Source organism: Notolepis coatsorum (assembly GCF_963971535.1).
Source record: "Notolepis coatsorum genome assembly, chromosome: 6".
NCBI classification, from domain to species: domain Eukaryota; kingdom Metazoa; phylum Chordata; class Actinopteri; order Aulopiformes; family Paralepididae; genus Notolepis; species Notolepis coatsorum.
This window is the reverse complement of record NC_140170.1, coordinates 109,262,973-109,324,387: the sequence shown is the minus strand read 5'-3', so window position 1 is coordinate 109,324,387 and position 61,415 is coordinate 109,262,973. Positions and strand designations below refer to the sequence as shown.

Genomic DNA, 61,415 nt, shown 5'->3' with positions numbered 1-61,415 from the left:
GAAGGACGAATCTTATCTGTGTCATAAATGTCTGTCACCTCCTAGCTTATGTTCTTCGCTCTGGCACTAGAGTCTGGAGTTGCATTGCATTGCAGTACAACCATCTCTACTTCCTGTAGTTTTTACCTATATTTTTGTGGAGAAGATACATCATGTTTTCAGGCCTACCTTAAGGGCCAACCACACTTTCAACCACTCGTTGTGTGGGAGTCAGTAAGCTAAGCAAATCCCCTTGTGCGGTAAAGCCGTGCTCAGGACCTGAGAGGAACACTTGAGCCCCTCATCAACAGTGTTCAAACAAGTCGTTTACATCACTGCTGCCCAACACTTCATCCTCGATTGCATGAAGAGTAATTATGGCATCCCTGGCTCACCGGTAACTTGACTTGGTAAAGTGCCTCCTGAAACCGAGGGGCATCATAATCCGGACAGTGTGACATGATGGGTATTGGGGCAGATATGAGGTACATTCTGGGGGCAATTTTGAAGGGAGATGTTACACAAACAACTTTACTGAACCCCCTTATTATAATGGTAAACTATAAATTAAAGAGTGAGGAAAAATTCTCCACACATCCTTTTTTAACTGTACAGTATGCACATTGCACAAGTGAACCTGGATGGCTGATTTTTTTATATAGCGTTTTTATCCAAAGCGCTTTACAATTTGTTACTCACATTTTACCCATTCACTCACACATTTACACACATATTCACACACCGACGGCGGAGGCAACCATGCAAGGTGCCAACCTGCTCATCGGGAGCAATTAGGGGTTAAGTGTCTTGCTCAAGGACACATCGACACGCTGCCCGGGAGGAGCGGGAATCGAACCGGGAACCTCCGGATTGCCAGACGACTGCTCTACCTCCTGAGCCACTGTCGCCCCCTGGAGAAATGTATCTTTGAGTCTTTGAGATGGTTTCGGTCTTGTTATAATGTTTGATAGCCATGTTTACAAAGGAAATACCTGCCCATAATCCCCAAAAAGCCTTGAAGTTGTATTTTACAATATCTGCAAAAGAGAACCGACACATTGGAATTACATTCAAGAACCAATTTATTGTGAGCTTTGAGCTCAAACTCATCCCATGTGGGGGCGTCATCTATGCTCTCCTGTCTTCAGCAAACAGCTTTGCTTGTCCAAGTTGCAAATACAAAGGAAATACAATGAATGACACATTTCAGATCTCAAGAATTTAAAACATTAAAATATCATTAACCAGAGTATGGAGTGAAAACGATAAATAAACAAAAGCGGTGTTGTGGTCGGCTTTGATAAAAAGGTTGAATGTCGTGATGAATAGTCAGCACATCTGCTACAAGGTTGCGATGTATCTGCGATGTTTGCACCTTGGTAACACTTAGCATGCACCATAACAAAACCACTCATCTTAATCATTCCTCTCCTGGTTGCTATGTACAGTAAGCAAGGGGAACTACCACCAGACAATCAATCGGACAATAAAGAGAACTAATTTGCACATTACAGTCTCTCCCTCTCCAAAACATCAATTTTTTAACGGTATCACAAATAAAACTCAAGATCATCAACAGGTTACAATGCCAAATCAGTGTCAATCAAGTGAGACATAAAAGGCACTTCATCTAGTACAGTAGTATCACATACGGAGTGAACAGGTACAATATCAGTACACTTTTAACAATCCAGGAGGCGGGAAGGAGTGAAACAATGGTGACTAGCAACCTGTGACATAAAACGTTTCACGTAGATCTGCTCCTCAAGCCAACACCCCAGGGTTCAGCTTCATTAGGCCAACACCCCAGGGTTCAGCTTCATCAAGCCAACACCCCAGGGTTCAGCTTCATTAAACCAACACCCCAGGGTTCAGCTTCATTAAACCAACACCCCAGGGTTCAGCTTCATTAGGCCAACACCCCAGGGTTCAGCTTCATCAAGCCAACACCCCAGGGTTCAGCTTCATTAAGCCAACACCCCAGGGTTCAGCTTCATCAAACCAACACCCCGGGGTTCAGCTTCATTAGAACACCCCAGGGTTCAGCTTCATTAAGCCAACACCCCATGGTTCAGCTTCATTAAGCCAACACCCCATGGTTCAGCTTCATTAGGCCAACACCCCATGGTTCAGCTTCATTAAGCCAACACCCCATGGTTCAGCTTCATTAGGCCAACACCCCAGGGTTCAGCTTCATTAAGCCAACACCCCATGGTTCAGCTTCATTAGGCCAACACCCCAGGGTTCAGCTTCATTAGGCCAACACCCCATGGTTCAGCTTCATTAAGCCAACACCCCAGGGTTCAGCTTCATTAAGCCAACACCCCAGGGTTCAGCTTCATTAAGCCAACACCCCATGGTTCAGCTTCATTAGGCCAACACCCCAGGGTTCAGCTTCATTAAGCCAACACCCCATGGTTCAGCTTCATTAAGCCAACACCCCAGGGTTCAGCTTCATCAAGCCGGAAGCAATGGCGCCAAATCAGCCAGTTAACATACGTTGACATTGCAATTAAAACTAGTGTTATCTGCTGTCATTATTCACCGGCGCCGGTCAAAAATAAATTAATGTACGAAGGAGCGGACTAAAATATTAAGAGGATCACTATACTGTAGCAGCTACTGTACAGTATTGGGATTGTGACGGGAGATCCTCAGTGTGACTGATGTTCCTCTGTGGCCAGAGCAGCTGGCTAGCGCACCGGCCGAGTAGCTAACTGCAGACTGAATGATGAGTGGCCGTGCCGTTAACCAGCGGCGATCCCATTTCCATCCGATGCCATATTGAAGAGGGGGCAGGTTGCCCTGGTGATATACTACTGGGGTGTCATACCATAGCAACAACTGTTGAAGCAGGGAGGCCTTGTATACACTGCACACCCTCTCCAGGCTGTAAATCACTGCACTGTTTTAGCAGGTCTCACAAACTTTAAAAACTGCCCCACTGAAGGACTGTGGGGCACAAAGGCTACAGGAGTTTCTATTCCGTATGAACCCTAGCAGACCTTTCCCATATACATACATAATTCTACCGAGCGCAGATGGGCTTGGGGCCAGTTATGCTGGTGAACGGGTCTTCTATGGGAGCGATCCATCAAGTACACACGTGTTTCTCTTCAGTAACACGCGAGCTAGCTAAGATAATTAATCTGCAATACATGTGACTGAACCGTAGTTATAGCAGTACGGAGGTCTCAGCAATAGTTATCACTTTTACGAGGTATTGGTTCGTGTAGAACACTACATCATGGCAGGACGTAAATTCATCATGTACAATTTTTCCCAAAGTACATAACTCCACAGCCTGGCAAAATTCAAATAGTCCCAAACTTCCCACTATTACTCAGTGTGAACACAATGATAAATGAATGACTGTGAAATCCTTCTGAATGGTATTTGCTAAATGTATTCTTGGAAGAGGAAACCGGCCGCCAGAGCAGTGTGGGAGAGCATCTTAAGAGTGGGGGTATTGCCGTGTTGATACAACCTCAGCCAACATAATCAGTAACAATGCAACAAGTGGTCAGTAATGCTGAAGACAGGAGAGCAAACTGTTTTTTGTCATCCGTGGGATTTGGAGTGGTGTTGGAGTGTGTGTGTGTATGTATGTGTGTGCGCGTGTGTGTATGTGTGCATGTGTGCATATGTGTGCGTGCATGTGTGTGTGTGGTTGTGTGTGTGTATGATGGGGTCAGATTCGAGTCAGCTGGTGCCAAAAACTGGACGGCATGAAACTTTCCATCTTGTCTGCGAAGAAGCCCAGGGGTGCAAAGAGGGTGCTGAAGAACTGGAAGAGGAGAGAAAGCAGAAACGTGCTTCACTGATACGCCAGGACAAATCTCTTCACACTCTTGCTTAATCCTCAAGAAAAACACATCCAAATAAGCCTCCTTAACAGTCACACTGGCTCCCTTGGCTATTTCACTTATATGTGGCTATGGAATTGACATCTTCTGACACAAAAGCACCAGGTAAAAAAGCCCTTCTTCCTCCGCAGGGAGGAGATGTATTTCACGACCAAGCCAGAACTCACTTCTGTTAAACTGGAGCACAATTATTAAAACCCACGATCCCGACACAATGAACCCCCCTCTCTAGTGAGAGAGAGAGAGAGGGAGGGAGAGAGAGTTAGAGAGAGAGGGAGAGAACCACAACCTCCCTCTACCGAGGCCTCCGCTCTGCTCCAGCTCAACCATTCACAATTGGCTGCTAACACACACATGTGAGGAAAGACAAAAAGTTTAAACTCCGATAGTTCAGTCCACCATAAACAATGTTTTAATGTGTTTATGAACAGATGAACAGCAGAACAGATGGCTCTGGCAAGATATGGGGAGGCCTCGGCTTGGAAGCGAGGCTTCTAGTTGGGTGTGTGGATCCGAGTGGGTTTTGCACTGGTCCTCCTAGGTCAGTCTCCCCTCCTCTTAAGAGGTTTGATAAACACCAAGAGAGCCGACAGTCTCCCTGTGGCCCGAGAACCACCTTCCACCACTGTTGTTCACAACAGTCACTATGTGGATATGTGAAATGAAATCAACATTAAATCGAATTGTTTATTTTCTCTTCTGTAAAACATGAGTCTCTTCATTTGGTATCCGTCTGATGTCTGTTCACAGGAAACTATATCTAGTCAATCAATGACACCCCCATGCCATTCATTAGGCAAGAATGAAAAGCAACATGAACACAGTGAGTCAGCTCAATTAGAACAGGGTCAGGGTCAAGAGAAAGACAATGTGTCATTCTGGCTAGTTATCAGTTTTCAATAACTTTAATAATCAACTTTGTTTGATTGTGTGTATGTATAATCTATTCATCTAAACTTATAGCAGTCAACTGGGCAAAAATATGATTTACACTTGAAATGACAAGAGGTGAGTTTGATATGACATCTAATATCACTGGCCAGGTAAGTGTAAATACATCTCCCCTGTGATTATTTTACATATTTAACTGCTAGCCAATGTTTCCCAGGTAATAGTAGTAAGGGCATGGATCTAACAGATACATATTTTGCATGGGAAGCCATGGTAAACAAAAAACAGTCTATTCCTGACCCCTGGCTGTGTTTTCATGACCATGTCCTGTCCTGTCCTGTCCTGTCCTGCTCTGCTCTGCTCTGCTCTGCTCTGCTCTGCTCTGCTCTGCTCTGCTCTGCTCTGCTCTGGCCTCATGTCCTAGAGTTACCAGACTGGGGGAGATCTCTGTTTTTCCTCAGAGGGCCGTGAGGGCCTCTGTGTTCCTCCTCCTGTAGCTTTCATGTCCTGTCTCTATCTGACCATTACACAAACCAGGCTCGCCTGGCCTGCTGTAAAAGTCCCATCTCCACACAGCCTTTCCCATAACAAAAGGATGAGCAGGAGACGTTCTCTGTGACCTTGTTTTTGCTGTGACTACAAGGCTGTGTAAAAGGAGATCCTAATAAACAAGGCTACCATAAACATAGGATTAGCCAAAGAGAGGAGCTAGCCAAACGAGCTAAAAGCAGACTTGACAATGCATTGCAATACTACTTTTATAAATAAAAAGGAAGTCGTGCACACGTTCATGCCTTATAACCGGTGAAGGCTGTGATGCGGCATTGTGTTCGCTTTGTTGCAGAACTCTATTAGAGATAGCTTCAACTGGACAGCAGCATGTTTTGGAGGGGAATAGCGGTTCATGGGTACAACTCCCATGAACCTCTAGTACTGCCAACATGGAGTAAAGTCAAAGTCAAAGTCAAAGATTTTATTTGCCATGTATGGACGAATCCACATTGGAATACAGGTACAGAGCAAACACTGTGTGTCTGTAACTAATCCAATACAGGAGCAGAGTAAAAACAGTACAGGAAAAATATGTAAAAACACAGACAATATAAAAGGACAAATGCTAAAATTGATATAAAAAACGTGCATATTGGATATATATCCAAGCTGAGCCCCTGGACCAGAACTAAAGTCTTCACCAAGTTACATTCTGGGCCAGTCTAACTTATGTCCTGTTAAAAAGGGAGCTAAGCCTTCCACCTTATCGATATACCCGACACTAAACACTGACTCTGAAGGAGAAAAAAGGATGGCTGCTACTTACTGCTTTGGCAAAGACGCCCATGAGCTCGGGGAACTGGTGTGTGAGCATGGCCAGCATGGCAGTGAAGGAGCACAGGCCCGCTGTGAAGAGGATGAAGAAGGGCAGCTCTTTCTTTGGGTACACAGACACCTCGTGGAACGCTGGGCACAAGGTGAGAGAAGAACGAGGAGGAGATACCGTATATTTAATCAAAATCAAAACTATTATTATTAAGTATTATTAAGCTTTTAAGTTTTTGTATTTCAATCCGTGTGGAGTAAAACTATGGAACAGTCTGAATGTGGAGATAAAGACATGATTTTCACAAAGGTACAGGGCTTTGTCAATCACCAGGTATTATTATTTATTTACTTTATTAGTGGGTACATATATTTAAATGTACCGTATGTAGAATTAAAATTGTTCACATGTTCAAACTAAAGATTTAATTCATCACAATAATTTTAATAATGAATCACAAAAGTCGTGCCTAACACATTCATAGACCACAAGAGACCACATGAGTGGGTTTGCTGCTGAATAAAAATACAATAAAAGTTATCAATGTTTGTGTTCTTTAATCATTTGATTTGTTGAAAAACAACAAGATATTTAAAGTAATGTGTGGTGTAGTTTAGTAATTCAGTAAATCTATAAAGAATAATGTTAGCTACTGCAAATGGGAAATGTGTAATTTTGAGCTGTGACCAGCAGCTCTATAGCTCGCTCTGTTGATTGCCTGGTTAGTCGGTTGGTCCACACAAGTGTCCCCACCCTGCAGCGACCACGGTTTTCACGCTAGGAGTCTTACATTTGGCACAGAGGTCTAGTGTCTGTGTGAGGATGTGTGTGTGAATCAACTGAATATCTTTGGCATGGAGGTCAAGTGATTGTGTAATGACGTGTGTGTGATTACAGGCACACAGGGATCATGCATGCACATACGTGGTGACAGCTATTGCGGATTTGCACTCGTTAAAATAGGCTTCAAATCTCAAAGATTCCCGTCACAAATGAAGGAGATCTTTAGTCTAGACTATATGCCAACGTTTGGAACGGCAACGAGGCTAGAGATTGTGGAGGTGGCAACAGTTTGACATCCTATTAATTTCCCCATTAACTTCTCCCATAAAGAGGCGTGTGGATCCGACACTGAAAAAAAACAACAGTCCGTTTCAAGTGCATTGGTATGTCGTCACCGAGGTGAGCCCATGCTACTGGGTGCTACTCACAGGGAAGCAGCTCTCGGTCTGCTGTCTCTGTGCATCCAGGGTAGGGGTAAAACAGGTGGCCCTTCTCCAGAGGGTAGGGAATTATCCGGAAGGCTGCAACAAGGAGGAAGAGGAGCGGGAGAGAGAGAGAGACAAGAATGTAAATCACAGAGCAGCACAATAAGCAAAGTGTTATGAAACATGAAAGGGGAGATTATATCAACACTAGACGGAGGAACGTTATAGTAGAATGATATCAGATTCAGATTAGATTCTGTTGTTCATCACGTCTTCGTATATACAGGGTTAGAGGATGGTGAAAGAGTTAGGATTTGGTTCCTCGACTTTACAGCAGCAAAGGGACATTATTAAAACAATTAAATAGAATACACTAAGGCAGTAGAGTAACACAGTAGCATAAAGTACAGTAGCACCACAAAAAACAAAGTAGCACTGAAATATAATGCAGTATATAATATTGTATAAGATTATGCAAAAGATATAGTACAGTGATAATGGTATGGATATAGTGTGTGTAAAGTGCAGTTTCTTGCAGTGTATGTGCAGTGGATATGTGCATGTGTTTGATTGTTTGTGTGTGATAGTGTGCGAGTGTGTGAGTGTGTGAGTGTGTGTGTGTGTGTGTAGTGGGCAGCAGGCCATTCGCTTATTGGTTATTTGTTCATGAGCCTGGGGGTAAAAACGGTCCCGGAGCCTGCTGGTCCGGGCCCTGAGACTCCAGTACCTTTTGCTAGACGGCATCAGCTGAATCAAACATTTTTACTAGTGATACATACTTCCCTACCAGAGGTAAGTCAAGTCAAGTCAAGAGTTTTATTTGTCACGGCATACAAGTATACAGTGAAATGTGGGGGGTCATGCCCGCAGCGATTGTGCAATAATACAGTAATAAGAATAGGATGAGAATAAGACATTTGTGCAATAATACAAGTAATAAGAATAAGACATAACAGGTATATGTACATACGTTTACAAAAAGCATGGTAGACATGCTAAGGTCCTGCGATAGTGCAATACACTGTTAGCTACGGATGTGGCACTGGGTCTTATGTACACTACTATACAATGCTATACTATACAATCTATAGTTATACTATGTGTCCTTATGCTAGCTTGCTATATCCATCCGTTTACTATACAAGAACCATTCCCGTTCTTGTTTTTAAAGTGACCTTTTCATTGTGTAAAGTGACCGTTGAGTGTGAGCGTGTGCAGCATGTGTGTGTGTGTGTTCATGCTAAAGTGACTGCTAGTGTGTGAGCGTATACAGTGTGTGTGTTGTGTGTGTGCTCATGTGTGCTTGTGTGTGGAGAGTTCAGTGTTAAAGACTCTGATGGCCTGGGGGAAGAAGCTGAGCCGAAGTCTCTCTGTCCTAGTTGCTGGTGTTCGCAGGTGTCTGCCTGACCGCAGCAGCTTGAACAGGCTGTTGTTGGGGTGGTGAGGGTCTTTCATTATTCTGCAGGCTCTGGATTTGCACCTCTTGTTATATAAGACCTGCAGGGGTGGTAGTGCAATACCCGTAGTACGCTCAGCTGACCGCACCACTCTCTGTAGGGCCTTCTTGTCCTGTGCCGTGCTGCTTCCATACCAGGCAGTGATGTACTAGTGATATATACTTCCATACCAGAGGTAAATGTACTAGTGATACATACTTCCCTACCAGAGGTAAATGTACTAGTGATACATACTTCCCTACCAGAGGTATATGTACAGTATTAGTGATACATACTGTCCTCCAAGGTAATATGGAGGTAATTGTAGTAATACGTACTGCCCCCACTGTCATTTAGCTGACGCTTTCATCCAAAGGGACTTCAAGTTCTGTATGACAAGTCAGCAGGAAGGGCACAACTCTTACAGCTGAGTAACAATGTTCATAAAACAGTGCTGAAACGTGGGTGCTGCAGTGTTGAGTGCATAGTAGTAAAGACATATTAGTATAGTAGGAAGAGTGCATGATAGTACAAGACACTAAAAAAATACACCATCTCTCTCATTTCAGATATTGATTGAAGAAGTGTGTTTTTAGTCCATGGCGAAAGATTGGTTGGGTTTCGGTTGTCCTAACTGTGGTGGGAATTTTGTTACACCATTGTGGAGCGAGGACAGAGAATATGCGGCTTCTCTTTGATGACCGTCCCAGAGCTCGGATAGGAGTGGGTCTGAGGTAGCCAGAGGATGTAGAGCGGAGGGGTCTTGAGGGTGTGTAGTTAGAGACCATTAACAGAAGGGAAACGTCCCCTTCGCTGCACAATATGCCAGGTCACGGACCTTGAAGCGGATTCGTGGAGCGATGGGGAGCCAGTGCAGGTCCCTAAGAAGTGGGGTAAGATGGGCTGACTTTGGTAGGTTGTAGATCAGACGGGCGGCTGCGTTCTGGATGAGTTGAAGAGGCTTGGTGGCGGTGGTCGGTAGACCAGTGAGCAGTGCATTGCAGTAGTCGAGGCGAGACATGACATGATATAGAGGTAATTGTAGTAATACAGTATGTACTGCCCTCCCAAGTGATATAGAGGTAATTGTAGTAATACATACTGCCCTCCCAAGTGATATAGAGGCAGTGTTAATTTTGGCAGCTATTTTCATTTTAGTTTTAGTCTTAGTCATGTGTCAAGTGCTCCTTTTTCATTTTCATCATATTTAGTCATCTTCATTTATTTTTCGTTTAGTCAGTTTTAGTCAACTACCGTACTTTTCGTACTATAAGCCGCACCTGAATATAAGCCGCAGCAGCTAAATTGAATGATGTGTACATATATAAGCCGCACTGGACTATAAGCCGCAGGTGTTTTAATGTTTAATTACCATATGTAATTAGCATTGGGACACAATACAGTCGGACAAATAACAAGAATTAACTCATTTACAAGTTGTATTAAGTTTAGCAAATAAGGGAACAGATAAATAACATTTCAATGCAGTCAAAAAAGCAATATTTTGATTTTTACATTTTCGGGTTTGGTCACGTCGAGTCACGTATAAGCCGCACCGTTATATAAGCCGCAGGGTCGAAAAATGGGGGGAAAAGCCGCGGCTTATAGTCCGAAAAGTACGGTAAATGTCTGAGCATTTTAGTCTCGTCAGTTTTTGTCTAAATTTTGTCTTTTTTGTTTTAGTCTAGATTTACTCGACGAAAACAGATGACATTTTTGTCTATTTTTAGTTAATGGAAAAAAAACTTGTCAGAAGTCAGAAATAGTCAACATGGAATTTTCTTTTATTTAAATTGCGTATTTATTTTTTAACCTAGGGCAGGGGTCAGCAACCTTTACTATCAAAAGAGCCACTTTTCCCCCCTCCCACAAAATAAAATGCTCAGGGAGCCGCACAACCTATTTCCCCTTAAAATGAAGATAACAGTGTATAACATTTTATATATCCCCAAGCATACCCCACATTTAGCATAAAACGTAATTTCCAATTTATTATACTTTATACTTATAGCACACAGTTTGTTGCATTAATGGAATTATAAAACACAGAAAAGACAAAACACTGGTGTCTGTAGACCGACTTTGAAATAAAACCCTGAACTATTCAGGTATATTTGAGTCCTTCCCTTATTTGTGGAAAATCTATAAAATAAAAAGTAAATTTTTCGTTGTTCGCAAATTTCTCACCACATATCAGGCATACAGGTAAGCCTGCATCGTTAGTCGTGAAAGCAAATTAATCTGTCCACGCTGAATTAAACCCTCTATTTTCCTCACTTTCCTTTTTTTGGATTTATCCATGGTTAGCTTACTGGGGGGTCGGAAACTCAAGATTAGCCACTTGCAGACGGCAGGGAGAGGTGCAGGGTGTGTGACATACTGTATATTTTAGTTGATGAAATATTTTTGTTGACTAAATATTTTAGTTGATGAAATATTTTTTCATTTCAGTGTCACAGTATGACATCGATCTCCAAAATAAGAGAACAGGGCCAGGGAGCCGCAGCTGATTGGCTAAAGAGCCGCATGCGGCTCCGGAGCCGCAGGTTGCCGACCCCTGACCTAGGGGAATCTGAGTCGGTGGCACAAGTGATACACAGGAAGTATATATGTTGGTGTAGACATGGTCCAATGTATTGTTGCTCCTACAGTATATGTTGGTGTAGACATGGTCCAATGTATTGTTGCTCCTACAGTATATGATGGTGTAGACATGGTCCAATGTATTGTTGCTCCTACAGTATATGTTGGTGTAGACATGGTCCAATGTATTGTTGCTCCTACAGTATATGTTGGTGTAGACATGGTCCAATGTATTGTTGCTCCTACAGTATATGTTGGTGTAGACATGGTCCAATGTATGCATCAAAGAGAGCATTACGGATGTGGTGACGTTGTTTCTGACCAGAGACACGACGCTGAACTCTGTCTGTCTTCTGTTTGCTGTGTCTTTCCTTTCTCTCTGCCATGTCTGTCCTCTCTCTGCTGTGTCTGTCCCCTCTCTCTGCTGTGTCTGTCCTCTCTGTCATGTCTGTCCTCTCTCTCTCTGCTGTGTCTGGCAGCGGTTCTATAACAGGATACTGTAAACTAAGTAAACAGAACACACAGTAGTACTAGTAGTAGTACACACTGATTGCAATCTGCTTGCATAAAAACATTATATAAAATCACATTCTGAGGTCAGTGTTAAAGTGCCACATGGAAGAGGTCTGGTTAGTGGTGGTCTAGGTCTGGTTAGGGTAACTTAGGGGTAGTTAAGCATTCATTATACGGTAATTTATTATTATTATTTAGATAGATGGATGTAAAGGGCTAGACCAACTCTTAACCCCTATCCGGACCTAGACCACCTCTAAGTCACAACCCTAACTTAGGGGTTAGAGTTAGAGGTGGTCTATGTCTGGTTAGGGGTTAGAGTTAGAGGTGGTCTAGGTCTGGTTATACTGATCCGATACCAGTGCATACATTAAAAAAAAAATTATATTATATAAATTATAAAACTTTTTTTTTCTTTTTTACAGCTACTGTTTTATATATACAGTTTTTTTAGTAATAACTAGAAAGTAATGGTATTTATTCAACAACAGGTGATTGTATAGATTAGTATTAGTATCATTAATTGACAACTAAGCTCAATGAGTTCACCCACGGAAAAGTTGTTGGCACATTGGTTCCGCACGGAGGTTACACGTTGTTGCACTTCCTACTATCCAGTCGGCTCCATTTAGGTTAGCTACTGTAGTAGCAGAGGCTCTGTTGTGATTTTTAATGCAAAATAAATATTCAACATTCTCTTTTGAGACTCTGCCTCAGACTCTTATCATTTGGCACTAAAAGCTAAACATTGTCACCGGTATGGCTGTCTGCATTATGTCATTAACACTATGGTCGCCAAAAACGCCTTACCACGTCATTCCCCGCCATGCTCATTCTGCCAAAGACGCCGTACCACGTCTTTGATATCAATATTTCAAAAATCTGTGATCGATTTCTCCCCCGGAGACTTGAGAGCTACTGTTGATCCCCTCTCAACTCTCCAACGGTTCAAGAGCGCCATCTGGTGGCCGATCGGCGGATCGCCCAGACCGGAAACAGGAAATGGAAGCTGGTGCTCATTCCAATTCGGTTCGATCACTCGCTAATAGTCCCAGGACTCGAGCTCGACACAATGGATAGCAATCCGTTACCAATAACTCGATAAACAACATGATTTGGACGTATATACTATTATACAACCTGGAAATGGATCGCATATTTCTACATCCCATAATAGGAATATTTCTGCTCCACGCTCATCGCCCAACGGCCCGAGGAAGCTACGGTAAGATTCAGCGTTATTTTTTAACGTGTTCGATATAAACTGCTCTGATGATCATATCACTCACACTAGATGAATCATCTAACGTTGGCCACGGAATTATAAACGACCCCCCCCCCATCCGGTCAACATCAGATGATAAGTAGTAACTTCTAGAAGCACGTCCATTTGAAATTTTTTATCTCGCGCCAATTGCTATCAAACTGTATACAATCATCAATATAATGCATTTAGGGCTATAAATCACATTCTGGAGAAAGCTGCAGAAAACGATAAAAACATACTTATAATTTAGACCGTATTTTAGTATGAATGTGTGAATGAAAAAGTATAATGTTAGTATAATGTTACGTTGCTACGTAGCTATGAATAGTCCCAACTTTAACCAAGGTAACGTTAAGCTAAAACTAGCTTTTCAAATAGCTCTTCAGCTAATGCTAATAACAGAGCTCCCCGTCACACTGCTCTACTCGGGACGATGGCATTAAGAAAAGTTATAATTATTTTGTCTCATCTTGTTTTAGTCAACAATATCAACATACATGAAGAGAAATTTCGTCCTGGTTTTTGTAAATTACATTTTTGTGTCCTCAGTTGTGGTCAATGATATTTAATTAACTATTTAGTCACGTTACCGTGACATGGTCTTCAATAACGTGATGTCACGTCTCGTTGTCGTCATGAAAAAAACCTTTGTTGACGAACATCTTTCGTCATCATTTTAGTTGACAAAATTAACACTGTATAGAGGTAATTGTAGTAATACATACTGACCTCCCAAGTGATATAGAGGTAATTGTAGTAATACATACTTCCCTCCAAGGTGGTATAGAGGTAATTGTAGTAATACATACTGCCCTCCCAAGTGATATAGAGGTAATTGTAGTAAGACATACTGCCCTCCCAGGTGATATAGAGGTAATTGTAGTAATACATACTGCCCTCCCAGGTGATATAGGTAATTGTAGTAATACATACTGCCCTCCAAGGTGATATAGAGGTAATTGTAGTAAGACATACTGCCCTCCCAGGTGATATAGAGGTAATTGTAGTAATACATAGTGCCCTCCCAGGTGATAGAGGTAATTGTAGTAATACATACTGCCCTCCCAGGTGATAGAGGTAATTGTAGTAATACATACTGCCCTCCCAGGTGATAGAGGTAATTGTAGTAATACATACTGCCCTCCCAAGTGATATAGAGGTAATTGTAGTAATACATACTGCCCTCCCAATAGATAGAGGTAATTGTACTTATTGTAGTAATACATACTGCCCTCCCAAGTGATAGAGGTAATTGTACTTATTGTAGTAATACATACTGCCCTCCCAAGTGATAGAGGTAATTGTACTTATTGTAGTAATACATACTGCCATCCCAAGTGATAGAGGTAATTGTACTTATTGTAGTAATACATACTGCCCTCCCAGGTGATATAGAGGTAATTGTAGTAATACATACTGCCCTCTCAGGTAATATAGAGGTAATTGTAGTAATACATATTGCCCTCCCAGGTGATATAGAGGTAATTGTAGTAATACATACTGCCCTCCCAGGTAGGGATGGGTACCGAATTCGGTACTTTTAAGGTACCGAACCGAAACACGTCGGTACTACCGAGTATCGATTCAAGTGAGATACCAAAGAAAAAATATATATATAATATTATTATTTTTTTTTTTTTTTTAAACCTTTTTTCTTTTCATGTCAACGTTCACACGCACAATATATGCTTACCTAGGATTTGACATGATTCAACAACAAAGCAGTCGGAGCAATGGCAACCCGAAAACGGTCGAAATTGTAGTTATTTGAAGTTTGGATTTTTTTTTTTTACGACTGAGGTAGGTAAATTAATTTTTTTTAGACTAAAGTACAGAAAAAAGGTACCGTTGGGTACCAGTATCGATTCACAGGTACCGGTACCGTATCGTTCAAATGTGAAAGGTACCCATCCCTACTCCCAGGTGATATAGAGGTAATTGTAGTAATACAGTACGTACTGCCCTCCCAGGTGCAGTGCAGCAGGTTTAAGGCGCCCTCAGCTCTTTTCCAGTGCTGCAGGTGGAAGAAGGCATAAGCCACTGCTTCGCTGTCTCCTCTCTTCAGGATGTGTTCTGGAGGCAGGATCAGACTCTTCATCTCTAATAAATACTGCAGACAGAGAAAGGAGAGGGATTTCATTTAATACTATAGAACAATGTGACATTTAGGTTAGTGTAACGATGACTTAAAACAGAAAGATTTTTGAGAATGCAGCCATATAGGATATTATATTAGATGTTAACATTATAACGTAAAATCCAATATAATATAAAATATAATAGTAATCTCTAAAATCTTACTATTTTGTTAGCAAAGGTCACAAGACAGTAAATTACATGATAATTTGATAACTTTCTACACTGAGCTTTTCTTTCATGCCAGCAATCGGTCTTTTGAGTCACATTTTTCATACAGTGGATATCTTACTTTGGAACTGAACTCAGTTGCAAGTTCAATCAAAAGAAAAAATGCCTGAGAATGAAATGAAGGCCTTTGTGTTGCGGAGATCTTTAACACTTTCAGTGCCAAAAAAGACTTTTTACGTTTCTGGGTCGTTTTTTCCGATATTTTTATTCATTGTCCACCCAGGGAGCCTGTTGTTACCATAGGGAATGAGTCTGAGGTCGCCAAAGTGCAATACCGGCCGCATCCAGCTAGACGGCGGTATTGAGCACCCTTTGAAACCTTGTATCTTGGCCCGTGTGTCGATCTAATGGGTCCGGGTTTTTTTTGTTTGTTTTTGCTGGCCGATTATAACTGTCGGATTGAGAAGAATCAAATGCTGCCGACGCATGATGTGTGGTGGATTATGTTGGCGACACGATGGACATCAATACTTGGAATCGCGATCAGATAATTGGAATATTCTTTTTGGGGTACATCCTAGTCAAGGTAAGGGCTATATGATATCAATCTTGCGTTGATCCAAGCATGTCTTCACCTCGATCCGAACGTGTGTCTGTAACGTTAGTCCACAACGTATGCCGTTGGTGGCGATCAAAGCATCAAAAAAAGACCCCCCCCCCCCCCCCCCTTCATGCATTCAGATTGAAACATAATACCTATGATATAGATTTGATTTGAGAATAATAGCGGGTCCAGGCAAGAAACGGCAATGGTTATATGGTTTGGGAATAGCACTGCACAAGACCGAAGCAGACTACAAAGAGTGACACGTTCAGCCGAACGCACAATTGGAGGGGGGCTCCCCACCCTCCAGAACATTTACAACAAGCGTTGCAAGGGCAAGGCTAAGAGAATCATTAAAGACTCCAGTCACCCGAACAACTGCCTCTTTGAACTGCTGCGGTCAGGCAAGCGATACCGGAGTCTCAAGGCGAGCACAGAAAGACTCAGAAGAAGCTTCTATCCCCAGGCCATCAGGCTGCTAAACGAACAATGAATGAACACTACACAACAACAACCACCAAACGCACATAGCACACACATCCACACGCACACACTCACTTTAAACAAACACACTGTAGCACCCACTCCACACACTTTATAGCACACACCCACTTTAAACAAACACACTGTAGCACCCACTCCCCACACTTTATATTTATTGATGAAGGATTGCACTACAACTCGTACACCTTACTGTAAATTGTACCTAAATTGTACCTCATCCCATTTCTGCTTTGCACTAGATAGTACTGTACATTAGTACACTGCATATTATTGTATATTATATGGTAACTCAGAACATTGTACATATGTCTATACCGAACACTGTGACCTCATTTTCTTTTTCTAAATTACATGCTATACTATGTTATTTGATACTATCTTGTCTAGCACAGTCTCTGGAGCGTAACAGTAAGAAGCATTTTGTATGAAAGTATTCTGTACTTCTGTATGACAACTATTAAAGAAACTTGAAACTATTAAAGAAACTTGAAAACTAGTATAATACGGCTATAAGGCTATTCCTCAGCATTTCAGGAATGACCCCAGACCGATCTAAAAACATACTTATATTCACCACGGTATAACGCACGAATGTATGCATGGAAAAATTATCTCTTTTTTGCATCTTGACCAGAAGAAAGTCACTGGCAAATGACCATAGTATTGTATCCATAGCTATAATATAGAATATAGTTATAGTAAACAAGGTGACGGATTCCTATCTATCTATCTGGCCTTGCTACAGAGGGCCGCGTCTAATGGCTGGCACTGAAAGTGTTAAAGCATAATGGACAGGTGTTTTCTTTCTTTCTAGATCAATCTTTTAAGTCTGGCTTTCCCTGTAGCATCTGTATAAATGTACGATTCCTCAGCCTGTGTGCGTTGCTATTGGATCTCCACCTGTGCTTTGTATCTAGAGACATAGTGCACCGTCTCTGCTAACTTGTGGTGGAACATAGTAGCTGGTAGCTGCTGGAAGAGGGAACGGGAAGTTCGAGGGCGAAAAATTATTATCTGCCCAAGCGCAGTGTGGGTTTAAATTTAGGTTTAGTTAATGGATCCCATTCACTTGTTCTCCTCCTCTCTAAGTTAGCACCTCATCTACTATATCTTGTATTGTGCAATTCCCTCGCGCCGACTCCCAGCAGACAGAAAAGAGGGGGGGAAAACAAAACACACATTTTCCGCATGTGAGGTATTTGTTGAGAGCCTTGTTTTGCAATTGTTCAAGGTGGGAGGGGAAAGCCATCCAAAGCTGCCTGTGTGTGTTATTGTTCCAGTACAGTACGTCCACCCCCCTCCTCCTGGCTCCCTACTGAGTCAGTCAGTCCACACACACTGTGCTGACATAGGCCCACATCACAGAGTTAAAACCCATAGATCAGGCGTGTGTGTATAGAGGTCGACGGGAACGACGGCGGAAGAGAATAAAAGTAACGGGGGTTGGCAAACTACCGTATGTACTTGCTTTTCACTTCCTTTATTTATTAACTTTCGCCCGGGTCTGGTTTTGAGTAAGCCAGTGGGGTGTGCAATATATTATGAACTCCCTGTGACTTTGATGGACCTGCCACCACTCTATGTGATGTAATTCTACGGTCCCCCAGTGCAGTGGGGGTCTGCGTTAAACTAATCCAGTGTGTGGGGCTGGGGCCCTGCTGGGCTGGATTCCCAGGCGGCCTGCTTCACAGTGCTCTGGCTCTCAGACTGACACTTTGGGAAGGTTACCCCACAGCTAATCCCGTCTAATCCCCTCCATGGTCACAGGCTCAGCCAGCCAGTCAGCTAGGCTGCCCCCCTTCACCCATCTCCCTCCACTCTCTCCCATGCCTCACCCTCTATCCGCGCTCCCTCCACCATGATCACAGGCTCCACTAGCCAGCCAGCCAGCCAGGGCACCCCCATCTCTCTCTCCCCTGCATCACCCCCTTTCCTCTATAATCAGCCATCCATCCAGGATGTGTCCCTTCAACCATCTCCCACTTCCATCTCTCTCTCAGCCCCTCTATTTGGCCCATGGTTACAAACCACTGCCTAACCCTTTCCTGTTCCCGACCTTCTCCCCATGATCTCAAGCAGCCAATAAGCCAGGCTATTTAAAGTCCACTATCTATCTATCTATCTATCTATCTATCTATCTATCCATCTATCTATCTATCTATCTCTCCTGCATCAGCCAGCCAGAATGTCCTCCCTCCACCATCTTTCTCTCCGCTTCCCCCTCTGCTCCACTGTATTTCTAGCCAGCCAGCCAACCAACCAGCATGTCAATCGATCAGTCCGGCCCACCCAGCTATCCCACTCAGCTGCCCTTCAGTATGTGAGCCTTCTCCCTCCCCTGCCTCCCACCCTTCTCTCACTCTATGGTTCATCGCTGGTAGCAGGATCAGCCAGGTAGCCCCACCAAACCTACTGCAACCCCCCCACCCCACTCTGCTTCCCATGTCCTCACTTCCCTCCCCAATAATCAGACCACCAGGACAGGCTGTCCCCTTCACCAATGTCTCTCCCCTCCGTCTCACTCTTTGTTCCTCTCCAATTGTCCTCCGTCATATCATCTATGTAATCTCCAAGATTCTCTCTCTCTCTCTCTCTCTCTGACTCTCTCTCTCTCTGACTCTCTCTCTCTCTGACTGTCTCTCTCTCTCTCTCTCTCTCTGACTGTCTGCACTGGGGCAAAGTTCAGATGAACGAGAGGTCAAAGTTGAATAGATTATTACCTATTACACCTATCATTACACGTACATTATACCTAATGATAATTATTATTATTCATTTAAATTCAATCTTTATTCAAACTCCAATGATCATTGAGAGCAAGCTCTCAATTTACAATGGTGTCGAGAATAATAATAATGATAATAATATACCGATAATATTAATATGTGGGGGCTTCCCACTCTCCAGAACATTTACAACAAGCGGTGCATGGGTCCCTGATTGTTAGAGGACGAGTTAGAGGCCACTCGGTTGTCCTACTAATTTCTAACCTGTCAGACTAAGCCATCTCCTTTCTCTTCACCTTTATCCCCCTCAAGCCTCCATCTCCCCCACCTCACTCCTCTCCAAACATCTCCGCCTCTCCCTGTGGTCCATGCGATGGATTGCAGCCAGTCAGCCAGCCAGCTAGAACAATACGGACAAAATATGGCCACAGCTCACAGCAGACACTGGTCTGTGGTACTGTACTGTACTATACATGATGGCTCACTGAGCTGGGCGAACCATGTGATCTCAGCTCCCTGGGTTTAAAATACGGATAGTGACCTCTGTTGTAGGGCTGGGCGATTAATCGATTTTATCGATTCATTCGAATTAATGATTTAGGAAGATTTTCAAAAATGAAAATCGACTTTCAAAAAATAAATAATAATCTTTACATTTATTTTACAAAAAGTTATGTTTGGTGAAAGATAGATTTGCACTTTATTAATCCCAATAGGGAAATTCATTCTTGTTTGATGATCAAGAGGCATCTTTTATTTGTTTTAAGTGAAGTTTGGTGAAAAAGCAAGTTATTGCACTATTAATCCCAATAGGGACATCCATCTTTGTTTGATCAAGAGTAACTGTTTATGGCAGCTAAGTGGCGCAGTCGGCAAGGCGCTCGCCACTAGTGCAGGAGATGCTGGGTTCGAGCCCAGCTCTCGGCATTGCTACCAGCTTGGCTGGTCGTTCATACTAACACAATTGGCAGTGTTAGGGGTGGGAAAGCTGGTCGTTGTAAACAGCGACTCCTACAGTTCGGTCGGGGCGCCTGCTCAGTGAGGATAGGATCTAAGGGGGGTAGTGTGATCCTTCCACACGTTACACCCTCTCAGTGAGAGTCTGCGCTGCCAGGTGAAAAGGAGCGGTTGATTGGCTACACATGTGTCGGAGGAAGCATGTGATAGCCTCCACTCTCCCAGATCGACCGTAGGGGGTAGGTGCGCAGCGACCAGGAAGGGGATTGGGAATTGGCATAACGACTAACATTGGGATGGGAGAAAAATGGAGGAAAAAGGAGGGGGGGAAAAGATTAAAAAATAAATAAAAAATAAATGTTTTAAGTGAAGATTGGTGAAAGTTAGGTTTGCACTTCAATCCCTGTAGGGAAATTCATCTTGGTTTGATAATTTTTGTGTCAAATAAAAACAAAGCTTATTTGAATGATTTCCATGGCGTTTCTAGAAACTCGTAAATCGAGTGGTGTGAAAAAATCTGAGATTTTATTTTTAGGCCATATCGCCCAGCCCTACTCTGTTGCATATCGGCCTCTATGCACCCCTACTATTTTGTGCGATGGTGTTTTCGCAGAGTCCAAGATACATTATATACGAGCGGACAGAAAATGGAGTGGTGCACGGACAGCCTATGTAGACTTCTGCTGAGGTCCGGCATCGCATCATTTTAGTCTGCGTGCGCGACTGTGGTGGGACTATAATGATGAGTGACCAGTATATATCTTAACCATAGGCCCAGATGCATGTATAGTAGATCAACCTTTTAGATCATTTGTAGTGTGAGCCAAGGGGTTCAGGAAACACATGAAGTTCTCCTGCATTATGTGATATGTGATGGGTGACCAGTATGGCTGCCCCATGCAGGCCCAGATCCAGTATCTATAAGGATCAACCAGTTAGAGAGATTGGACTGGCAGCTGTCCTTACTGGCATGCCATGGCATTAGACCTGGTGACACCTCAGCTCTCCTCTCTGCCCTCCCTCCTCCCTCTCTCCTCCTCTCCTGTCTCTGTCGCCACTTTGATGAAGGGATTGAGTTTCATTGACGTTCCCCTTTTATCTTAGGGCAGTCGTAAGCCTGGAGCATAACTCACAAGCTGCCCTCTGAATCTAATCTGCGGCATTTAGCCAAACACAATAGAACACACAAGCAACATTAGGTGTTTTCGGACCAGAGGGACTTTTTCATAGTTCCAAGAACAGTTGGTGGAAATAACCCTTTTTTTGTTGTGTGCATACTGCAGGAAGAGAGGACCATCGTAGTTCTTAGAACCCCCATTTTGAGGGAATTGTTCAGCTCCTACTTCAGGGTGGGTACTCTCCTAGCACAGGGGAACCATGAGTGACCTATGTGTATGGTGATTGGTCCAGACGTCAAGTTCATGGTCTCAGACCTAAGTGTGCTCAGCAGTCTTCTGACATTCGGAGAGACAGACATGCCAATGCCTGAGTCAACCTTGTATTGTGGTTGAAATACCTGAAAACATTTCCCCAGTGAATCTCTTAGTTTCATCAATATTGTGCTGTCAGAACTGTCTCGTGATTGTAGATTATATATTTAAAGTTGTAAATTGTTCAATCTAGTGTGATCTATGCATGAAATCAGCAAATCTCACACAGGCCAAGTTCAGACAACATGATTATAGCCCTGATTTTCCACTCACCTTCAAAGATGGCCAACTTAATCTATTCCAATTTTCTCCAAAAACTGACCACGGACAGTCCAAAGCTTCCCTTTCCCCCAAAAGAGTCCAAAACGCAGAGCTGGTTAACACTTTCAGTGCCACGAGGTGGCGCCAGAGTTAGCTCTTGAATGCCACCATCGGCGCCAATGTTACGCTTAATATCGCCTAATCTATGTTTTAAATTATGTGTCTAATCTGCCCGTCGCTTATCAAAGAATCCTTTTCCAGTCAGTGCTGTCAAGGCAGATTGGTTTTTTATCGCTTCATTTCCGTTTAAGAGCATTTTGAAAAGCACCCGTTTTGAGGTAAAAAACAGTCCATTCTGGACCATTCTATGATAATCGTCTTTTACTGGAATATTCCAGAACGTTGATATTTGTCGGCCTATTTATGAATCGTTTTCAAATAAACGCTAGATGATCAATATTATACGCGCACGCACGCACATTCGAGCCGCGCACGGATAATCGCCGTGTTCATTTCCTCTTGGATTTTTACAGTGAAACCGATAGAGCCCATTTCACAGAACAGCTTATATCTTCATCAAAATGAGTCTGATTATCCTAACACTGATAACATAGATTCCTTACGTGACATCAGATGGTATCCAACTGGTATATTCCAATTCCTGATCACCATTCGAAAAAATCGATAAGTGTATAGATCCAACGTGATACAGTAGTACACATGATTCCGCGGGGCTCAGAGGATCCAGAATGAACTGTGGTAACCCCGGCTGGATCAGTGGACTGGAAAATGTGGAGTACAGGATTTTTTCCCCCATCAATTTTCATTGAGTCCATTCCAAAATCCCTTATGTCATCTGGGAGACGATAGGGGGCGCTTTTTTCCACATCTGATCGCCGGCGGCACTCGGGTATACTAGGGTAGGCTCGCGTGATGCAATATGATTTCAGATCGCTAAAAAAAAATCCGAGAATTCTCGTGAGTGGCTTTCAACGAGATATTAATAATTCCGAGAAAACTCGTGAGTGGCATAGAAAGTGTTAACAGACCATTCATTGTGGACTAGAAACCCGACTAACGGACATGAATTTGCGCAAATGGCTGACAAAGGGAGTCTGAGGATGTATAGATGTTGGGAACAGGACCTACGACAGATAAACAATCTCAAAGATGGCAGGTAGATAAATAGATCCAACAGTAACAATAAGGGGAGGGGGGCAATATGGTCTGGAGGAGCCAACTGGGAAAAGGGGAATATAAAATAAATGCACCATTCCTGTAACCAACCCCCCCCCCCCCCCCCCCCGAGTCAAACCTCATTCATCTAAATACTGAAGTAAACCAAAGTGTGCCATGAAGCCTCTTTCAGATTGAATCCAAGCAACGGCGCAGGTTTGTGGGACTTGATGGGGCCTTCTAGATGAGAAAACGTCCCCCAGAATGGAGCGAGAGATGAGAAAACGTCTATTGAAATGAAGCAAACAAGCCTGCTAGGTGAGAGCATGTCACCCGGAAAAGGCTAAAATGGGAGAGTGTGGAGCGATGGAGGAAAATGTAAATGTACAGCTGAATCAGGCGTCCAAAGCACTTGATCAACCATGCAGGCATCCGGCAGACTGTCAGCCTCCTAACTATTTGCTGCTGGAGTGTCTGATTGGAATGGACAGGGGGGAGGTGAAGCTGAAGAGGAAAGGAGGGAACTGGGAAGGCAAGGCGGGAGGGGAGGAGGAGGAATGACTAGGGGTGCTGCTGCATCGTTGCCACTTTTTCACTGAAGATACTGATTACACACACACACACACACACACACACGAGGCACCGCCAAGCAGCTTGTCAGGAGCAGTTAGGGGTTAAGTGTCTTGCTCAGGAACCTTCAATGCTTCCGTGTCAAAAATGCAGAAAATGATTATGTCACTCTGCTTTGATTTCTGACATGTTACACTCTTTATATCAGATTCTAACATTGGGGAAATTCTCCAACACTGATAGCATTTTAGCCAGATATCTGTCTGTAGCGACTATCGTGATGTCCTGGTAGGCGCTCGGTTGGGTGCGGGAAATCCTCGTCTTTGACGCGCAATTAGAAAAAACGTAATGTCCAGTCGGTGTCACCTGCCGTTGGGTGAAGTTCCCATTTAATTGAAGTATTTAACATAATACATGGTTGATGAGCCAAACAATAGTTTCTGATTAAATGCTGTTAATAATAGTGAAAACGAGCGAGAGTACGTGCGTGCAGTAAAAACCGTGAGACCTCTCCGTCACCCATATTGATTGCAATAGCCTACACCTGTGCCTTGTATCGCTCGTCTGTCTGAGACCAAGGACCACAATGGAAATAAATCTTGCCTTTTTTGTGTAGCATCCTTGACGTTTTTCTGGAATCTTGTATTTCTTTTAAATGTCTAATTTAAATCAAATTAAATCAAACGGGGAAGGAAGGAGGAAGAGAAGAGAAAGGGGGCTTGAGAGAGGAATTGGGGTATAAGGAGAAGGAGGTGAGGACGAGTACAGAAACAGAAAAGAAATAAAGGAGAGGAGAAGCAAAGGGAAGATAGGGAGAGATGCGGACAAGGAGGCAAGTGAGGACCTGGGAGGGAGGAGGAAGGAGGAAGGAGAGGCTTGGCCAAGCTTCAAAACAGCTGTGCGTGTGTGTGTGTGTGTGTGTGTGTGTGTGTGTTTAGAGGGCAGTCAGTCAGCTCATGAGATGTGATGACTGCCTATATATATATAATCCTCCTGCTCTGCTCCTGCCATACACACAAAAACACGGACGCACACCTGACCTCCCAGAATGCACATAAATCTTCCCTTCATTACTCCACTCGTCCCAGGCTGGTGGAGGTTAGCTGGGAGGTCATGTTGATGAGGGGCTGGTGTGTGTGTGTCATTAGTGAAGATTAAGCCATTTCAATTTTAATATAGAATGGAACAAACTTTTCACTTTGTTTCCAGCTTATAATTCAATTAACATCTCACTTTTTAAATGTATATATATATATGTAACGGATGGTATCGTGAAGCGCAGTCAAGAAGGGCTGGGGTGAGTAGCGGTGCTATGGGTTAAACTCACTCTCACATCCTCAAAAGACACATAGACCCAGTACTTAGAAGTGGATTCACCTCTTGGTATAGCGGTCTGTGTTGCTGCCTGCAGTGTGGGAGACCGGGGTTCGACTCCCACTCGGGGCATCGAAGTTTGAGGTGACGTTGTCACAACCGTTACACTTTTTACAAATGGCTGAGGGTGGAAGAAGTAAGGTGACTACATACAAAAAAAAAATATATATATATATATATATATATAAATAAAGAATAATCTGCCAAGATATTGATATCAGAACACTTTACTCCCCAATATCGGTATTGTGTCCAAAAATCCAGTATTAGTCGGGCTCCAAAATGTTGCTTATTGAGCTGACTGCTGATGGTCTGAGAATAATTTTTTTTTTTTATAAGTACAAATTGTCACATCAGCAGTTAGCTATTACAAAGTCAGGAGCTGTGCTCCCTGGAGTGACCACTTGGCTCAGTGGTCAACTGTGTCCGTCACCGTAAATTATGAAAGTGAGAAGGAGTCTCAGCAATGGGACAGAGAAAGATAAAAAAAAATAAAAAATAAAAACAGATTACCGGTAGTCTCTGCTAGTACAACAGTCTAAGGTATCCAGATCAAAGCTGGAGGACTATTGGCTTCTGTTGTCTAGCAGCCCGCCTCTGTTTACGTGTCAACGCTGTGGCCAGCAGCGAGATAAGGGAGCGATGAGGGGATAGGAGAGGGTAACAGAGAGGGGATGAGGGGCGATGAGAGGTGCCTCTGGGTGGGGTGGGGGGGCAGTCGCAGATACACTCAGGATGAGGGCCCTGCCACTTCAAAGAGCTCTCTCTCTCTCTGAAGAGGAGTGCAAGAGATGAAACACCAACACACTACAAAGACTAAATGGAGACAAAACTTTGCTGCAACTAGGTGTGTGTGTGTCATTCAAGCCTAATCCCTGTGGGAAGAGATGTGCACAGCCTGGGAGACGTGGGCACGCACACGCACACACGCACGCACACACGGCAGATATCCAGGCTGGGTGGAATCAAAGCCTGTGTGTTTTATAGCCCAGCTGTATGAATATCTGCACTCTATAGAATATTATGCCTATACTGACAGCCAGTAGTCACTTGTCGGCCAAGCTGCAACACTGGAACTTGCCTAACCCTAAACAGTGACCATCTATTTTAGAAAATATAGAGATGTTTTACTTTGCGGCTGGCTTGGCCATGTAGTGACAACCCAACATCACACATATAAATAAATGCAAGGATTGATTTCTCCTGAAGTCCCAACCGTAAGTAAGTCCCAGTAAACATCCCAACATTACTAATGTATAGATAGAGTGGGTAATGTATTACTGTATGGTTAGGTTCACTGAATGCATGATATAAACCAATACTAGCCTATCAGTACTATCAACTTAACTAAGAAACACTGACAGATGTGATAACATTATGAAGATTTATGAAGAGCTATACTGACACCTGGTGGTAAGATAGCATACTTCAAATGGAAAGGGGACGCTTGACCATCTGAATTAAACCACAGCTGTGATGAGAGGCTGCTGATCGACACAATTGCCATGTCTGAAAACCATCTTTCACATAGTCGGGAACTGGTTCACCAAAGAAATGGTAACAACCCGCCTGGAGGCACTTCATCTATTTGAGTCCATAATGAACCATTTGTTCACCAGCCCGGCGTCTCATCTACACCTGGCAAAATCAGCCAAAAAACCGAGGCTTAGGTTGATCAGAAGCGTGTGATCAGAGTTTTTGGAGAAGATTGGAATAGATTAAGTGCCTCAAGGTGGGTCATTAATCATTTATGTTTTTTTTTGTAAACCAGTTCCTGTCTCTGTATAAGGTGCCCTGTAGCACAGACTCAGGTTCACGCGGCTAAGGGACTTCAGACACGGCCACTGACTGACCGGTTGTCTGCTTGGTCTAATTGACTGTGTCTCCCTGTTCCAGCTGACCTTTGGCACATGTGGGTTGAACTCCACAGCTCTGTGTATGGCCTCCACAGCATTCATCTCTGCTGTGCTTAGTCCCCGCCGAGAGGCAGCCTCTGGAGAGAACCTGGTACAGGACATGGACACGCACACAGAGAACATACAGAATGAACCCTTAGGTGTACTATATAATTAGTAATAATAATTATAATAAATATAATTAATAATTAGCACCTTGAGATTTGGTTCCAAATGTAAAGTGCACTACAAATTAAATGTATTATTATAAGTAACCTAATAATTTACCTATAATTACTGTATAAATAATACCCATCATCTATTGAATGAAACACAAGATTAACAAGGAAACCTACTTGTCAGATACAGCCCGTGCTTTCAGCAATGCAGATGTGTAGCATATTGTGGCTGATTTTGGCAAGCTGATGTCTATAAAAAAGGAAATAATGAAAAGATTTCATGAAATTTCAGGGACAGAGTTAATATCTGTGTGGTCACATGGTAATGATAATGGGATGATGGAATATTTGGGTAGGGTTACCTTACCGTCATATTTGGCAAGGACTGCTTGCACATCAGCATAGGCCTGGAGCTCTAGGAGCGCCTCCAGGAGGTTTTCATGTATATTCAACATTCCCAACAGTGGGAACTCTTTCATTAACTGTTAAAGGGGAAAAAAGAATGACAAAAGAAAGTTAAGCTACTTGCAAAAGGTCCAACATGCATCCATTAACACGTGGTTAGTCAGTGGGATTGTTGTTAGCATTGTTGACTCCAGATAGGATTATGTATTGCCTCGCCTCCAAACCTCCGTACACCATGGTTTTCCTTGCCTATTCAAATGTATGGCGAGTTGTTGCTGAACACCAATATGCAATTGTAAAATGTTCAATAACTCAGGATGCCATATAACATTATTTTGTATTCATAATATTTCACGACACGTCTTGCCAACCAGTATGGAGCAATGCCACAGCTCATTGGCCACAGTTAGGATTTCGTTTTTACTCCAAAACTGTGTTTTATATTCTGAAGTCTGACTGAAAGAAAAGCTCTTGTGCTTGCAGTTGGTTTCAGAGCTATTTTTCAGAGCTTCAGTGTGTGAAAATAAGGAATGCCCAGTCAGAATTGTCAGATCAATCCTGGGTCCTTATTTACCATTTATATTAATAACATTGCCTAATCTTTAAGTGGCTGTCAAGTTCATCTTTATGCAAATTACACTATTGTGTATTTTTGACTCTGTACAACTAGCCATTGAGAACCTGCAACTCATATAATGCTTTGCAAATAAAATAAAAGTCATGCTGTTCTCCAGAGCCAGAAATATTGTTTAGAATAATTTGCATGATCTACCATGAATGTGTCCGACATTGAGAGAGTTATAGAATATAAAGTTGTACACTCTCACTGGGCTGACTGAGAGGTTTGATGGATTGCATCAGCTATTCTCTACGCAGCACAATAATGCTTGCAGCTCGAGCACTGGTGAGGGGGGGCATGCTGATGGTTGAGTTTAGATACTAAAGCACTCACGTCTCTCATCATTTTCACCGCTTCCTTAATCCGTCCCAGCTTGCGTGCACACATGGCCAACCTGCGTTTGATATACACCAGCAGATTGATGTCTTTTCCAGCTACAGATGGAGAGAAAATATGGTAAATTGAATTTAATACACAATTGTCCACCACACAGTGGGCTAGCCATGCATGTATTAATTCAGTAGCATTTCATGTGATGAAAAGATGAATAGGCCTAAAAGTCAACCATCTACAATAATTACAGTTCTCTGATTAGTTATGTTTCCAACTATAGTTCCTTCATGATTACTTATGTTTCATTGTTTATTAGACACATCAATACATTTGTACTGCCGATAGAGATTCCTAAACATTAGATCAGCCAAAGAAAAGCACCAATCTGATGCATTACTTGAACTGAACAGTGCAGACTTAAAAGGTCCCCTATCTTATAAATGGCCTTTTCCAGTGGTTTGCATTGTTTTCTAGCAATGTGGGGTTGTACCAACACTGACTAGATGTGAAATCTCTACCCAGTCCCATTCCTCCAGTTCAGCTGAGACAAGAACCTCCCCCACTAAACCAATCCATTCTTAATTTACGTCGATCTGTGACGTGTAAGAAATCTGATCTGCATATCTCAGCTCCTTCTGTGGTTGTAGCCACCGCCCACAATCAACAATTAGAGGAAGTTAGCGTAACATTGAAATTATGAGCAAAACGGGTAAGCAGCAAATACGTCCTTGCACTCATTTCCTAATGATATCGTGCTCCACAAGCAATGGGCCAAGTTCGTTTTTGCAAAGACGAAGGACGTTATAATGCTGTGGTGATTTCCGGGAGATTTTTTTTCCGTAGCCTCGGTTTGCGAAGACTCTCTGTGGCTAGGCCGCGTACAGCGAAGAAGAAAAGACCCTCTCTGACTGGTTTAGCTCCGAAGGGTCTCTTCCGCATTGTACATATATTCTCTGCTTCGAAGTGGTTATGCTTAGGCATTCTTTCGAAGTGGTTATGCTTAGGCATTCTTTCGAAGTGGTTATGCTTAGGCCCTCTTTTGAAGTGGTTATGCTTAGGCCCTCTTTCGACGTGGTTATGCTTAGAGGTAGGGTTAGGGTTAGCCAATCGGAGAGCGTCTTTTTCTTCTTCGCTGCAATCAAAGAGCGTCTTCGCTCACAGAGGCTATGGGAAAAAATCACACGTGATTTCCTGGCTGTTGCTAAAGAAGGGAGCTAGCCTGTACCAAGTCTTCGGGACCGAAAGAAAGTATCGAATAAGTACATACGTCGTAATTAGTTAATTAGCAGTAGGACCTCGTTCATTCATCCGTTTGTGTCAATAGTGTGTGTGTGTGCGTGTGTGTGTGTGTGTGCATTTTCATATGGGAGTTGAAGCTGAGCCATTGGCCATTGATTCACTGTCAGGGTTATATTTATTATGGACAGAAGTTGTCAAATCATTACTCAGCAACTGTCAACTGTCTGCACATGTGTCAATAGTGTATTAACGTTACTATTTTACGGTCAACCATCTCTTAGGTAGGCTATAGTGCAGGTGGGTGACTGTCACTCAAAGCGCACTGCGAGTATGGGCGGAGCCCAGCCAAAAACAGCTTGGACTTTGCAAGGGGAGAAAGTGGTCCACCAAAGTACTTGATTAAAAATACAAAACAATGAATTTTATTGAAAAAAACCCTTACAGATGTGTTCCATAGACTCAAAGGAATTGTGTAAAATTGCCCAAAAAGTTAAAAATAGGAGACCTTTAAGACCATTCATTTGGGATCATTAAACCACAATCATTGACGTATATACAGTATGTCATCATTCTGTGTGTCAAAAATGCAGAAAATAAAGTTGTGTTAATATATCAGGGATTAAAGCAAAAAAAATATCTCCCGACTGAACTTTTCTTTCAGGCCAAGTCATATTCTTATTTTCTCCACTGTATATATATTTTTAATAGCGTTAGCATTTTAAGGGAACTAGATTATTTTGAACATCTATTCTATTGCCAGTTTGCTTTTACGTAATATCAATTCTGTTTTCAATTCATTAAATAAAACTGATACTTTGCAAGGGTTGACTCTGACTTTGTCATACAAATAAATAAATCTACATACTGTAACTTTTCAGTGCACGTTTTTATTTACAGTACATTGTGACAACTGAACAAGCTTATGACTTGAACAAGGAACTAAAACTAAATGCATAATGCAATTTTACAACAAAAAAAGTGCAGCTTATATACAGAAACCTCCTAATTCTGGGTTTTATGGACATGTAACATAAAATATAGATTTCAAATGTATGTGTCTTGTACTTAATCCACAAGTCTAGGTTCTTCTAGTCTTTGGACTATAGACCACAGTGTTGTAGCGTCTACTGTCCTGACTGACTACAGACCACTGTGTTATAGCCTACTGTCCTGACTGTGACTACAGACCACTGTGTTGTAGCCTACTGTCCTAACTGTGACTACAGACCACTGTGTTGTAGCCTACTGTCCTGACTGTGACTACAGAGCACTGTGTTGTAGAGCCTACTGTCCTGACTGTGACCCTACTGTTGTGGTTGTCGCGCCAGGCAGGGAGGCTGTGTGCTGGAGAGCGTGAATGCAAGTCTTGTGGCTAGCTTCTGATTGATGGCGAGCTAGCACCCTTTTCCCATTACTGCCATACTGTAATTTCCTGTGGCATACGTTGCAAAAACACACACCTGGCTCTTTTAGTTTTTTGCACCATGAACTAAAAGGCTTGTTATCATACCCAATTTCGTAGAGACAAGCCCATCTCCATTTATTTCTCACGCATTTATCTACCTCCGATGTGCCTTTTTTTTTAGTATGCACGCGTCCATGCTTATAGAATTACTAGCTAAACGGAAATCAAGTTTCCACGCTCATATGGGCTCCGATGAGTATCAGAGTTAGATCAACGCGTGAGAAATTAGTTTTGTTTGGGTTTTGTCCGCTAAAGTAGGCCTAATGCAGGATTTGTGCACATGTGTTTTCTGACATAGCCTAATGGTGTGAATGCGTCTATGTATGATGAAAGTCGATCAGACCAAGTTTAAAAGAATAAAAGTGATTAAATATATTACTTTTGTCCTGTAACATCAGGGTTCCCACGCTTGCCTTGACATTTTTTTCCATACTACCTCCTCATTTTCCAGGTACCATATTAAGTGATGATCTATAAGCCCCTGAAGTTTTCCGCCCCCATCCGCGCCCCCCTCCCCTCACACACACAACCCCCTAGGACACCCGACTACTTACTTGATTTAAAAGATGTGCCAGTCAAGTCTACATTGTAAATGCTTAGAGATTATGTCTTATTGATAATATCAATGCATGAAATAATGCAACAAGCTGTAGATGAACAACAATTTATTGAACTGGAACACATGAGCACTGGGATTGATATATGTTCTCTGGCGCTGGCTAACTGGCTCGTTATGAGAGCTAACGTTGGTAGCTACTGTACCTGGCGCTGGCTAACTGCCTCGTTATGAGAGCTAACGTTGGTACTGTAGCTACTGTACCTGGCGCTGGCTGCGTCTATACAAATAGTAGCTCTAGTTCTGCAGACCCCTCTCTGATTGGTTGAGCTCCATTTCTGCAGCCCCCTCTCTGATTGGTTGAGCTCCATTTCTGCAGCCCCCTCTCTGATTGGTTGAGCGAAGCCCCTCGCGCGTAAGGTTATCGCGGTGCTTTGAGGTGCTTATCGCGGAATCCGCCATGATTTTCATTCAGCGCTTCAGCTCACCTGGCAGAGCAGCGGTCCTGCGGTCCTTGCGGTCCGTTGTTGACGAGTTCGAATCCCATCAAATATTTTTTTTTTAACGTGATTTTTTTTTTAACGTGTATTCTTTCGCCGGTTAAGGTTAGGCATGGTTAAGGTTAAGGTTAAGGTTAGGCATTGTTTCGGAGTTGGTTAAGGTTAGAACGGTTAAGTTTAGGCGCTGTTAAGGAGCTGGTTAAGGTTAGAGTTTGTCAAAGAGAATGGCAATATTCTTTCTATGGTTAAGGTTAGGCATGGTTAAGGTTAAGGTTAAGGTTAGGCATTGTTTCGGAGTTGGTTAAGGTTAGAACGGTTAAGTTTAGGCGCTGTTAAGGAGCTGGTTAAGGTTAGAGTTTGTCAAAGAGAATGGCAATAGACAGCCTATTTCCGCGCGACAGCTCCCAGCAGAGGGGCTGCAGAAATGGAGCTCAACCAATCAGAGAGGGGTCTGCAGAACTAGAGCTACTATTTGTATAGACGCGCGCTGGCTAACTGGCTCGTTATGAGAGCTAACGTTGGCTAGCTACTGTACCTGGTGCTGGCTAACTGGCTCGTTATGAGAGCTAATGTTGGCTAGCTACTGTACCTGGCGCTGGCTAACTGGCTCGTTATGAGAGCTAACGTTGGCTAGCTAGTTAGCAAGATTGCACTGCTTACTAACTAACGTTGATAAACCCAGGTTTACCACACAGTTAAAACACAGCTACTTACATTTGAGGATAAACTTGCATAAGAAGTTTCACTCAAGTTTCACTGTAGATGCCAAGGCTCCCTTGGCTCACCAAGTTGCCTGCATCAAATTCCAACATCCAATATACCATATTAGGATGCCAAGAGCATGCTCTACAACATGGGATCATCCATTCTATCTACAGTAAAAGCTGTTCACATGTAAAGGGTTTTTATAAACTCATGTTAATTCTGTGCTCAATAGTTACATTTTATTACACATCATCCAATAAAAATTTCCAGGACAACTGTTTCTATTTCCATGTAATTGGTCACTTTTGCTCAGTTTCCATGCCTTTCCATACCTGGAAAATGAAAAAATGAATCTCATGTTTTCAATGTTTTCCAGGTACCGTGGGAACCCTGAACATGTATACGTTTAAAGAGAATGTATCGTATATCAGCCTAAGATTTATGGTAAAGTCAATCCCGCGGGGGTGCGTCATATAAAAAACATCTCCCGACTGACTTTTTTTTTCTTCAGGCAAAGTCATATTCTTATTTTAACCTCCACTGTATCTTTTTATTTAATAGCGTTAGCTAAAAGGAAAAGACAACCCGTATCAGGGTCTGACAGCACTACAATTACATTTTCATATAACAGGCTGACGGACTCACCGGTAGAGTCGTCGCGCTGCCGCTAACCCTTCAATAAGCCTTGTGGTCCGAGCATAAATGTGTCCATAAATCCATTTAGTTAGATCCAACTGTCTGAATGTATCTTACGATTATTATACATTTCCGATGACGAACTATTAGCGCAATCCTGTCTCTCGAGTCGCTGCGTCCTGCCATTATTGCTCGCCAATGACTCTGCTTGGCGCGGCAACGGTAGAAAAAAAATCCCTTTTTCATGATATTTGACGCCTCCGATTGGCTCAATTTAGTTTCAATCTGTATGCATCTACAAATCATATTATACCAGGTAGCCAATTGACGGGAAATCCGTCAGACTCCGAATCAAATTGACGGAACTCCGAATCAAATTGACGGAACTCCGTCTTAAGACGGAACGCTTTAATGCATGATATATACACTGCTTGGCACTGAAGTTTAGCATCAGGGATATTCTCTGATACCCATTAGGGCTGGAACAATATGTGAATGTTGGCTTCAATAAAGATATCTGGGAGCTTAAATCCCCATTCCCCAATAACTTCACAATGGTATGAAAAATAGACATGTCCATGCAAATATGCCTAATTTAATTTTATAATTTGGAGAAAATATTGACCTGAACGTTTTTTTTTGCGTGTAACAAAAATATATAGCTTTAACCAAAAAAAAAAACAAAAAAAAACGGATTTCTGTCTCACGAATAAATAATGTTAAAACAACTAACATATGTCTTTCAAACAAATGATAGGAAATAGAAATAGAATAGTTATATCTGGAAAAAATGTAAACATCAAATCCTGTTTTAACACACCACAGGGTTATGGATATATAACAATTGCTATTGCAGTGGTATCTTTTATCTATGGCCCTTGTGTCTGTTAACAATATACTGACAAAACTTACAGTATATGTGCCAATTTCTATTGGCTGACTGATCTGTCTGGTCCTAATAATGGCAAACTGTACTATACCATTCTATACAGTGAATCCGTTATAATAATAATGATATAATAATAATAGTTTTCACCACTCCTCAGTGCTTGTTTGAAGAGCCGCTCCGCCTCGGTGATGGTGGTGGCCTCCTCCTCTGCTAGGAGCACATAGGCTGCCGCACATCTGCACACACACAGACATTAGGTAGGATAAATCATTAAAATATTGTAGAGCTAAATTATTGTACTTTGACTGTTTATCTGTTTTTGTCTATATATAAATGCTTTGATGTCAAAAAGATTTTGTATTTAATCATTTAAATTTGTCTTCAACCTTTTTTCTATTATCTATAGCAGTCTAGCTTATATAAAATATCGCTGCCGGCGGGACAAAACCTCATAACTCCAAAACCCCAACTTTTCAGGAGATGAAAAAGAACACAGATTTGAGGGCGAATAGAGTTACGAGGTTTAGACAGATGATCGGTTTAATGCTTTCCCATTGTTTAAACTTTGTAAAACCCACACACACATATGGACAGGGATTAAAGCAAAAAAAATCTCCTGACTGAATTTTTTTTCAGGCCAAGTCATATTCTTATTTTAACCTCGACTGTATTTCTTTTTAATAGCGTTGGCGTTTTAAGGGAGCCTACTTGTTTCGGTTTCGTCGATAATCCAATGTACAGTTACCCCCCCACCCGCCTACCCAACCCTTCCCTCCCCAACCACCTCCAATGTACAGTCCCCCCCCCCCCCTCCACCCAACCTCCTCCAATGTACAGTTTCTTCGTCAAATGTATATGCTCTCTTTTTTAGACTCTTATTGTATCACAAACAATACTGTATTTGTAAATCTGGTACGTCATAAATGTATAGATGTAGCAGTATTATCTATCTGTATGTCATATATGTTATGATGAATTGAAAATGGGGGACCCTGATGTAAAGAGGAATGTCTTTCTCTGGTCTGCAACCCCTTGACAATTGTGTGTATTGAGCTGTACTGTATTGTACCCATTCTGCAATCTGTTATAACAATCAATCAATATTTAACCGATTGCAGAATGGGTACAATACAGTATGGCTCAATACACACAATTGTTAAGGGGATGCAGACCAGAGAAAGACTTTCGTCTCGTTTACAAATCAGGGTCCCCCATTTTCAATTCATAGTGACATTTATGACATGCATGACATTGACATCATGACATTTATGGCATAGGGACATACTACAGGTATATAGTACAGTTACATTTGTGACGTATACAATATGCAAATATACAGTAATGTTACCCATAGATCCTGACAGAGATTATACATATTATGGGGAGGAGACTGTACATTAGGAGGGGGTGGGTGGGTGGGTGGGAGAAAATATACAGTACCGTTACCCATAGATCCTAACAGAGATTATATACATATGGGGAGGAGACTGTACATTAGGAGGGGGTGGGTGGGAGAGAAATATACAGTACTGTTACCCATAGATCCTAAGAGAGATTATATGCATATGATGGGGAGGATACTGTACATTAGGAGGGGGTGGTGGTAGAAAAAAGATACATACGGTGGGGAGAGAATATATACGGTGGGGAGGAGACTGTCTACACTCTACAGATACACCTGTGTGATTTTGCTACGGAGTTAAGCTAATAAACGTATACTCACAACCACAGCAGGGGACTCACTTACTGTGAAGTAACACGACAATGACAAACGTGTTGTTTCTGTTTTTCTTTTTGACATTGTTGCGGCACACGGAACAAGTTAACTCACCATTACAGCCCCCAGTAGCGCTGCCTAGCCAGTCTCTTCAAACGTCCTCTCCTCTCGAAACTTTTTGTTAGGTGGTCCCGCTGATCCTTTTCATCTGAGAAACCCGCGGTGGGTTCTCTTTTTAGTGGCCGGCTTACTCCTTCCATTTAACCGACGCTATTAAGCTAACGTTAGCTAATCGGTATATAGCAGCGAGTGCAAGCAGCGTGGTGGCTGTGACGTTGGTAAACAAGCAGTTGACTCGTGAGGCTGCAAAAAAGGCGACTCGTAAAACCAAAACACACCGCAGTTTTTTATTATTTTACATGACTATTTTGTTACCCTGCCATGTGGCGGACAAACTTCTCAGACCTCGCAATTGTAACTCGCCCAATAGCCTGCAGCTGCAACCGCGGAGCGAGCCTCCGGAGTGAGCAGCGTAATCCTGTCTCTCGAGTCGCTGAGTGATGATGACTGCTTGGCGCATTGGAAAAAAAAGCCCTTTTCCATATTTGGCGCCTCTGATTGGCTCAATTTTGTTTCAATCTGTATGCATCTACAAATCATATTATACCAGGTAGCCAATTCCGTCAGACTGCGAATCAAATGGACGGATCTCCCCAATCAAATTGACGGAAATCCGTGTGGAGACGGAACGCTTTAATGCATGCATATGGAGGATGATCTACGGAGTTGATTTATATATAAAAAAAAAAAAAATAATAAATGGAGTTATGAGGTTTTGTCCCGCCGGCAGCGATATGATAAGTACATGTGATTATCCATGTAAAAACTATGTCTTGATCTAGAAATGAGAAATTTGGATTTAGTTTTGTTTTCAACATAGTGTTGCTTTTTCATAAGCAGCCAATTGTAGTTTACAATGTGATTAGGCAAGTAAAATATATGCAATAAAATATATAGATGTTTAATTTTGGATTGTTATATATTTTCTATTATAATATTTAGGTGAGGCCATAGTGGGTTTCTACCTCACCTATATTTTATTTCTGTTTATTTTTCTCTGTTTGACCTTTCTTTTAAAATGTGCAAATAAACATAAACATAAACAGAGCTACTCACTCGTGGTTCATTTCTATGGCCTGGTAAGCTGCTCTGATCCTGGCTTGAGGGTTCCTCTCCCTCCACGCCTTCTGCATCACTGCAATAAGAACCACAGCAATATATTACAAACATGCATTAATATAAGCTCTGAAAACACCCAAGAGAAAGCCACTAGGAAACACTGAATTTGTCCTCAAATCAATAAAGTACAAATATACTGTAACATTTTCACATGGTTGTGGAATGTGGAGAGAGCCATGGTGTTCAAAGTAGGGCTGGAAGGTAAAGCAAATATTAAGGTATTCATTCAACCTTTAGTTCAACTCTCCTTTCAGATGATCGAGAAATACAGTACACACAATAAATAGAAAACAATCAATAAAACAGTTAGAAACAACTGCAGATGGTTGGTCATTAAATATTCCAAAGTGTCCAAAGGATACTAAAGTATTGAGTTTTAGGCTGCGTCCCATTCCTCCCCTTGGCCCTACCCCTTGGCCCTACCACTTGGCCCTACCCCTCGTTTTGGAGTGCCCTCGATGGGGAGTCACGAAATGGTACAGCACTAGCACTCAGTTGCAGACAGCGTAATGACGCAACTCACCCCCGCGCTGACTGTTTACATTACTTACAGGCACCTTACATTAGAAGGACCATGAAGCTTTGCATACCATGTAAATTATAACGAATGTCTTCAGTGTTTATGCTTGTATATAAAAAGGTTTTTGGTATGCTTAGCATACACAAAAACCTAACATAACAAAAAACATTGTTATGCCAGCCATATTGGATTTCATCTGCCGTCTTGGATATGAAGTGTTATTAATCTTTTCATGTATTATTAATATTAGTCTTGAAATTCTGAAAATAATGATGTATAGGTTTATGTAATAAAAAAATAATAGTTAAAAGGATAAACTTGAATTTCATAACTTTTGTGTTCCATCTCTGCATAGCAGTGAGAAATGGAGAGAGAAACCATATGGATGTACTGGTTAAATTAGCGATTTCTTATTAGTTTGTTATGACAAACCAATTACATAATCTAACATATGTGTAAACAACTAACATATTCCAGTTGACTGTATATTTTTTTTATGATTTGTTACAGAGAAATCAATACTTCCATTTGTATAAATTACTGGTACCGCTCCACCATTTTCTTTTTCTTTAGATTTGCAAAAGGTTTGTAGTGCATTCTGGGAAATACCATCTCTCCCTTGAAATCGAGCCTGCATCTAGGCACACTCTTTGTAGGGACATCTGGAGGGCTGAAACGTCACTACCCCTTGATCCAAAGTGAAATGGGACAACCCTACACTTCGCGGGAACACGCAAAAGAGAGGGGAAGGGCCAAGTGGTAGGGCCAAGGGGAGAATTGGGACGCAGCGTTAATGTAAATTGCAAGACATTCCACGTGTCGGGAGCACAGAAGATGAAAGCAGATTCCCCAAGTACAGTGTCAACTCTGGGGGTATGAATATGAAGTGAAAGCCAATCATTGGAGCGAGTACAAAAAGGTCCAGAGAGGACCAGTCCAATAATTAAGTGATATAAGGGGGAAGATCTCAAACGATGGCAATGGTGAGCGCTATAACTATCACCGGTGATCAGGGATGCACCGAATGGGAAATTCTTGGCCGAAACCGATACCGAAAATAGGAAACAGTTGGCCGAAAGCCGAAAGCCGAAAGGCCGAAAATGATTCATAGAATAGATTTTTTTTTCACCAATGTTGTTCAGCTACCTGATTATGGAAAAATATATGATTATGGCTAAACTTAACTTAAATAATAAATAATCACTATTATGGGTCTTTTTGTATCACAAACAGTACTGTATTTGCAAATCTGGTATGTCATAAATGTATAGATGTAGCAGTACTGTCTATCTGTATGTCATGTATGTCATATATGTCCTGATGAATTGAAAATGGGGGACCCTGATCATGATGTAAACAAGACGAAAGTCTTTCTCTGGTCTGCATCCCCTTAACAATTGTGTGTATTGAGCTGTACTGTATTGTACCCATTCTGCAATCTGTTAATAAAGTTTTCAATCAATCAATCAATCAATCAGAGAGAGAGAGAGAGAGAGAGGCGGACATCTGTGCTCTACTGAGCACACCTTTCTAGTCCCCAGATGACTTTGGCACAGTAGACAGCGTCAATGTGAGAGAAACAATCCCTCCCCCTCTCGCTCTGAATAATATGCATATTAGATCACTCAGTGATATATATAGTAAATAAGGATAAAGTATGTTAAAGACGCATTTATTGGACTCGTTGCGCGCAGAGTTTACATACTGTAGAAACAGCGCGACTCCCGAGGAGATGCATTGCTCCCGAGTCCCAAGAGGAGTATCACGCAGGACAGACAGCGTCAATGTGAGAGAAACAATCCCTCCCCCTCTCGCTCTGAATAATATGCATATTAGATCACTCAGTGATATATATATAGTAAATAAGGATAAAGTATGTTAAAGACGCATTTATTGGACTTGTTGCGCGCGGAGTTTACATACTGTAGAAACAGCGCGACTCCCGAGGAGATGCATTGCTCCCGAGTCCCAAGAGGAGTATCACGCAGGACTGAAGAGCTCACAGCGCGCATGTAATGAATCCGCGTTTTGATGACATCATCACAACAACACGCGTTAGGTTGCTTCTGTTTCGGTGATATATTTTCGGTGAAAAAACTCTTTTCGGCCGAAAACTTTCGGTGGCCGAATTTTCGGTGCATCCCTACCGGTGATACATCTGAGGGCTGAGTGATATACAGAATCCAATGGCTGAACAACAGAATTAGTAGCATGTCTATAAATCACATCTCCATAATCCAAGACCGATAGAAAAACAGCCTCAGTGACCCTCTTTCCTCTAGTCATCGGGAAGCTGGTTCTGATCCTGTACAATTAGGGGTGTAACGATTCGACCTCACAACCATTAGATTCGATTACGATTCTTCAGGCAACGATTCAATGCATCATGAAATCTCTTCATTTTACCACGATTCGATACATTTTCTATCAGTTAATCCCCCCAAAAAAGATTTAATACACAAATGTGCCTGGGGGAACTGATTCACTCAGCATGAATGCCACATTAGACTGGCAAGGCCGTCTATATGGTAACAGACTACTATGCTTTCGATTCTCTGTCTTGTAGCTAGTGGGGGTAGGGATGGGTACCGAATCCGGTACTTTTAACACATTGGGCGCCGGGGATTGTACCCATCATTGTACCCAGTCTGCCACTGTTGAAAGCCTATGGAGATGTTTACCTTCTTTGCAGGGCTATAACTTTTTAAATTTGATTACTATGGCCCATTCAACATCGATTATCTATCGTTCAGGATGTGGGAACGTTATATTTTTTCATTCATACATTGTTGTGTTAATACCGTCTAGAATATAAGTATGTTTTTAAGGTTTTCTGCTGTAATTCCAAAAACGAGAGTTATAAGACCTGACGCATGATAGATTATCGATTGGCGTTTCTTTCCTATACACGCTATATTAAAAATTCAAATGTATATGATCGGTATACATTATGCTTCATCATGCGTGAAGGAAAGGGGGGGGGGGTCGTTTATAATTCCTTGATCGTCAGTAACGGCTTTATTTAGTATGGGTTGGGTTGATATATTGATCAGATGGTTTGCAGTGAAATGAATCGGGCTGAAAATAACGTTACTGTCCTCTTACCATTAGCCGACCATTCCTCTACCCCGTGGAAAAAGATCCCAATTATTTGACGCCGATCTCCTAGATCCATTTCCGGTTTGTATGGCGCAATAAACGCCGAAATCATATCGATTATTAAGTTTAGAAAGCGATCCAAATGCACTATAGTGTTTGTCTGGATCCACGTAACAAGATATTACTGCCGGAGGGATTTCCTCGATGCACCAGCGCCACTTCCGGTTTTGGCGAGAGTGTAACTCGCTCGACCATCCACCAGGCGGCGGTATTGAAGCGTTGCAATCTCATACAGGCTCCCGCTGCAGTCCGGAGGTTGGCTGGATGAATTATGAATGCCATGGCGAAAAAATGAAATATTGATCCCAAAAACGGCGTAAGTCGTTCAACGCATGGCGGACAAAAACGGCGTAAGTCGTTCTTGGCGACCAATGTGTTAAGGGTATCGACCGAATCACGTCGGTACTACCGAGTACCGATTAACGCGAGATCCACCGGTGCCACATTTCGGTAATGCAAAAAGAATATATACCATATATATTAACACTTTGAGTGCCAGCCACGAGAAAGCTCGTTAGTTCATGCCATGCGTTGAGTGCCAAGGACGAGAAATCTCGTTATTTAATCGGTATTGCTTTTATTAGCGAAATCCATTCATTTTTCATCATTCTAGCCTCACGTTATCATTGGGGCTGTCTATGAGCTCGAACAGGGAAAATACCGCCCCCTATCGTCTCCCGGATGGTAATGCACCCATTGGATTGGATTGAATGAAAATGCATGAAAAAAGAAAAAAATCCGGAATCCACATTTTACTTCTCAGGCATGTAACCCGAGCCTACTGCAGTCATCGCCGACCCTCAGAACAGCGTGGATTGTGTTTAGAGTACCCAGCGTTGGATCAATAAACACAATCGATATTTGGAATGGCGATCAGGAATTGGAATAATCTTTTTGCAGAACATCTGATGTGAGGTAAGGACTTTATTTTACCAGTCTTGGGGTAATCAGTTTTTTTCACATATATCTCAACGTGTCCCCTATGTGTGTACCGGTATGTGTGTGTGTGTGCGCTGACCAGGAAATAGATCCGCTTCTCTAGCGTGCATAAGTACACATATACTATCGATAATCTAGCGTTTATTTGAAAAAGATTCATAAATAGGCCGAAAAATGACAACGTGTTTTGTGTATTCCACTAATAATAAAGGGCGTTTATCACAGAATCTTTTTTTTTTCTGGACATTTCCAAAAACGTTTGTTTTTCAAAATGGTATAAAACGGAAATGTACCGATGAAAAAACAATCCGTTTCGTACATGTTGACTGCAAGCAAGTCATTGATAAGCGATGGGCGTATTAGACACGTAGCCATAATATAAAATATAGAAATAGCTCCGTGAAAATCATGAAATATCGGAAAATCTGTCTAAAAAGGCTGGCATTCAAGTGCTAATTGTGGCGCCCCCTGCTGGCACTCAATGTGTTAACAAGTTGTTCTAAATAAATAATAATGATAATAAATAGTTTGGACTCATTTTTTAAAACTGAGGTAGTTAGATAAAAAAAATAGACTAAAAGTACAGAAAAAAGGTACCGTTGAGTACCGGTATCGATTCACATGTAACGGTACGGGTATCGGTTCAAATGTCAAGGGTACCCAACCTTAAGTGGGGGGGACTCACCAGTATCCTCCGGCCTCAGCTGCTGTGTGTCTCCAGTAAAGAAGGTCTGGTGGTCTTGAGCAGACAAGTTCATGTCGTAGTAAGTCAACGGCTCTTTTCCAGTCACCCATGTGTACCTGTGATGCACGGAATACAAATGACATGCTATAGTTTTTAGTTTCACAATGATTTTAATTCTTTCACTACCACACTACCAAAAGGTTACCCTTTCACTGTGACGATACAGAAGGTTAACCCTTTCACTGCCACACAACAAAGGGTTAACCCTTTCACAACCACACTACAGAAGGTTAACCCTTTCACTACCACACTACAGACTGTTACCGTGGTAGTGAAAGGGTTAACCTGCTGTAGTGTGGTAGTGAAAGGGTTAAGACGGCGACTGTTGAAGTCTGAAGAAGAGCACTTGAAACGTAATTCTGACACAGGATTAAAAGAACTCAATGGGAACCACTCGGGGTGTTTAGGGTCATGTGACAAATGTGGATGCCAAGTCAACATTTTAAATAGGACTTGCGTAGTAATTGAAAGTCAGTTTACTCCAATAACATTGTTTCTACCTGTGAATCTTTTACATCAAAACAGGTCTATACATGTTGGTGGTCATGTAAAAATATGTGGTCCGTTTTGTTATTTCACCATTATCGGTTAAAACGCTCAGTGAGTAGCCTGCAAAGTTGAGTTCCGCTGGATTTAGGTTGACACTGGTGTCCTCATATTTTCCTTTGATAGCAACTGTTACAGTACCATGGACATCTGGACTGGATTTCCTGTTTATTTGATAGTCAAGACAAGGCTGATACATACAGCATGTTACATCTTAAACATGTTTATTTGATGGGCAAGACCTACCGTATGGCTGATAAATACATAGCATGTTACATCTTAAACATGTTACATCTTAAACAGGTTTATTTGATAGACAAGACCTACAGTATGGCTGATAAATACAGCATGTTACATTTTAAACATGTTTATTTGATAGTCAAGACCTACTGTATGGCTGATACATACATGTTACATCTTAAACATGTTTATCTTAAACTGATCAATATGTGTAGTAAGTTAAACGTAAGTAAAAGTAAGTGAAATCAAATTTCCATGTTGCAAATGGACATTTTCATGTTTATATATTATTGTGGCCATCAATAATAATATGAATCAATCTGAAGGAACAAATTGGCTGACTCACAGATCGTATTAAATGTGTGTGTGTGTGTGTGTGTGTGTGTTACAATGAATAGACTGGCTATAACCTATAGGCCTGCATATAACCTATAGATAATAATTAGAACATGCCTGATGTGTGCGTGTGTGTGCATGCATTCGTGCCAGAGAGAATAGTCTTAGTTATAAATAGTACAAAAATCATGTATGCATTGATCAAATATTTCCTAATAACAAATTAGCATATCCGTTGGTAATTTGCACATGTTATTATTGTGAAATACACTTTCTTTCCCATATCAAGTTCAATATTATCTATGTGACCAGCCTATCAAAGGTTATTCAACAAAGTATGTTGGAATTAAGAATAACTTGGCTCAATTTGGTGCCGGTTTTCAATTCTAGTGTTCCGTTGACTTAATGAGAAAGCTGCGCAACCTTTTTGCAGGTCCTATCCTCGTGAAACAAATTGTTGCGAGTTTTCTGAGTTGCTCTTATCACATGACACATCTATGCAATTTAGAAGTAAGTTTAAATATGGACCCTAACACGCTACATTCTGTGCTTTTCTCTACTAGTGGGTTCATGCTCAGTCTAGCACCTGTCTAGAACTGGCCTTGTTACTACTCACAGTCTTACAATGAACCATGTGTCAAATGATGTGCGTGCTGCAACAATTTACCGTACTTTTCGCACTATAAGCCGCACCTGACTATAAGCCGCAGCAGCTAAATTGAATGATGTGTACATATATAAGCCGCACTGGACTATAAGCCGCAGGTGTTTTAATGTTTAATTACCATATGTAATTAGCATTGGGACACAATACTGTCGGACAAATAACAAGAATTAACTCATTTACAAGTTGTATTAAGTTTAGCAAATAAGGGAACAGATAAATAACATTTCAATGCAGTCAAAAAAGCAATATTTTGATTTGAACATTTTCGGGTTTGGTCACGTCGAGTCACATATAAGCCGCACCGTTATATAAGCCGCAGGGTCGAAAAATGGGGGAAAAAGCCGCGGCTTATAGTCCGAAAAGTACGGTATATGTGATGAGTTAATGTACTTGTAACCGAGATGACAACTACAAGCTATTCCTGATGCATTGTACTTCTACACCTAACTAACCAGTTCTGCAACACCCTGATGAAGGCCCTGTGTAGGCCGAAACATGTAGATTTATTTTAAATTCTCTAAATAATGTGAGCCATAAAATAAAGGCATTTTAAAACTTGTAGAGCTGCCTTGGATTTCAACTTTTTTATAACAGTTCTGCAACATGTTGAACTACGGCACATTCTGTCTAACCACACCACATTATGTACGTAAGTGAATTGACTGTAATGGTAGGCTATTTAATAGCTCCATTGACACACATACCTGCTGTATTCTGCTCCTCTGAACAGATTCAAAGGGTTCCTCCAGACCTTACACTCTGAAATATATAGTATAGAATATATATATAGTAACATCATAACAATCATAAATATAACAATTATCATCATAACAACAATGACAACAAGAACCACCACCACCACAAATTAACAAATTCAATGACAACCACACTAGTTGGACAATGGGCTGGTAAACTCCTAACAGCACAGATGAACAACAATTCCATTCTAATTAAAAAGGCACAGACCTAGAGAATCATTGAAAGTGGGTGGAGTAAGTTTTAAAAGGCAGACATAGAGAATCGTTGAATGTGGGTGAAGAATGTTTTAAAGTGCACAGACCTAGATAATATTTGAATGTGGGCAGAATGAGGGAGTGATTACCTGAAACGCTAGGTCTCTGTTCTACCTCTCCATTGACAGATGAGAAGAGACCAGTGGTTGAGCTGCTCTCCACACCACCCAGGAGAGGACGCAGATGGCTGACTGACACCTGCTCGATGAACGAGGTCCCATACTTACGAAAGTACCACCACTCAAATATCTGCAGGAGAGAGAGATTGGGAGGATTTGTACAGAGGACCAAGATTCTCATAAACATGAAAAGATTACTGAATAATCTTTCTATTTATTTGGAGCCATAAAGGTGTCTTGTAGAGCAATCCTGTAATTTTACATACTACACATTGGACTGGTTTCACAGATTTTTTTGTATCTCCATTGAAGGACCATGCTAGCCTAGGACTAGGCTTAACCCAAATGCTTATGATTTCCAATTGACAATTAGGCTAGTTCAAGTTCTGACAATGAAACAGTTGCATAATGATTGTTCCTGGAGGCTCAAGTCTTCAAGCAATGTGGAAGAAGTAGCCATATTTTTAAGCCTGCTCGACCGAGAGGTTAAGAATGTACTCTTTGAATATGACCTACACGTATGTGTGCAGTGAATACATTGTGGCCAGCTTCTGGGTACCAAGCACATTCCTAGGTTCTGTTTCTGGGACCCAGGATAATGGATGGCTTCAATGTATCCAGTGCTAATGGGCAGCAACTCAGTGTTGCTGGACATGTTTGTTGATTTTTAGGCAATGATTGAACATCTTTAACAGGGTTCTACTCATACAGATACTGTGGTGGTAACATATATCGAGCTGATATCAGGTTAATAGAGGATAATGGATATCTGTATCTAATACCTACATCCATGTGTAACATGAAATCAAAGCAAAGCCACTTGATTTTTTGATTTATTTTTGATAGAATGATACAGGCTATTCCTATAATAACTCTTTGCACTAAACCATCTATCTAATTAAATCTTTATTTAATCTCAAAGGATCATTGATATCTCATTTACAATGATGTAGAGAAATACAAAAAAAGAAAACAATATAGAAACAGAAAGTCAATCAATTAAATATTTAAAATAATTTAAAACAACTGCAGACTGTGGTGAAGTGGTTTGCTATTAACAATTTAAACTGACCAATAGATACTAATGAATTGAGTTTTAAAGTGCATTGCATAAAGTACATCTCTTTGAGGGTCATCAAAGAGAAGTCGCCTATTCTCAGTCCTTGCCCCACAATGGTGGAATGAACTACCCACCCCAGTTAGGACAGCCGAATCACGTCCAATATTTCGCCGTCGACTAAAGACGCACTTCTTCAACCATTATCTGAATAAAAAAAAAAAAACTATAAAAAAAGAAGAAAAAAAAAATCTAACCCTAACTAACCGTACTGTCATGCACTTGTCCTAATAAACTAACCTACACTGTAGCACTCAACACTTTGATGAACATTGTTACTCAGCTGATAGAGTTGTGCCCTTCCTGATGGCTTGTCGTACAGAACTTGTAAGTCGCTTTGGATAAAAGCGTCAGCTAAATGACTAAATGTAAATGTAAATGTAAAACATTCCATGTTTCTGGGGCACAGAGGCTAAACGCAGATTTTCCTAATTCAGTGCAAACTATAGGAACCTTAAGTGTATGCCAATCAGTCACTAGAGCGAGTATGATAAGGTCCAGAGTTCCAATGCAGCAATGAGGTGAGTAGGGTGGGAGATCACCAATAAAGGCCTTATACAGAAACAGATGCCAATGCAATGCAAGTCACGTCTCTGCCAGAGAGGACCATCCAACCTTAGCATAATAGGATACAATGATGGGTACCATAACTGTCACTAGTGATAAATCTAAGGGCATAATGATATAGAGTCCAGAGGCTTTAGAGTAGCAGTACTAGCAGCATGTCTATAAACTCCATAATCGTCTCCATAATCCAAAACAGACTTCAACGATCTTCCTTCTGCTAAACATAGGAAAACTGATTTTGTTTCTGTACAAAAAGCCAACCTTCTGACGCAGTTTACTTGCAAGATTATATACATGGCATTTAAATGTACATTTCTCATAAAACTAGATGGAAAGATATTTATTTACTGTATATTCTTTAACTTTTTCAATATAAAAATGTATTCAGAGTGGATATACAGGTGCAGCTCAATAAATTTGAATATCGTGGAAGTTATTTTATTTCAGTAATTCAATTCAAAAAGCGAAAATCTCTTAGATTATAGATCCATTACACACAAGTGAAATATTTCAAGCCTTTTTTGTTTTAATTTAGATGATTGTGGCTTACAACTCATGAAAGCCCAAAATGCAGTATGCATCTCAGAAAGTTTGATAAGACCAATAAACATTTTTGTTTTAACACTTTCAGTGACGTTCACGTAGATCTACGGTTCTGTTGTCCGATCGTTGAGTGACGGAAACGTAGATCTACGTTTCTGTCACGGTATTTATTTTATTATCTATATCCATTCATAATTCAGCTGGGCACCTTGTGCATACTGTTCTGAGTGTGTCTAAACTGGCAGACGGTATTATACCGCCCTCTAACGCCTTCGGCCAGTAATGCACCTGGTTAGAAACAGGTTCGTTTATTTTCTATACGGAGCTGCGGCGTGGGGGCGGGTCCTAAACACTCCGGCAAAACACATGCTTATAGGGATGACTTGGACAACTGACCCCGCCCGCCCGTTGAAGAGCAATGCCCAATAACGTAGGAGGCACGATCGCTGTGGTTAACTTGAATGGCGATTATTGGATTCTTTTTTTTTCATTACTTCAGAGACCAGGTAAGGACACTATGAAAGCTTGCGTTGATCTGATATTTATTTCTACTGCGATTGAAGCTATAATGTGTTTATGTGTCTGGCTGTTCTGCCGTTGGGATGCAGGAGGGGGGGGGGGGGGGGGGGGGGGGGGAGTTATTAGAGGGAGTTATTAGACCCATAGCGATACTATAAAATATAGGTTTAGTTCTACAAACTACAACTACGTTTACATGGGGTTAACACATCCTGCGCCAAAAACATCGTACAACGTGTTTCAAGTTCATGCTAATTCTGCCAATCCACGGCGTACGACGTTATTGAGATCATATTTAATTTTTTCGCCTTGTTATGCATATTTCCCTCACGGAGCCTGGTCTGATGCAGTGTGAGCCGGCACAACTCTGCAACGCTTCAATACTGCCCCCCGGTGGATGATCGGCGAGTTGCCAAACCGGAAATGGCCGAGTCGATCTCGGTGCGTCTCTGAAATGCGTCCGGCCACTCGCATATTGTTGCGGGACTCTAGACACATCTGTGTGTAGCGATCGCTGCCATAACGCAATAATCGATACGATTTGGCCGTGTATTATGATTATACAAACCGGAAATGGATTTAGGCGATCACCGTCAAATAAGTGGGATCTTTTTCCTCCAGTATCACCGTCGAACGGTAAGAGGACGCTGACGTTACTTTCAGCCTGTTTGTTTATTATTATCCATGCAAACTGCTCTGATCAATATATCACCCATACTACATAAAGCATTTAACGACGATCACGGAATTATAAACGACGCCCCCCCCCCTCCGTTCATCCCCGCATGATCAGTCATAACGTTTAGGATAATGTACAGTTGAAATTTTTTATATAGCGTGGATCGACAACAAACGCCATTTGATAATCTATATATGCGTTTATGCCTATATCTCACATTCTAGGAATTACTGCAGAAAACGATAAAAACATATTTATATTCTAGACAGTATTTATGTATGGATGAAAAAGTAAAACGTTCCTACATCCTGAACGATAGATAATCGATGTTGAATGGGCCATAGTAATGTCAATTTAGCAATACAATTTAAAAGGTTATAGCCCTGCAAAGAAGGTGAACATCTCCATAGACTTACAGTGCTGGCAGATAATGGTATAAGATGCTCAAATTGCGTGGCAGGGAATGTGTTAATGGACGGCATGGAAGTAGTCACTTCCCGGAAGGGGCGTGGCACTCAATGTGTTAATATAGAAATGTCGGCCTTCTGAAAAGTATGTTCATGTATGTTCACTCTGTACTTGGTTGGGGCTCCTTTTGCACAAATTACTGCATCAATACAGCAAAATAGATAAACTTTCCCATGATATTCAAATTTATTGAGCTGCACGCACCTGTATGCAAATCATCACAAACAGTACCTTTGGCTCTAGAGAACATAGCTAGCCTATTCCTCATTAGTCTGTCTAGGTCTATTCCTGCTGAAATCCTCTTGAGGTGGCTCACAGTATAAGCAGCAGCATAATGGCAACAACAACAAGCATGTAAAAGTGTGACTTCGATGGATGTACTTGGATCTTGCCAACATAACGTTACACCCGGTAGTATCTTGAGAAATCAAAGCCAACAGTTTATCAATTCATTATATGGTGTGAACACCTGTGAACAACTCACTAGGATGAGTCCAGAGATTAGAGATGAGGTTCCAGTGAGGGCCACGTAAAATTTAGGGGTCAGTGTATTCAGGAACACAGATGCTGAAACAGAGAAAAAACAGCATAAAGGGTAACTTATAGCAGACGTGGCCTCATTGCTGCACACTGACAGCTAAGAAGCCATGCATCTCCGCTGTAGTTACAGAATGAATGAAAACTTTATTTAACAGATTACAGAATGGGTACAATACAGTACGGCTCAATACATACAATTGTTAAGGGGATGCAGATCAGAGAAAGACGTTTGTCTTGTTTACATCAGGGTCCCCCATTTTCAATTCATAGTGAGAGACAGCACAGGAGACAGCATATGTGCTTAGCTTTTAGCATGCGAGTGTAAATGAATAGGCAACGTATGCCCTATACTTCAATGGCAATGTAATAAAAACGTCGATACGTTTGCAGAACAGTGTTAGCTGTCAAACCATTATAGCAGGTAGCAGCGTTACAAAGTAACATTAGTTAGAAAGCGTTCGTTAGCCGACTAGCTTCAATACTTAGCTAACGTTAGCTAGCTAGCTAACTAACTAAGGTAACTAACGGTAACTAGTTCATATTAGCTAGCTAAATATTATACAGTCTCGTTCAAACCTAATCTGAAAGTTGCACTCAAAAGACTGTCATGGGTTGTCAGTTGGGTTTACTCACTATCGGTGGCATTGCGGTAGCTGTGTCAACAATAAGATAGATGTCTGGCTAACATGAGCTAGCTAGCCTTCATGTTCATTCACCTGAGGTAAGCGTCTCCTGCAGTTTCAGGGGACTCCGCAGGACGTATATCATAACCAGCACCATGCCAAACCAAATGAAGCATATATAGGTCCATGACCAGGAAAGCCATGATTTTAACTTCTCCGTAAATCCAGCAGATTGAGGATTACTGCCATCGGTGTCCTCCATGTTTTTCCGGATGTCTGTAAACAGAGGAGTCACATGACCATACTGTAAATGACATTTATTTTGAAGCAGCGCCCTGCGGATAATTCAAAATAAATGTACACACAGAAAGAAAACCTGAAAGATGTCAAAAGGAAAGGAATTCGTTTGAACACAACCAACCAATAAATGCAATAAATGCCATAATATTTCCATTAATCAGATACACAATAAATTTCGCAGAGTAAATTTTACTCAAACTGAGTATATTTTACTCAGTTTGAGTCAAATGTACTCAGTTTGAGTAAAATTTACTCTGTGAAATGTACTGTGTAGTTGATGGGTTATGTTGAAACATAGCCTACTGGCCCCCAACAATAATCTACAGAAGGCTCATAAGAATGAGGATGACAGTGAATAGGGCAGTTATTATATCCCCGAACGAGTGTCAGGAATATTGTTGATTTACCCCAACCGGTAATTTTTTTTCATGTGGACACGATAACTCAAATAGATTTCATTCACATTCATGACCCCTAGATGATGCACCCTATTGATTTGAGTGACCCCATGACCTTTCCTCTAGCACAGTGGTTCTCAAACTACGGGTTGCGACCCAAATTGGGGTCGCGGGTAGGTGACAGTGGGGTCGCGCATTATTATTATTTTTTTTTAATGTTCTGGCAACATATTCTGGCTAAATAGTTTTATAAATGTGTATTGATAACAGTGCTGTAATTAAATGTTCTAATAAATATGCATGATCAAGTTCAACAACGTGTGCTTTTATTTTGATATTCCTTAATTCCACAAATTACACTATACATTAGTGTGGGGTCCCCAAAAGAAATCCTGAATAAAATGGAGTCGCGGTATGAAAAAGTTTAAAGTGCTCTAGCACCACCATCAGGCCAAACTTAAAATTTTCAAATGAGTGTATCTTAAATAGCTTCCATTCAAATCTTTTCAAATTTGCGGTGCAGATTCATGACCCCTAAGATTAACTCTATTGATTTTGGTTACCCCATGACCGTTCCTAGTCTAGCGCTACCATTAGGCCAAACTTTCAATTTTAGAATTAGTGTATCTCAAATCCCCTTTGATCAAATTATCTTTTCGTACAATACATTTGTATTTTAACATTTTAACATTACAATATGACAATACGACAATACAGAACAATATATAATTTATATAACTCCAACACACTGATGTTCACAAGACTATAACTTATCACAGTGCTTGCTTTTTCCATAAAGTATTCGCATTGATATACTTATCAAGTCAAGTCAAGAGTTTTATTTGTCACGGCATACAAGTATACAGTGAAATGCGGGGGGTCTTGCCCGCAACGATTGTGCATAGTACAGTAATACAATAATACAATATAAGAATCCAAGGGATGAGAATGCAACATTTGTGCAATAATACAAGTCATAAGAGTAAAGACATAGGTATATGTACATGAGTTTTTCAAAAGCATGGTAAGACATGCTAGGTCCTGTGATAGTGCAATCAGGGCCGCCTGGGAGAAATGCGAGGCCCTGTGCGAGATTTAGCGAGCCCCCCCCCCCCCCCCCCCCCCCAAAAGGTTTAAAAAAATTAATAAAATCATATATATATATATATATATATATATATATATATATATATATATATATATATATATATATATATATATATATTTTTTTTTTTTTTTTCATACAGTCAACATATTCTTAAATAATAGCGCTGCCCGAGGCGGGGCATGATACAGTCAACATATAGCAAAAGAGAGAGCGAGAGAGAGCTCCCGTTCTACAGTCAATAAAAGTGTACAGAGAGAGAGAGAGAGAGAGAGACACATTGGAAAGAAATTGAAATGCTATTTGGCCCTAAACAGAGAGTACACAGTGGCAGAATACCTGAGCACTGTGACTGAAGATCCTTGACTATACAGACTCAGCGAGCACAGCCTAGCCATCGAGAAAGGCCGCCATAGGCAGACTGTGTGTGTTAGAAAGAGAGAGAGAGAGAGAACATGTGTGTTTGTCATGTGTGTGTGTGTTAGAGAGAGAGCATGTATGAGAGATCCAAAAGGACAAAGATCAACACTTAAATCCAAAGAGAAGAGGGTCTATACCAGAGAAACCAAAGCAGCAAGGAGCCAATGGCCGACATCAGCTAAATAGGCTAGCCAGGTACTGTGACACCAGGCCACACACAGCTTTGGCCAACGGCCCAACGCTACCCAAGCTACACAAACGACCAAGACATTCACACACAGCACATGTCGTATCTCCAAATGTTGTGAAGTAGCATATGTTTTGCCTGGAAAAAAACATCGTTATTAACAAAACATTCGGGAGGGGAAGGAAGGAAGAGTGGGGTAATGTCATGACATTTTCATTAATCTTACCTGCACCAAGGAACGCAGGGCGAAAGGCCGTAACACAGGTCTCCACGTTGACGAAAGGCCTCTCGCTGTCGGGACAAAAATAAGCTGCTGCCAGAGCCTTGTCATGGTGCAGGCCCGACTACATCTTCTGTCAAAGATGATGTCGTAGTCAGAGTGCCAGAACCCCCTGCTATTCTCACGGCTAATGTCAATGGTCATAGCACAAGCTAACAGCTAACTCAAGGCTAACTGATAGCATCAAACGAACGTTCCCAGCCGAGCGCAGCCGGCAGTTAACGTCGAAGCTAAACAGCTAACTGGCTAACAGTTAGCTCAACCAGGCTATCGCTAACCATTAGCTAACGCAGAAGCAAGCTATGCGGCTACATACAGCCAGGTGCTGACACCAGGCACACACCGTTAGCTACTAGTAGTACTATTAGCTAGTCGACCAGTTTGGCTCCAGAGAGAGAGAGAGAGAGATAGATCCACGGCGGGAATATAATAATAGTTGACTCACCATAACGCAGTATCAATGCGGCGCCAATGGTAAAGTTGGAAGGAGACTTTCTTGGCCCACGGTGTAATTTCTTCTGATCCATGCTGCTTTTGAAAAGACATCCACTGGCTCCTCTGAATAGCGCTGAATTAGATCATCCCTCTACCTCGTGTGTCTTCTTCTTCTTCTTCTATTTGGTGTATTACGGCGGACGGGAGAAGAGCCCGGAAACACTATCCTAAAATCTGTAGAGCAGCAAAGCCGCAGAAACCGGAAAACTGCAGTCTGCAGAGCCGCAGAGGCAGGAACAAGTCAGACACATTCTACAAACGTGTCTAATGTGAAATATATAAGCATATAAGCAAAACTAGATTTTAGGTCTGTGATGAAAAAGGGCCTCGCGGGAAGGGGGGCCTCGCAAAAATTATTTTGCGAGGCCCCCCTTCCCGCGAGGCCCTGTGCGACCGCACTGCTCGCACACCCCCTGAGGCGGCCCTGAGTGCAATACACTGTTAGCTACGGATGGGGCACTGGGTCTTATGTACACTACTATACAATGCTATACTATACAATCTACAGTTATACTATGTGTCCTTATGCTAGCTTGCTATCCATCTATTTACTATACAAGAACCACTCCTCTTCTTGTTTTTAAAGTGACCTTTCATTGTGTAAAGTGACCATAGTGTGAGCGTGTGCAGCATATTGTGTGTGTGTTCATGTTAAAGTGACTTCTAGTGTGTGAGCGTATACAGTGTGTGTTGTGTGTGTGCTCATGTGTGCTTGTGTGTGGAGAGTTCAGTGTTCAAGACTCTGATGGCCTGGGGGAAGAAGCTGAGCTGAAGTCTCTCTGTCCTAGTTGCTGGTGTTCACAGGCGTTTGCCTGACCGCAGCAGTTTGAACAGGCTGTTGTTGGGGTGGTGAGGGTCTTTCATTATTCTGCAGGCTCTGGATTTGCACCTCTTGTTATATAAGACCTGCAGGGGTGGTAGTATACCCGTAGTATGCTCAGCTGAGCGTACCACTCTCTGTAGGGCCTTCTTATCCTGTGCCGTGCTGTTTCCATACCAGGCAGTGATGTTTCCAGTCAAGATGCTTAGTAGAAAAGACTCACGCACATCCAAAGTATAGTCACGGGTAGGGATGTCCCGATCCGATCACGTGATCAGGATTGGGGCCGATCGCATGATTTTCCGAAGATCGGGATCGGCAAAAAATAAAAAATAAAATCGGGATAATTATTTTTTTTTTAATAAAAAAAAAATTAATCCAGATTTTATTTTTTATTTTTATTTATTTATTTTCAACAAACATGACCATGTTCACGTCTTAAACTCATACTGAGGCCTTAATTTTGGGTTTAAATTGCATATCATCATTCATTTATTTATTGTCACACAGAGCAGAAGAATTTTGCCAAAGCAAACGCATTTTTTCCTTTGATTTAATTATACATCAAATGATTTATGTCAAGGATTGCAATGCCTCGCTTGAATGAAGTTAACTTTTCACCTGGATAACGTCAACATTCAGGGTGAATGTAATGTGAGAAATTGGGATAAAAAAAAAAAAAAAAAAATTATAAAATAAATATATATATATTTTTTTTGATCGGATCGGGAAAGATCGGTATCGGTAGATACTCAAAATCACATGATCGGGATCGGATCGGGAGCAAAAAAATGTGATCGGGACATCCCTAGTCACGGGTGCTTGACTCAAATAGATATGTAAAGTTGTGGAAAAAAAGTCAGCACACCGTCTGCAGTGTTCCCAAGTTTAATATAACACAACGTTTCGGCCTGTGGCCTTTTTCAAGTGTCACCAACATGTGAAAAGGGGTGGGGTATATATACATATTAGGGGATGAATGAACCAGGTCAAGGTTTAAATCAATTAGCCTATAGGCTACACATTTACAAAACATATTACAGCTTAAGTGTTAGAACCTACGGTACATAGTTACAATAACAGTAGTAGTTAGTAGTTAGATGTAACACACTTTCACATGTAAAATAGAGATAAAATATATAATGAGAAAACTTAAAAAAACAAGAACCAGACAGAATGTGTGTATTTACAGGAAGGGTTTAATGTCAAACTCTTCATTAAGTCCAACAGGGGCCATAGTCTGAAGGGTATGTATATTGTAACTGAGGGGTACAATTCCCTGACTGTATTGTTAGATATGGTATTTAATACCACTACCTCTTGTACTTTAACTTCTGGCCATCCAGTACATGATATAAGTATGATGAACACTTTCCCACCTGATGAAACGAATCCACACAAATGTACAAATCGAATATTTAATATAGCAAAAGGTATATACAACGTTCACTTGTTTACACTTATGATTTGAAATATGCACTTGTATGGCAAATGAGTATTCGTAGGTAAATCAACATTGAATGTCCAATCTCTGGTTACGCAGGGAGTAAGTATACAACCTGGATATTTAGGAAACTATAGCGATGGTACTTAAATGATTATAGCTGGATACACTAAGGGGGGGGGGGGGTCCCGCTGGTTGTAAGACAGTAGGAGGGGGGGGGTTAGAGAAGCCGCTGGCGGTATCCCATCTGGCCGACGATTTCTTGGGAGAATTCAAAGTCTTGAACACGGTGCCCACAGAACCTCGGTCCGCAGACGAATACAGCTGGACCCTCTGGTGGACGGTAGCTGCCGGTCCACAACGGAGAGACGTGAGGCGACCTCACTGGTGTAGAGCGCCGTCTCACATGGAGTCCTCTCCGGGGGGTAGTTCCAACACTCCGCAGTGTTGGCCGTTATCCATGGAATAATCAAAGCACCCAAAGCATAATCCAAGCCGTGGAAGGCTCGCCGTCGTCCGGGTAGAGTAATCCAATATACAGGTCCAGTCGCCCTGGCCCGGAGCTCCTCGGATGCAAGCACCACTAGGGGTCTGCCCAGCCTGGTTAAGCGTCCAGATAACGTCAGGAACGATGGGGGTACTGATAACTTTAGAACTCTAACCGAACGATGCACCATACATAAATAGACTATTATTAGCTTAATAGAATACGTCCAACTCGACGGTATAGTGCCAACTATGACTATTCAACTATTAATCCACACGATATCTCAATGCCTATTCTGAGGCCAAGTAGGCCTTACTACACCACACGTGCGTCGTGGGTGAGGCTTTGCGTCTGTCACTCTGTTGGAGGGTAAAGAACTGGACTAAAAGAAAGTTCTACTTTACTTGCGCCATATATATATGTGCTATGAACAAATAGTACCATTCGTATTTCGCCAGACGTATTCCTACGCGGAACCGGGGCTTGCCACGACATGTTGGGCAGCACGATTGAACTTGAACCTAGGGGTATGGCAACCTGGCGCCAGGTTCTCGTCCAATGGTAGAATGAAACTATTATGGGCTGTTTAGTAGACTAAAGGGATATTCAGTGCATATTGTACAAGGAATATACAGGGGATATCAAACGATATATAAACACTATTTAAATATATATATAAATAAATATATATATTCGGTTTAATCTGATCCTTCACAACATATATGGTAGGTCTCTCTCTGCAAAAGTAGTTTGCCATGGTCTCCTCCTCTGGCTGGTCTCTATACCTTTTCAATGCCTGTGGATCTTAATGTGCTGATATTGTGTCCTGCCTGTCTAAAGTGTACTGCAACCGGGTTATGTTCATCACCACATCTGATGTTGCTGCGGTGTTCACTGATGCGTGTTTTGAGTTGCCGGTTGGTTTTGCCTACATAGCTCAGGCCACATGGACATTTTATTAGGTAGATGACATGAGTGGAGCTACAGGTGATGAAGCCACGAACTCTGAGGGTTTTACCATTAAGTGGATGTGTGTAGGTCTTGCTCTTAATAGTATACCCACATTGTGCAGTTGCCACACTTGTAGTTCCCATCCGGGGTGTTATCTAGGAACGTGGGTCTGTGAGCAGTGGGTGGGCTGTAGGATCTCACTAGTTGGTTTCTCAGGTTGGGGGGGCGTTTGTAGACTATGGTGGGAGGTTCCTTGAAGACAGATTGGAGTTTGGGATCAGAGTTGATGATGTGTTTATGTAGGATCTTTGTGAATTCCAGTCAAGATGCTCTCTACAGCTCCGGAGTAGAAGGACTGGAGTATCTTCCCCAATACTCGGAACTTCCTTAACTGTCTCAGGTGGTAGAGGCGCTGCTTCGCCTTCTTTACGCCTGAGCATGGCCGGACTGGGGAAATAATTCTTACCGGGAGATATAGCGCGAAATATAGCCCCAGTCAGGCCACTTTTTAAGCGGGGGGTCTGGGGGTCCCCCACCAGGATTTTTTTTGTTACAAAGACTTAATTTCCTGCATTCTGGTGAATTTTTGTGCATGTGAATCACAAACTAATGAGCCAACAATTGCTTAGTACAATGTACTGTTATGGACCTCAAATAAAACTGTTGTGGCACTAGCAATGCTACTCTCTCTCTCCACCTTCAAAAAGAAAAAAGCAAGAGCACAACATATTTTTCTATTTACTATTATAATACAGTTAACCACTCTCTCCTGTAAGGGCCTTTCTTTTTCTTTGTTTTATCCCTCTCTCCTCCACCCTTTCTCTTTCTTCCACTGTCCATCTTGACATCAACGTTAATTGACTTTCGCTCTACTGTATCTCTCCCGAGTCCCTCACTACCTGGCTCATTGCCTGGCTGTTATTCTGCATCTGAGTGCCGTCTGCCATTCCATTCGCCGCCTCCGCTGTCAATCAGTTGTATCGCCTGGTCCCGCCTCCACCAATCACAAGCGGCAGCACAGCTCCATTGTGTGTGTGTGATCCGCCGGCCCGTGAGAGAGAGAGTCAGATAGTTCTCCAACTCTGTGGCAGACAGTGAAATCCTGGTTGTTCCCCACCCATCTAGGTTATCTAACTATCGCGCCGCGCCGCCGCCACAACTAGAAACAATCGCCTGGCAAAAAAAAATAAAAAAAATAATAATACAAAAAAAAAGTTTTTTTTTTTTTTTTTTTTATATATATATTTTTTTTTAAATCTGTGCAGGCCAGGCCACCGGGAAAACTCCCGGTGCTCCCGATGGCCAGTCCGGGCCTGCGCCTGAGTCTATGTGTGTTGTTCATGTCAGGTCCTCTGAGATGTGGACCCCCAGGTATACATACAAATACATATGTACAAATACATACAAATGTGACACATCACATTATACATCACATATTCTGCATTCGTTCATGGTTGGAGGTGGAAAGTTGGAAGTAGGAAGCACATAATCTTCGATCTACATGCGTCTAAAGCAGGGGTTCTCAAACTTTTTTATACGAATGAATGAAATGAATGAATGAAAACTTTATTTAACAGATTGCAGAATGGGTACAATACAGTAAGGCTCAATACACACAATTGTTAAGGGGATGCAGACTAGAGAAAGACGTTTGTCTTGTTTACATCAGAGTCCCCCATTTTCAATTCATAGTGAACATTTTTCATTTTTATTATAAAAAAAAAATCCCACGATTAACATTAAGAGCCTAACCTCAAGATATCTATGACAGATTACAAATATTTCCGAATTGTAACCACTTATATTCGTGTTTGTTTGATAGTACGTGCGTTTTTATGGAAAAAAATGCAGAAAAGGGCATATTTATCATATCTCTATATGTTTTAGACCCCATATTCCAGCGTGTGAAAACTGCACAAAGTCCCTGTGAATAAGAAACTGCCCTTATAAAAAGAAAATTGACTAATTCGGTCAGAAATAGCTGAGACGCTAACGTTAGTAAGCACTGATTATTGATTATTATCTCTGCGGGCGACCAGTACGCGTGTAGCTTATTGCCAGCGGAAGAGTGCAAGAATGCTTCCGCATTCGTCACCGCACGCCAGTACGGTAATGCGCCTTTCCTTTCGCCCCGCTCAGACAAATGCATGTAGTACATTGCAACACAACGCAGCATTTCCGCGGCTGTCTTTAACTAGCAGGACGCTAGTGGGCTAGTCGCTAAAATATATATCGTTTTATATATAATTGTACCAACACAGATATTAGGCAGTACACACATTGTCCTGCAATACATGTACAGTGAATGCACAGCTACATCCGCCATATATTTCTATCGCTGCTGCGGTCTACAGTGAAATGCAATATTATTATTATTATTGTAAAGATTATCATTACAATCGCAGCCTGGAGAGGCAATGTTACAAGTGTACGAGGGTTGTGTGCAAAGAGCACAGCCTCTCAATTTGCACAACGTGCACAAAATAATAATTGTAATGATCTTTACAATAATAATAATATTGCATTTCACTGTAGACCGCAGCAGCGATATAAATATATGGCGAATGTAGCTGTGCATTCACTGTACATGTATTGCAGGACAATGTGTGTACTGCCTAATATCTGTGTTGGTACAATTATATATAAAACGATATATATATTTGAGCGACTAGCCCACTAGCGTCCTGCTAGTTAAAGACAGCCGAGGTTGAGTAGTTTCTTCTGATATCACTTTCAAACTCCAAGTGATTTGTTGCAATGTAAGCGGAAATGCTGCGTTGTGTTGCAATGTACTACATGCATTTGTCTGAGCGGGGCGAAAGGAAAGGCGCATTACCGTACTGGCGTGCGGTGACAAATGCGGAAGCATTCTTGCACTCTTCCGCTGGCAATAAGCTACACGCGACCAGTACATGTTCTCCCGGTAGATTCTGAAGATGCGCTCGCTGTCTTCTGACCACCAGCGCTCTTCCGCATACAGAGACTCAGCGTAGAGCCGGGGGGGGCTGCACCCATCAGAGGGCTGCTCCGTGATTCAGCTGTGTTGACACGGCGATAGAGGGGAGAGGAGCAGAGGAGGGTCTGTGTACGTTTTGATAGTTCGTTTTTAGTTTCAAACGGAAATACGAAAAAACGAAGAAAAAAAAAGGAAATACGAGGTGTTTTCCTATTTCCGTTTGAAACCAAAATCGAAAAAACGGGGGAAAACTGAAATACGGAGCTGTTTTTCGTATTTTGGTGTCAGAATCAAATGAAAGTAATAATGGGCCGGTTTTGGCCCGTGTACGTTTTGATAGTTCTGTCCACTGTCTCTGGGTTTAACACACACACAAAAATCGATAATTTTTTCTCCGATATCGATTATTAAAATATATTGCGATAATTATCGTTATCGTTATATCGCCCAGCCCACTTGAATCTGTAAACACCATGTCTTATGCCTCACCATAGTGTGAACAATATGTATATATATATACCATCTTATATATCTTTACATATTGTTTTCAAAGGCATTTATTTTGGTCTCATGAGTGTTTTACAAAGGTGTGAGAGAGAGAGAGAGAGAGAGAGAGAGAGAGAGAGAGAGAGAGAGAGAGACAAACAGACATGATATAGACAAATGATCAACCATATATCCTTTGCTATTTTAAGCTTGTTCTGGAAGAAATTACTGTGAGTGTCAACTTTTAGTAAAGTCCTGTCTTTAGTTATCCTAAATAAATCTTATGCAATTGATATCTTAATTATAACTTATTAACCTTAGTTGTATAGTGCATAATGAAACATTTGTCAATCTGTATTGTTCTAGAGAAAGAATGGGCAATGATGATTCCATCATTCC

General features: G+C 41.7%; 1 protein-coding gene across 1 annotated transcript; it reads right to left on the bottom strand.

Annotated features, from left to right (window-relative positions):
* Positions 1 to 3,554: 3,554 nt before the first annotated feature.
* Positions 3,555 to 50,949, bottom strand: LOC311230108 (suppressor of tumorigenicity 7 protein-like; the record flags this gene model as incomplete). Its single annotated transcript, XM_084316268.1, has 15 exons — positions 3,555 to 3,766; positions 6,055 to 6,194; positions 7,266 to 7,358; positions 15,021 to 15,171; positions 26,872 to 26,974; positions 27,222 to 27,294; positions 27,412 to 27,526; positions 28,402 to 28,502; positions 34,539 to 34,627; positions 37,285 to 37,363; positions 42,651 to 42,766; positions 45,204 to 45,258; positions 45,602 to 45,761; positions 50,009 to 50,091; positions 50,781 to 50,949. The coding sequence occupies 15 exons, from the start codon at positions 50,947 to 50,949 to the stop codon at positions 3,671 to 3,673; spliced, it is 1,623 nt and encodes a 540-aa protein (XP_084172394.1). The 3' UTR covers positions 3,555 to 3,670.
* Positions 50,950 to 61,415: the final 10,466 nt, after the last annotated feature.